At 46.2% G+C, this 61,761-nt stretch overlaps 1 protein-coding gene across 1 annotated transcript; it reads right to left on the reverse strand.

The window, feature by feature from the left end:
• Positions 1-35,361: 35,361 nt before the first annotated feature.
• On the reverse strand, positions 35,362-60,711 carry LOC119974016 (cytochrome c oxidase subunit 7A-related protein, mitochondrial). Its single transcript, XM_038812797.1, has 3 exons — positions 60,548-60,711; positions 44,053-44,187; positions 35,362-35,982 (listed from the first exon to the last, which is right to left on the reverse strand). Exons 1-3 carry the CDS (start codon positions 60,617-60,619, stop codon positions 35,839-35,841), a joined length of 351 nt encoding a protein of 116 aa, XP_038668725.1. The 5' UTR covers positions 60,620-60,711; the 3' UTR covers positions 35,362-35,838.
• Positions 60,712-61,761: the final 1,050 nt, after the last annotated feature.

Genomic DNA, 61,761 nt, shown 5'->3' on the forward strand with positions numbered 1-61,761 from the left:
GGGGCAACAAGGGGAACCCCTCCACCTGCCGCCTGGCAAACGCCCTAACCTGCGTGTACCGAAACATGTTCCCGGGGGGAGCCCAAACTTCCCCTCTAACTCCCCCAAGCTCGCGAACCTTCCCTCCACAAACAGGTCCCTCAACCTCCTAACCCCTACCCTGTGCCAGCCCAGAAATCCTCCATCAATGCTCCCTGGAACAAACCGATGGTTCCCCCGTATCAGGGCCTCCATCAAGCCCCCCACTTCTCCCCTGTGCCGTCTCCATTGCCCCCAAATTTTGAGGGTAGCCGCCACCACCGGGCTCGTGGTATACCTCGTTGGAGGGAGCGGCAACGGCGCCGTTACCAGCGCCTCCAGGCTCGTGCCCACACTGGACGCCACCTCCATCCTCTTCCATGCTGCCCCTTCCCCGTCCATTACCCACTTACGCACCATCGCTGCGTTGGCAGCCCAATAGTACCCACATAGGTTGGGCTGCGCCAGCCCCCCATCCCTGCCCCATAATTACTCTTCTCACCCTCGGAGTCCCATGCGCCCACACAAGTCCCGTAATACTCCTGGTGACCCTCCTAAAAAAGGCCTTCGGGATAAGGATGGGGAGGCACTGGACAGGAACAAAAACCTTGGGAGCACCGTCATCTTAACGGACTGCACCCTTCCCGCCAGTGACAGCGGTAACATATCCCACCTTTTGAACTCCTCCTCCATCTGCTCCACCAACCTTGTGAGGTTGAGCTTGAGCAGGGCCCCCCAGCTCCCAGCCACCTGGACTCCTAGGTACCTGAAGCTCTTCCCTGCCTGCTTCAGTGGGAGCCTACCAATCCCCTCCTCCTGATCCCCCGGGTGCACCACAAACAACTCGCTCTTGCCCAGGTTCAGCTTATACCCAGAGAAGCCCCCAAATTCACTAAGAATCCTCATCACCTCCGGCATCCTCCCCACCGGGTCGGCCACATACAGCAACAGGTCATCCGCATAAAGCGACACTCGATGCTCCTCCCCACCCCGCACCAGGTCCCTCCAGTTCCCTGACTCCTTCAACGCCATGGCCAAGGGCTCAATTGCCAACGCAAAGAGCAAGGGGGACAGGGGACACCCCTGTCTCGTCCCCCGGTACAACCGAAAGTACTCCGACCTCCTCCTATTCTTGGCTACACTCGCCATCGGGGCCTCATAGAGCAACCTCACCCAACGGACAAACCCCTCCCCAAATCCAAACCTTTCCAACACCTCCCACAGATACCCCCACTCAACCCTATCAAAGGCCTTCTCCGCATTTAATGCCACCACTATCTCTGCCTCCCCTTCCACAGCCGGCATCATAATAACGTTGAGGAGCCTTAGTACGTTTGTATTCAACTGCCTTCCCTTCACAAACCCCGTCTGGTCCTCATGAATGACCCCCGGCACACAATCCTCTGTTCTTGTGGCTAAGATCTTTGCCAGCAGCTTGGCGTCTACATTTAGCAGCGAGATCGGCCTATATGACCCACACTGCAGAGGGTCCTTGTCCCGCTTCAGGATCAAGGAAATCAGCGCCCGTGACATAGTTGGGGGCAAAGCCCCCCCCCCCCCCCCCCCCCCCCCCCCCCCTCCCTTACCTCGTTAAAGGTACAGACCAACAGGGGGCCCAACAGGTCCAAATACCTTTTATAAAATTTGGCCGGAAACCCATCCGGCCCCGGCGCCTTCCCCGACTGCATGCTCCCTATCCCTTTGACCACCTCCTCCAGCTAAATCGGCGCCCCCAGTCCCTCCACCTGCCCCTCCGGAGCCTCCGCATATCTCCTATCCACCCTCATCATCTCCCCTATCAGTCTCTCCCTCTCCCTCTGCTCCCCCCTCTCCCTATGCGTTCGGATGGACGTCAACTCCCCTCTAAACACCGCCTTCAATGCCACCCAGACCGTCCCCACTCGGAACCTCCCCGTTATCGTTGGCCTCAAGGCACCTCTCAATACACCCCCGAACCCTCTCGGCCACTTCCTCATCTGCCAGCAGCCCCACCTCCAAGCGCCAAAGCGGACGTTGGTCCCTCTCCTCCCCAGCCCGAGGTCCACCCAGTGCGGGGCATGATCTGAAATGGCAATGGCAGAATATTCCACATCCTCCACCCTCGAAACCAGCCCCCTGCTCAGGACAAAAAAATCAATCCTCGAATAGGCCTTATGCACGTGGGAGAAAAAGGAGTACTCCCTGGCCCTTGGCCTCGCAAACCTCCAGGGATCCACACCTCCCATCTGATCCATAAATCCCCTCAACACCTTAGCCGCCGCTGGCCTCCTACCTTGGATCGATCCAATGGGGGATCCGGCACCGTGTTGAAGTCCCCCCGCCATGATCAGGCCCTCCACCTCCAGGTCCGGAATGCGGCCCAACATACGCCGCATAAACCCCGCATCGTCCCAATTTGGGGCGTAAACATTCACCAACACCACCCGCTCCCCCTGCAGCTTACCACTCACCATCACGTACCTCCCGCCACTGTCAGCCACCACATTTAACGCCTCAAACGACACCCTCTTTCCCACCAGGATCACCACCCCCTGATTCTTCTCATCCAGCCCTGAATGAAATACTTGGCCCACCCATCCCTTCCTCAGCCGAACCTGGTCCACCACTCTCAGGTGTGTCTCTTGGAGCATGGCCACATCCGCCTTCAGCCCCTTCAAGCGCGTAAACACCCGGGCCCGTTTGACCGGCCCATTCAGCCCCCTCATATTCCGGGTTATCAGCCGGATCAGAGGGCTTCTTGCCCCCCTCACCTGCCGATTAGCCATAACCCATCCCCTGCCCACCACTGACCAGCGTTCCCCGCTCGGCCAGTTCCCCACGGCGGCAAATTCCCCCCCCCCCCCCCCCCCCTCCAGCACCCCCTGCATCCTTCTGCTCCTTCCTGCCCATTTCAGCAGCAACCCGGTACCCCCCCCCCCCCCCCCCCCAGGCTAGGCCCCTCCCTTCATAGCACTCCCATGAGCCAGCTAACTTCTGCTGACCCCGGTGACTCCCGCCATACCTCCGACTCCTCCCCACGTGGGACTACTCCTCCTCCTTCGTGCCCATCAGCAGGCCCTCCTCCCCCCCTCCCCCGCTCTTGCGCGGGAAAATAACAGCCAGCAACGGCCCGCGCTTCTCAGCCCCGACTCCGCCCCCATCATCCCACAGCGCGGGAAACCAGAGAAAAGCCCGCGCTTTCGCTCTGCCCAACCCCGCCTCCTCTAGGGCAACTCCCATTGCCAGTCCCCACCACCAGCTCCCCGCACTCCCAGTTTACCTCGCTGCCCGAACCCGTCCACCAGACCCATACAAAAAGACATAACGACATCGCCCCACCCACCCTAAAGCCAACCCACATCTTGCATTAAACAGAGAACCCCCCCCCCCCCCCTCTCCAGAGCAAAAATCAAACACAATTACATTATCATACAAAATCCCCCATCTTGGACCCTCAGTTTGAGTCCAGTTTGTCGGCCTGCACAAAGGCCCACGCCTCCTCTGGGGACTCAAAATAATGGTGCCGGTCCTTGTAGGTGACCCACAGACGCGCCGGCTGCAACATGCCAAACTTCACGCTCCGTCTGTGGAGCACCGCCTTCGTCCGGTTGAACCCGGTCCTCCGCTTAGCCACCTCCGCACTCCAGTCCTGGAAGATCCGCACCTCCGTGTTCTCCCACTTGCTGCTCCGCTCCTTCTTGGCCCACCGGAGCACGCACTCACGATCAACGAACCGGTGAAACCGCACCAACACCGCCCGCGGCGGCTCGTTCTGCTTGGGCCTCGTAGCCAGAATTCTGTGGGCCCCCTCCAACTGGAAGGACCCAGCTCCCATCAACGAGTTCAGCATAACGACCACATAGGCCGCCAGGTCAGGGATTCGTCGACGAAGTTCCGTTGGGGGCCCTGAAAAGAGCCCCAAAGTCCGTTATCAGTGGGAGCTGCCGAACGTGCGGCTGAGCTCCGCATTGCCGCCACCGGAAGTCGTAATTTACAAATTCCTGATATTATGGGATGAATTAATTCTCATTTTCTCATAAGTTGCCAGGTTGATTTTATTATGATCCCAGACTGGACTCCAATAGTTACTAGGATACTGGACAGAAATCCCAATATTTTATTGAAGTTGTGAGACCATGAGGAAAGAATACTTAGCTCCAGAAATGACTCCATGCACAAATAAGGATATGGTATATTCAAATAAACTTTGTTACTAACACATTACTAATAGATTTAACATCATAAAGAAAATAGCTTACAATTACCAGTTAAACACTGACTCCTAATTGCTATCTTTCATCTCCACTCAAGCAAAACCCATCTCAGGTCAAAATCCACTTCAGACACAGTTCGCAGACCCAGAAATACTTACTGTAAAGAGATGTCTTGGGTAAACTGCTTTGAGAGAGAAATCATTCAGGAGCCAGCTTGCAGATTCTTGTCTGTGTCAGACCACTGTTTAACCCGCCAGCCTTCTCAGAAACTGCAGTGCTGTCCTCAGGCAAAATCTTTTCACTAAACTGCTTTGAGAGAAGCTGCTGGTTTTTCACATCACAATGTTTAACTGAACTTCAAACTGAAAACTCAACACCTGACTGCTTCAGGCCTCGGTTCCTCCCATCAACTCCATCATCTTACTAAAGCTAAACAGACTGGGCACAATTCAGTGGACCAATGTTAAAATCCGGTTTTGGGAGCGTTTGCCGGGGAGTTTTGCAAGGGCTGCTTTGGTGAAATCGCAACCAGTGTTCAACAGAGCTTAGTGCCGAAAATGAGCCCCCACGACATTCTCGGCATTACTGGCTCCTTCGCCGTCTGATTCGCCTGGCACGCGCTACAGCTGCTCGCCGCTAACAAGTGGGGAACTGTTTTTAAACGTTCCCTCAGCACTCACTCCTGGTCAACACATAAGCATGGCAGCATGTCGACCTGCTCCTCGCTTTGGGGATGCCGAGTCTCCCCCCCCCCCGATGCCCCCCCCCCCCCCCCCCCCCCCCCGTGTGTGCGTGGGTTTCCTCCGGGTGCTCCGGTTTCCTCCCACAGTCCAAAGATGTGCAGGTTAGATGGATTGGCCATGATAAATTTCCCTTAGTGTCCAAAAATATTAGGTGGGGTTAGTGGGTTACGGGGATGGGGGTGGAGGCGTGGACTTAAGTAGGGTGCTCTTTCCAAGGGCCAGTGCAGACTCGATAAGCCGAATGGCCTCCTTCTGCATTGTAAATTCCATGACCTCTAAATAAGTTACCTCTCTCCTGGCATCAGTTCCAGCTGCCATCCCTCAAATTCCCAACTCCCCTCCCCAACCCTCAATCCACTGGCAGACACCTTGCACCCTCCCCACAATCAATCTTCAAGTTTGTTCCTCTGACCTGAATCAGAGTGGTGAGGATCTACTGCCCCTGCATTCAGATGTCCTGTCTCAAGTGAGTTCATGTCAGACACAATTAACCTCCCTCTCACTGACCACATATCCTTTGTCTTACAGGATCACCATCTGATGAGGCCGGGCCATCCGGAGTCATAGCCCCCCCACTACCCAAGAGAACACCTCAGAGGAGAGCCCCAAGTGGACCACAGGTGAGGCATCACAGCTATCACCCACGCCTTCCACTGGGGCAGAGGCACACACCTCGGTGGGCAACATTAGTGGAGAGACCTCTGGGGCACAATCTGGTGAGTACCACGCAGTTCTGATGCACATCAGGTGGAGGCAGGAACATCCAAGTGAGTCAGCAATCAGAGGCCTGTTGGATCCCAGTACACAGCTGGATCCCAGCCAGATGCTGAGTCTCTGGACAAGTTTCTCCCAGAACCGATGCAGATGACAGATGATCTCCATGAGATTCAGGAGGGCAAGCCTGTGACATTCCAGTAACTGCAAAGCTGTTTGGAACAATCACAAAGGCTTCAGAAGCAGGAGATAGTGCCAACAATGCGTGGCACCAAGGCCAACACGTCTAGGGTGGCGACCGAAGGGGGAAACCTGGAGCGCGACATCTGCGTCTTGAATGGTGGTATCCAAGGCATGGCTCAGTCTGTGACAATCATGGCTGAGGGACTCAACATCATGTCCCAGTCGCTGAGGGACGTCTCCTAGATGCAGGTGGACATTGCCGAGACACTGCAGAGCATGGCCCAGTCACTGAGCATGCCTGGCACATTGTGCAGACAATGGGGAGCTTCCAGGACTGGCAGTGCTCACTCCAGCTGCCTCTCCATCCCATGGAGACTCCAGATCCCTAAGGGTATGATCAGGGAGGAGGCTAGAGGCCAACCCAGGACATGCCACCAAGGAGACGACGGCGGTTCCCAGTCATTCCGAATCCTCCCTCCTGATACTGGCACATCTCAAGGGAAGAGGGCAGAACAGGGTGGCATGGTGACGCCAGTGACACTGCTCCCTTCCAGCTCCAGGCCTTCCAGAGGACGTCTGCCAAGAGCGTCAAAGGCCACAAGGGACAGAAACCAGCAGAAGCCTCCACTTCTGATGTGCATCCTGGGGACATAGCTAGAAGTAGCACCAGAACACGAAAGAGCAAGAAGAGTGAGGAGCACTGAGTGGGCACCGGTGTGAGGAGCACTGAGTGGGCACCGGTGTGAGGAGCACTGAGTGGGCACCGGTGTGAGGAGCACTGAGTGGGCACCGGGGTGAGGAGCACTGAGTGGGCACCGGGGTGAGGAGCACTGAGTGGGCACCGGTGTGAGGAGCACTGAGTGGGCACCGGGGTGAGGAGCACTGAGTGGGCACCGGGGTGAGGAGCACTGAGTGGGCACCGGTGTGAGGAGCACTGAGTGGGCACCGGGGTGAGGAGCACTGAGTGGGCACCGGTGTGAGGAGCACTGAGTGGGCACCGGTGTGAGGAGCACTGAGTGGGCACCGGTGTGAGGAGCACTGAGTGGGCACCGGTGTGAGGAGCACTGAGTGGGCACCGGGGTGAGGAGCACTGAGTGGGCACCGGTGTGAGGAGCACTGAGTGGGCACCGGTGTGAGGAGCACTGAGTGGGCACCGGTGTGAGGAGCACTGAGTGGGCACCGGTGTGAGGAGCACTGAGTGGGCACCGGTGTGAGGAGCACTGAGTGGGCACCGGGGTGAGGAGCACTGAGTGGGCACCGGTGTGAGGAGCACTGAGTGGGCACCGGTGTGAGGAGCACTGAGTGGGCACCGGGGTGAGGAGCACTGAGTGGGCACCGGTGTGAGGAGCACTGAGTGGGCACCGGTGTGAGGAGCACTGAGTGGGCACCGGTGTGAGGAGCACTGAGTGGGCACCGGTGTGAGGAGCACTGAGTGGGCACCGGTGTGAGGAGCACTGAGTGGGCACCGGGGTGAGGAGCACTGAGTGGGCACCGGTGTGAGGAGCACTGAGTGGGCACCGGTGTGAGGAGCACTGAGTGGGCACCGGTGTGAGGAGCACATCCTGGAGTGGTCCTCGAAGACACCGGTGATCTCTGAGTGCCCCAGGATGCAACGGTCATGCACTGTCCCAAGGTAGCAGGATCACACGTGAATGATTCTGATGTGGTGGCCACACATGATCTGAAACTTCAGCGAGTGGAACCCCTTCCTGTTAATATAGGGCACTCCTTGATGACCCAGAGCACGCATGGCGACCTGCGTACCATTGATCACCCATTGGACCTGGGCATCCCGGTGATGGTGGCGAATCCTACATCCCGGGCACCTTGATAGGCTGGTCCAGGTCGAAGATGATGTATTCTGATTCCCAGGTGTACAGAGCATCTGTCACCTCCGGATGCACCACTGGGCGGAAGATTGAGAAATTCCACACATGTCCCTCCTTGAGCCATAGAATGATCTGGTGGCATTGCGGTTGAGGGCTGTGATGACATTCACAGCCACTGGGTGCAGGTGTCCTCCTGCTCCACGGGGTTCCATACCAGCGAGGACATGGCACAGGTGCTGCACTGTCTCTCTGCTGAGATGGAGTCTTCTGCAGCACATGCTGTCCGTCAGCTCATTGAATGACCAATGATGCCTGTACACCTTTGGGCATCGCTGGCTTCCCCTTCTGGCTGACTCCTCTGCCTGTTGGGCAGCCGGATCTTCAGGGTATGAGCCAGCCTCCTGCACATGTGGTGCACATGGGGTGCCGCCTCCAGCCTGTGTTGTTGTTGCTGCCTTCTGCAGCGTCTGCCCATCTCGGCTGCCATGAGCGCAGAGGGGCTGCCTCTGCGGGATCGATACCAGCAACATAGTTTTATCTGGAAGGAATTAGCAAAGGTGAGAGGCCGACAATCTATTAGTACTTCCATCCCGGGACCCTCAAATCTCCCAAGCCTCCCCCACCCTTACTGTAAATAAGGGCACCAGGGCAGCAGCTCTGGTGCCTTTGAGCTACTCACCGCCTCACTTCCCCTCAGAAGCCATTACGCCAGCTTCACGTTTTTGAAAAGGAGTACTAAACGACGCCCGTGTGACTAGCCGCTGGGATGTTGGGTAATTGTTGGGAGGCCGCTGCATTCGGCTCAATTTCGCTAATGAGATTGAAATGCATGCAAATTAGGGTTTAGTGATATTTTTTGCCATATTTGGGCGCAATCCAGAACTCATCATCGGGAGCGGGCCAGGTGAATCGCAAAATGGTTCATGTCCAGTGCACATCTCGATTTTGCCCTCTCCCGCTATTCACCCGGCACACCATCCATGCCAGGCACAACGCGATAATTATATATTGCCAATGGAACTTTCTTTATATAAACAAAATGCGATTGTCCAAACTTTTATGATGCTTTAATTGTCCTTCTGTAGTCACAAAGTCTGGCTGTCTTTCAAACCAGGATTTATAAAAACATCACTGCAGCAGTCACCCATTAACCCAGGTTTTTAAGCCCTTACTGCACTAAATACACATAGTACAATATATCTGAAATTCCTACACTCATCACAGTATTTTGTACAAGTCTATTAACATGAGAAAATAAAACTAAATGTACATTTACCATGTCAAGTCATGTGGTATGATTAATGTTTATTCTGGCTCCAAAAACATCATCAGACATTGCTATAATAAGGTAATAGTGTTTCCAGCCTAAGGTGAGTACAAGTAGACCACTCAGGATCAACTTCTCTTTTTCAGAGTGTGGGAGCAGTTTGTTTCAGCACATGTCCCCTTTAAATTTCAATATGTGGTCACACAGGTACAGTAATTTAAAAAGGCCTGCATAGGGACCTTTGGCCTGCTGCACAGCCAGCACATAGGGAACATTGCTCAGAATTAATATTGCTCCTAACAAATAATTTGCTGTAACTTGTTTAATTTGGAATTCTATTACCCAGATTCTGTGACGATCTAACCATCCATTGGAAATATTAAGAGCTGTGCAGTTTGCACTTAATAAAACTGAAAAACTATTCTTCCACCACTCCAGTCTGGGATTTTTTTCGTTCATCAAGGGACAAGCATTTATCAAACTACAGCATTGGAGCTCCTCTCCCCCCCCCACCCCCCCCCCCCCCCCCCCCCCCCCGGCCATTTAATTCCCTCAACAAATGTCCCCATTTCAGTCGCTGCTGTTGCTGATATGGATAATGGTAATGGAATAGCTCAAGCACAGCGGATGACGCCACGCATATTTGCCCCTTAGGTGTCGAGATCCTACTCCCCAAAGAGCTACATATTCAAATGTATTTGGGATTATTTAAGGTCACCTGCTATGTGCATTATATGAGGAAGACGGTCACAGAACTATGCTGGCTGTTCAAACCTGACTTCCAGACATGGCCGACCACAGGGATAGCCGTGTTATTGCTGAAACATTTACCACACAGTAATTTTTTATGCAACCTGCATTTTCCTAAGGCACTGGCATTGATGACATTTGCTGATTCACGCGGTCTTCAATCTACAGATGCATAAACATGATGGATGCCTTGTGTTCAGCGGAAATATTGTACTTACTTTTCCGGTGGAACGGAACCAACAGCACGATAGGGCACAGAACTTTAACCAGATGGCAGGATTCCCAAAAGTGCAGGTTTCCTTGATGACACGCACATAGCTATCTGAGCTACCGACAGGCGCACATGGACATACACGAATATGATTTATTTTGTCATTGTGCAGGTAGCCTCCGACCACAGAAACAGAATAACATTAGTTGACGTGTTGTACCTTGCCTACAATGTTCTCGCTCCACAGATGCTGTCAGACCTGCTGAGATTTTTCAGCATTTTCTGTTTTGGTTTCAGGTTTTAGCATCTGTACTAATTGGCTTTCACTTTTGCTTTAATTTTGTGACAGTCCATTGTGTGCCGTCACTATTTCAAGGAGTGGGAGAGTAGGCTGCTAGAGAGCAAAGAAATGCCTGCTGGATTCCGGGAAAATGATACCATTGAAAAGTTCCGCATCTGAGGTGAAAGTCAGACGTAGCAAAGAAGATTCCTGCACTGAAAATCTGGTGGTATTGGCAGGCTGAAGTGTCACAGATGTTGTCACACCTCATTAGACGTCCCCCACATAAGACTGTTTTCCTCATCAATGTTCCCACAAGGGAATTCCCAACATTGATACTTTTAAATTGCGGCAGAAGGAAATAGAACACAAAACAAAATGCAAAAAGGACCGCACTCCTCAGAAATTATAACAAATGCATAAACCAAGAGACAAGAAAATCTGAACTGGAACTGCAAACCGCATCCCCCCCCCCCCCCCCCCCACCCTCATTTTAGGATTTCTTGAATTCTTGAATCTTCCTTCAATAATACAACAGACCAGTTCCCAGGATTAATTCTTCACCAATTCTATATCAGAGCTGATATAAATCCAAAGAAAATCTGAAATACAGGGCGTTAATGTCTATATAATGTTCAAAGCCTCTGATGGGGACTTACTATACATGCGGTACATGTTCTCTCAACAGCCCTCAATTTCTCCACGGCAACGTGCTTTGTACATGGCCCAGTTTAATATTTTAAACTCAAATCTTGTTCCCAGAGAAAACCGGAACAAAGAACAGAGCCACACTAATTTAACTAAATATATTGTCATAATAATCTTTATTAGTGTCACAATTAGACTTACATTAACACTGAAATGAAGTTACTGTGAAAATCCCCTAGTTGCCACATTCTGGCGCCTGTTTGGGTACACTGAGGGAGAATTCAGAATGTCCAATTTACCTAACAAGCATGTCTTTTGGGACTTGTGGGAGGAAACTGGAGCACTTGGAGGAAACCCAGGCAGACAAGGGGGAGAATGTGCAACTCCACACAGACAGTGTGCCAAGCTGGCAATCGAACTCGGGTCCCAGGTGCTGTGCAGCAACAATGCCAACCACTGTGCTACCGTGCACCCATGGAGGTGGGGAACTTATGTGATGATCTCTCCAGGAAATAAATTTCCCTCGTTCAACACACAAGAATCTAGTGAGCACACTTCCCCCTCTTTTCTTCCCAAGATGTGGTACTATGTCCCGGAGAAATGTTGTTGAAATTGTCTCAATTCATGAAGCTTGTCCCCAATACGCTAAACTACATTTCCGTGTTGGGGGATGTCCAGTGCATAAGTGTGGTACGGCAGAGAATATAATGTAAGTTAGCTTGCATAAAGCTGTATGCTCAATGTCTGAAGGCTAATTATATATTATATATAATGTAGATGGTAAACAACGCTGCAGTTTCCATAGCTACAACTCTAACTGACTGCATCTGATGTTGAATACCTGCAAGATTCGAGATTCAGTGCAAAGGTAAATGGCACTGCCTTGAATACATAACTTGGCTTAACTACTAACTTCAAAAGGATTTTCTATATGTGATCAACTAGAAAAGGAACAACAGTATTATGTTCAATATGCCAGTTACTATTTTCCTTTCCAGGATTAGGATGGGTAAGGTGAGTGGGTAAGGGGAGAGGATGGTTGGTGGATAGGGTGTTGAGATTGGTAGCCAGGAATCAGGTAGTGGGTGGGTCATCAGAGGGTTGGGGAGAGTTTGGGAGGGGGGGGGGGGGGGTCATTTGGATGCTCGGGAAGGAGTTCAGGAGTTAGGAGGTTTGATTAGGGTTAGGGTTAGAAAATCCAATTCTTTATTGGAAAGTTGAGGTAACAGAGACAAGGCAATGTAGCTAGTGTGTGAAAAATTGACATTCGTCAACAATGTTAGTACAATGGCCCAGACCCTCTGGTCTCAGTGTACCCCGAAGATACACTATAGAATCCTTGGAAGTCTCAAGTTTGACCTTCCAATTGGCAATTCTCCTCCTCCCCAGGGCCTCTCGACAAAGTTTCCAATTCTGAGCTGGAGTCAGAAACTTTGGATGGTTCTGACTTCCTGACCAAAATAGTTACCCGTCAGCCAGGAATACTGAAGGACTAATGAAACTTATTATACCAGGAGGGTGCTAAGGATTCCCTATCTGTTTTGATGACAGCTTTATAGCTTCGACAATGGGCGATTGAAGCTCCTTTATTAATATGGATTACCTTTTATTTTGCGACCATAGCCAGCTGTCACTTTATCGGAACTCCACTTTTGAAGAGCTATTATTATAAACTTTTCTGTGTGTTATGGAAAAAAGGGGTCTGCAGGATACCCCAGTAATATCAAGAAGACTGCAGAATGTAACATCACCTCTCTCTCAAGCTGCTTTGCTCAAGTTTGGAACCCCATCTCCATTATACTTTGGAATATATTGCACAAATGGAGAATTTTAATTGAACAGAACTTCAAGTGTCATAGTATCCAATTTGGGAAAAAAGATGGATAACCGTTTAAACCGTTTAGTTCTTTGAGGAGGTAACAAGGAAGTTAGTCAAAGGAGAACCAGTGATTTATTTAGATTAGCAGAAGGCCTTTGACAAGGTGCCGCATAGGAGACTGTTAAATAAGTTAAAAGTCCATGGTGTTCAGGGTAAGATCCTGGCATCGATAGAGGATTGGCTGACTGGCAGAAGACAGAGAGTGGGGATAAAGGGGTCTTTTTCAGGATGGGGAAATTCTTAGGAAATCAGAAGTACAAAGGGACTTGGGGTCCTTGTTCACGATTCTCTTAAGGTTAACGTGTAGGTTCAGTCGGCAGTTAAGAAGGCAACTGCAATGTTAGCATTCATGTCAAGAGGACTAGAATACAAGACCAGGCATGTATTTCTGAGGCTGTATAAGGCTCTGGTCAGATCTCATTTGGAGTACTGTGAGCAGTTTTGGGTCCCGTATCTAAGGAAGGATGTGCTGGCCTTGGAAAGGGACCAGATGAGGTTCACAAGAAAGATCCCTGGAATGAAGAGCTCGTCGTATGAGGAATGGTTAATAATAATAACAATAATTTCTTATTGTCACAAGTAGGCTTCAATGAAGTTATTGTTGAAAGCCCCTAGTCGCCACATTCTGGCGCCTGTTCGGGGAGGCCGGTACGGGAACTGAACACACGCTGCTGGCCTTATTCTGCCTTACAAGCCAGCTGTTTAACCCACTGTGGTGAGGACTCTGGGTCTGTACTCGTTGGAGTTTAGAAGGATGAGGGGGGATCTTATTGAAACTTACAAGATACTGCAAGGCCTGGATAGAGTGGACATGGAGAGGATGTTTCCACTTGTAGGAAAAACTAGAACCAGAGGACACCTTCAGATTAAAGGGACAATCCTTTAAAAGAGAGATGAGGAGGTATTTTTTCAGCCAGAGTGTGGTGAATCTGTAGAACTCTTTGCCGCAGAAGGCTGTGGAGGCCAAATCACTGAATGTCTTTAAGACAGAGATAGATTGGTTCTTGATTAATAAGGGGATCAGGGGTTATGGGGAGAAGGTAGGAGAATGGGCATAAGAAAGTATCAGCCATGATTGAATGGCAGAGCAGACTCGATGGACCCGAGTGGCCTAATTCTGCTCCTATGTCTTACAGTCTTATGGTTGATGTACCATCGATTGCACGCGAGGCGAGTGATTTACCAAAGTGTGGCTTTAATTAACTAGAACACAGCTCTGCGATCGTCTACAGTGGAAAGGGACGATCGTCAGGCGTTTGAGCATTTATACCTCGTTAATAGAGGCGTGGTTAACTCAGCCTCTCGGCCAATCGGTTGAGAGGCACATGACCGACCAGGGCCAATGGTAAGCCGACATTCTGGCCCAATGGCAGACGAGTATGCAGATCATATCATCACAATGGTCTTAAAAGAAACTGTCTCCAGAAAAACAACCAGCTTACATCACCGCAAAAGCACTGGCATTTCAAGACCACCAAATGAACGTCAAAACATATATTTATTTTTTATCTTATGTACTTTAACTCTTATCATTTCCACCTGCTCCATCTTGCACCTTGTTCTATTTTGCATGTTAGTATTTGTATGTGTATGTTGTGCGATTCAAGTAATGTTTTTACCTTTTTAATATGACTTAATACTTTTACCTGAGTGAGCTTTTAACAATAAAACTAACTCCTAACTTATTAACTCAGCAATCTGGCCGGCTTATTTCTTCACGATGCTTTACATATGGTCAAGCACATATTGAATTGAAACATCAAAATTTTCTAAAAATTCAAACTCCGTTATAACCAACCTCAGGGTGAAAAAGAGGGGGCTTTATTCACCCCTCTGGTCTTGGTGATTACTCTTTAAATTTTAGTATTCGCTGGAATCATCTTCCGTGCTGTATAGTCTCAGCTGGTTGTGTAACATATTTACATCAGTGTCCTTTCCCATAAATAACCCAACTTTTCTCTTTGTATAGAACATAACAAAACAAAGGATTGATTAGATTAATGTCTTGGTTTGGAAAATGCTGGCAACAATGAAGTATGTGGAAATGGAGATTTAGAAATCAGAGGATTTCATACCTTCACTGAGGAAGAAACTTCCATGTATCAGCATCAGCCAGCAATACAAGAGCAAGATAGTGCAACAGTTGCAAAGAATAAGGATTTAAAAATTAGCATTATTGGAATATGACATTATAAAAGATAAAGACAGGGCAGCAGGGTGGCGCAGTGAGTTAGCCCTGCTGCCTCACGGCGCCGAGGTCACAGGTTTGATCCCGGCTCTGGTCACTGTCCGTGTGGAGTTTGCACATTCTCCCCGTGTTTCCGTGGGTTTCACCCCCACAACCCAAAGATGTGCAGTGTAGGTGAATTGGCCACGCTAAATTGCCACTTAATTGGAAAAAAATGAATTGGGTACTCTAAGGGCAGCACGGTAGCTCAGTGGATAGCACAATTGCTTCACAGCTCCAGGGTCCCAGGTTCGATTCTGGATTGGGTCATTGTCTGTGCGGAGTCTGCACATCCTCCCCGTGTGTGCGTGGATTTCCTCCGGGTGCTCCGGTTTCCTCCCACAGTCCAAAGATGTGCAGGTTAGGTGGATTGGCCATGATAAATTGCCCTTAGCGTCCAAAATTGCCCTTAGTGTTGGGTGGGGTTACTGGGTTATGGGGATAGGGTGCAGGTGTTGACCTTGGGTAGGGTGCTCTTTCCAAGAGCCGGTGCAGACTCGATGGGTCGAATGGCCTCCTTCTGCACTGCAAATTCTATGAAAAATTAATAAAAGATAAAGGCCCCCTCCTGCATCATGTAGATAGATATTTTAACACACTGAATTGACATCATTTACCCATAAATCCTTTCTTCATTACTTGTTATTTTCTGTTTCCTTTTGTCGATTTTCTTCCTGTTTTTCTACTCCGATGCTCATCAGCATCTTACCCAAATGGACGTTCTCATGTGTGAGCTGAGAAAACGCATGAAGCCATTGTAACATTTCTACTGCCACTTTCAGCAGTGGGTCAGAGACTATTTTATCTTTTGCGAATACATACACTTTGTTTTGGATACTAATCATTGAAGGATTATTTTCCTTCAATCACAATAATGAAATATTGAAAATGAATGAGGAACAATATTGGCACCAGCAAGGGCAAACTACACTCTGATCATTTTGGGCTTCCTCCAAATGCTATTTTTTAAAAGTTCAATACAAAGAGCTCAGGTCAACTTAGGGAAATTGAGTGAAACCATTAACTGGCTATTAATAAATGGCTGAGTACCAAATCAAGAGCATATAACAAGAATTTTCTTTGATGATCAATATCATTTTGTAAATCTTAGCCATCCATCGAGAAAGATCCAAATATACTGTAAGAGTTGAACGTCCACAAACATCCTCAGGAATTTAATTAAGCAGAACTCCTCCGTAAATCCATGTTGACTATTTAGTAAGCTACAGCTGCAGAGGTATAACTCGAACACATCTCCTTTTCACAAATTCCATTATATTCCTTGCTTAGATGTTAGACAAATGGGGGCCCATCGTTCCTTGGGTCACGCTATATTCATTTCTAATCTCGAGGATTATCTACAGTGCCCAATTAGTCTTTCGTGACTATATCCATGGCTACAGCTAAACAAATTTCCTCCCCTGTCTCCCACAACACAATGGTATAATCTCAGCGACCAAACTCATATTACAGTCACCTTAAGGACAGTACACGTATAATTATTCTAATGCCCACCGTACACTTTTTCTGTTGACTTGTGGAAGTCATTTTTCATTCTTTCACATTATAAATTGCCCTTCAGATTGAGGAAAATTATTTTCTTTTGCTGTAATATTTCAATTGATGCATAATTACTTGGCATTATTTTGCCTCCAGAGCGTTTCAGCTGTCTGTACAATGGTCCGGATGCGACCTTGGTGGTTTCCATGGAAACTATATTGTAGTCATGTTTTAGTACTCTGTATATAAATCCTCACATGTGAGAATTTGCTTCCCAAAGTAGATATATGCTTCCTTGTAAAACATATTGTTATAGTATTATAGTAAGCATCTTCCTATTTGATTATGTATATGGATGTCTTTAGCAAGTGTGAGCATGTGCGGGTGACGCCATCCCGGCTTGCACGGATTTTCACGATTGTCACGAGGGGCCTGTGTATAGTTGTGTATAGCTACCACTCATTTCTGGATCCATGCTGTACTGTTATTTCAATATTTTTATAAGTAAAGAAGATTGAAGTTTCACAACGTGTTCGACTACCTTTATGTGGTCAAGTTAATACAAATATAGTATTGACGTATGTGATAATAAAGTGCTCTCACATACTGTCGTGGAAATCATAATAAAGACAAATTCCTCGAGGTTCGATTTAAGGAAATTTATTGACACAAATATACTTATGGAGAGAGAGTGCCCCAGCCGCAAACGCCAGTGCACTGCACTCTGAGTTATGCAGTCGAAAACCATTATATTTATAGTGTGAAATAAACAACTTTGAAGAGATAAAGCTTGGGAACATACGCAAGAGGAAATATGAATGTTTTGCCCTTGGTTTAAAAACAATTCGAGTATGCATTTTGTTGTCCTTCGGAAGAACAACTTATTATCATAATAAGGGCAGTACAACATACTAAACTGTATTTCGTTTACATTACCTGACCTACTTAATTTCGCTCAAAAGCAGTGTTAAAATATAGTCAAAATTCCCAGCATGCTTCTAAATTGGTAACTCATTAACTTCCTGATGGAACCATCAATTCACCAGACACGTGTTTCCGATATGAATCTAGGCTTTAATCGACTTACTTCAGAGCCAGCCTGTTACCCGTTGATTAATTCGTAGTTAACTCAGGCTGACTCTGGACAAGTGTATTTATACAGCTGCACTAGGGGGAGGAGTCATGGGCGGAGCCAAGGGTGGAGCCCAGTACAAGTTCCTGAGTGCTCCCAGCGCTACTCCCCCTAGTGGTAGGATGGCGCTACTGTGCTTACAAAGACAGTGTGAATTAACATATATGCATCTATATATTACATTCACTACATTCACCCCCTGCAAAAAAATCAAGTCTGGCGGGGGTGGTGGTCTATAAAGTCAGTCTGTCCGGCGGTCGGATTGTCCGTTGTGATCTGCGGAGCACCGGGATTGCAGCCTCTTGCGGTGGCTGGATGGGTGTTGTGTGCTGGGGTACGATGGCGGACTCCAGAGAGGGTTGTATCCGAGCTTCATACTCTCCTGGTTCGACCGGGGACTGGGGGTGCTGGGGGCTGGCCGGCGCGGAACTGGTGGAGCGAGCTCGTGGGCTCGGGAGCGCAAGGGGGCGGCAGCGTGGGGTGTAGGGTGAGAGATCCTTCTGTGGGGGTAGAGAGGGCGCTGGATCCAGCAGGTGCCAGATCCCGGAGGGACACAGTATCCTGACGGCCGTCAGGGAACTCGACGAATGCGTACTGAGGGTTGGAGTAGAGCAGGCGCACCTTTTCAACAAGGGGGTCATTTTTGTGCGCCCTGACGTGTTTCCTCAGAAGTATGGGGCCCGGCGTCCTCAGCCATGATGGAAGTGAGACCCCCGTGGTAGTGCCCCTGAAAAAAATGAAGAGCCTCTCGTGAGGGGTCTGGTTGGTCGCCGTACACAAAAGGGACCTAATAGCGTGGAGCGCGTCTGGGAGGACTTCCTGCCACTGGGAGACTTGGAGCTTTCTGGACCAGAGGGTCAGTAGGACGGTCTTCCAGACCGTCGCGTTCTCCCTCTCCATCTGCCCGTTCCCCCTGGGGTTGTAGCTGGTAGTCCTGCTCGAGGCAATGCCCTTGTCGAGCAGGTACTGACGCAACTCATCGCTCATGAAGGACGAACCCCGGTCGCTGTGTACGTAGCTGGGGAAACCAAACAGGGTGAAGATGCTGTGCAGGACCCTAATGACTGTGTGGGAGGTCATGTCGGGGCACGGGATAGCGAATGGGAAATGGGAGAACTCGTCTACGACGTTTAAGAAGTAAACGTTCTTGTTGATTGAGGGGAGTGGGCCTTTGAAATCAATCGCGAGGCGTTCAAAGGGCCTAGAAGCCTTGACCAGGTGGGCCCTGTCTGGTCTATAGAAGTGTGGTTTGCACTCCGCACAGATCGGGCAGTCCCTGGTGACCGCTTTTACCTCCTCGTTGGAGAAAGGTAGGTTTCGGGCCCTGATGTAGTGGCCGAGCCGGGTGACCCCCGGGTGGCAGAGGTCATTGTGGATGACTTTTAATCGGTCGATCTGCGCGCTGGCGCATGTCCCGCGGCATAGGGCGTCCGGAGGCTCGTTGAGCTTCCCGGATCGATATTTGATATCATAATTGTAGGTGGAGAGTTCGATCCACCACCTCAGAATTTTGTCGTTTTTTATTTTGCCCCTTTGTGAGTTGTCGAACATGAAGGCAACCGATCTTTGGTCGGTGATGAGGGTGAACCTCCTACCTGCGAGGTAGTGCCTCCAGTGACGGATAGCTTCCACAGTGGCTTGTGCTTCTTTCGTGACTGAGGAGTGTCGGAGTTCTGAAGCGGAGAGGGTACGGGAGAAAAATGCAACTGGTCTCCCTGCCTGATTTAACGTGGCTGCAAGAGCTACCTCTGAGGCATCGCTCTCTACCTGAAATGGGGTGGATTCATCCACCGCCCGCATGGCCGCTTTGGCGATGTCCTCCTTGATGCCGTCGAAGGCCTGGCGTGCCTCGGCTGACAGGGGAAATCGTGTGGCCCTAAAGAGTGGGTGGGCTTTGTTCGCATATTGAGGGACCCGCTGGGCGTAGTAGGAAAAAAATCCCAAGCACCTTTTGAGGGCCTTGGGACAATGAGGGGGAGGGAGTTCTAAGAGGGGGTCACGGGGGTCCGGGTCGGGGCCCAGGACTCCGTTTTCCACGACATAGCCGAGGATGGCTAGTCTGGTTGTGCGGAAAACGCATTTCTCCTTGTTGTACGTGAGGTTCAGTTTCTGTGCCGTCTGGAGAAAACGTTGGAGGTTGGCGTCGTGGTCCTGCTGGTCATAGACGCAGATGGTGACATTGTCCAAGTACGGAAACGTGGCCCGCAGCCTGTACTGGTCCACCATTCGGTCCATTGCTCGTTGGAACACCGAGACCCTATTAGTGACGCCGAAAGGGACCCGGAGGAAATGGAAGAGGCGGCCATCGGCCTCGAATGCCGTGTAGTGGCGGTCCTCCGGGCGGATTGGGAGCTGGTGGTATGCAGACTTCAGATCCACCGTGGAAAAGAGCCGGTACTGGGCGATCTGGTTTACCATGTCTGTAATCCTGGGGAGGGGATACGCGTCGAGGAGCGTAAATCTATTTATGGTCTGACTGTAGTCGACCACCATACGCCCTCCGAAGCTGAGGGTGAGGCTCTTGAGGTTGCATTGGAAGTCTAGGCCTAATAAGACTGGCGTGCAGAGTTCGGGCAAAACGTAGAGTTTAAATTTCGAGTAGCTAGCGCCTCGGATTGTGAGTGTCGCGGCGGTGCGCCCTTGGATCTGGACCGAATGGGAGCCTGAAGCGAGCGAGATAGTTTGCTGCACGGGGAAAACGGGGAGCGAATAGCGTCTTACCAGGTCTGTATGTATGAAGCTCTCAGTGCTCCCGGAGTCGAAGAGGCATGGCGTTTTGTACCCGTTGATATGGACCTCTGCCATCGAGTTTCGTAGATTCTTTGGTCGTGATTGGTCCAGGGTGACCGCGCTGAGTTGCGGGTAGTCGGCGGCTCGATCAGCTGTGCTGGAGTGGCCCCGTGATGACTGCCCTCTGAGTTCATAGTCGAATTCGAATTCTTCCGCAGAGTTGTCTGAGAGCGGAGATGCCGATCGGGCCCGTGAGTCGCACGTGGCAGGCGGCGAGGAAGATGGCATCCAAGATGGCGGCCCCCATGAGTCGCACGTGGCCGGCCGCGTGGTGGAGGTTTTCCAAGATGGCAGCCCCCATGGCTCGCAAGTGGCTGGAGGGGGCGGAGTCGGGGCATAGGCCGCAGCGTTTCGGCCCCTGTGGGCCTGCGAGTGAGGGGAGCGATTACTGCGAATCGCTGGGGAGTTGGAAGCTGGGGGCCTTTTTGTGAGGCACACTCTTGCGTAATGGCCTTTTCGCCCACAGCTGCTGCAGGTCACGTTGAGGGCCGGGCAGTGCTGCCGCGGGTGCTGATTCTGGCCGCAGAAATGGCAGGCTGGAGCAGTATAGTGGCTGGCTGGGGAGCATGGTGGCTGGGCGGCCGCGTAGCACAGGCCTGGGGGATTCGCTGGTCGGGGGCCCACGGGAAACGAGTTAAGGCTGCGGAAGGAGACCTCCATCGTGGTAGCAGCTTCCACAGTCGTTTCAAAGTCCTGGGCCCCCTTTTCCAGCAGTCGTTGGCGCACATAGTTAGACCTGAGGCCCGCTACAAAAACATCGCGTACCGCCAATTCCCTGTGTTCAGCCGCGGTAACCGCTTGGTATTTACAGTCATTGGACAAATTATTGAGTTCCCTTAGGAATTCGGCGAGTGATTCTGTAGGCCGCTGGCGGCGAGTCGTGAACACATGGCGAGCGTAAACTTCATTAATGGGCCTTACATAAATTTTATCGAGAACTGCTAGCGCCGCAGTATATGAACTGGCCGAGTTTAGTTGCGTAGAGGTTCTGTGGCTCACCCTCGCGTGCAGTAGACTTAGCTTCTGATCCTCTGTTGTTTCGGCTGTGCTCGCTTCTGCCAGATAGGCCTTGAAGCACCGGATCCAGTGGGAGAAGATTTCTTTAGCCTCTGCATCCTGCGGGTCGAGTTCCAGGCATCCAGGCTTGAGTGCCGATTCCATAATCGATCTTTACCACTCTTAAGTCGATTAAATTGATGGAACCATCAATTCACCAGACACGTGTTTCCGATATGAATCTAGGCTTTAATCGACTTACTTCAGAGCCAGCCTGTTACCCGTTGATGAACTCGTAGTGAACTCAGGCTGACTCTGGACAAGTGTATTTATACAGCTGCACTAGGGGGAGGAGTCCTGGGCAGAGCCAAGGGTGGAGCCCAGTACAAGTTCCTGAGTGCTCCCAGCACTACTCCCCCTAGTGGTAGGATGGCGCTACTGCGCTTACAAAGACAGTGTGAATTAACATATATACATCTATATATTACATTCACCACAATTCCCTCTTTGTTGATCTTTTGATCAACACCTTTTAATAAATTATCATGTCCTCCGCAGAGAAGGATGGTTTGTAATGTATGGAGAACGGACGTATGACAGTTCCCTGCATGTTATGAGCCTGGTAGCAAGGAGGCAAGGTGGCTAGGGCTGTTCTCCTGTGTCAGTACAAATAAAAATATCTTGCACAACATCAAAACAGTAACCATACGACAAACAAGATTACGATTATAATCCAGAACACAATCCTCTGTTCTGACGATCCTACCATCCAAAGCCAAAGTCCCATCCCTCATTTTCGTGTAATCTTGTTACCTCTCTACGAATGTGATCCACCAGGTTATCAATTTTTTCGAGTTATCAGGGATGTATGTGCAACCGTCAAGTACCTCCCTTTTCAGCTAACAAGAAATCACGAGCCATTCTATTCTGCAGGGCAACCGCGCTTATAGCAACCATCTCAGTTTCTTTCTGGTTTACAGCTTCTGCAGTGTCATTAGCTACCTGCTCAACGATGTCTCGTAGTTCGCATAGTTCGTATGCAATAGTGGCTATTCCTAATGGTGGTATCAATATTCCCAGCTTTTGTGCCCATGTCACAACACTTTGTGTTATCCTGTGATGGGGATGGTCCTGCAGTTGCTGAATGTGATGCACATAAGGGACTACCTATCGCAAATAGCAGGAGCCTTCCCATGTATGAGTAGCATGAGTAACTTCCTGCATGCCTAACACAGAGCCAAGAAAATGTCATAAGACAAAAAGCTCAGGAACAAAAAATAGACTGGGGCTTCAAACATACCAAATGTATCAAAGTGTAACTACAGGAGAAATGTGGGTCCATCAAGTGTCAACCGACTTTTAAAGAACAAAGTTGTCAATGTTCACTGAATTTTAAAGTATTATTTTGTTTTTCGGATGGAGAACAAGGAAAATGGTTCTAATGATGATGGTGAGCTTTGCCAATTTGTGTGAGCAAAACATTTGTTCATTAGCAGCCAAATTCGGCATCAAAAAGTCAAAGGAGCTGAAAACCTTGTTGCCAGATGCAAAGTAAAGCTCCCTTATTATTTGCACCAAATAACATGCCTTACCGTTGACCTCAGAAGAGCACTAACGACTGCATTCATATTTATTTCCCTGCAGCTTACTTTCAATGAAAAAGCTCCAATTTAATTTATGGATTCAGTGCAAACCCTCAACGTCAGGAATTCAGAAATGCAGAAACTGCATTCTTTACAGAATTTATAATCCAGTCAATGTTAGTTCTCACTACAGGAGGCACTTGATTTGGGAGAAGGACAACTAGCCCTGGAATATCAAAGGCAAGCAAAATATTATTTTATGTTCTACTGAAGACACCGATTTTCTAGCTTCAGGGAAAACAAATCCAGGGCCATACTCCACCTTGTAAAGAGTTCAGACACCCAGGCCTTGATATTTAGGAAATGGGACACAGGAACCCTATTTGTTGGAAGGTCGGGGGCGGGGGGGGGGGGGGGAGGAAGGAGAGAGGGGGATCCAAGAAAGGTGGAGATCATACTGAAATTAAGGGCAGGATTATATTTTTTTTTAAAGAACTGTTTTCTACTTAGTAGTCAGCCAGAATGACAGGCTGGCTGGCTGAGGGTGAGAAAAGTCTGAGTTAAGGGCCCCCTCCAGAGACTATTAGGAACAAGCAATTGGCAAAGATGGTGGGCTTCAAGGTGAAGGGAAATAGCAAACGACTAAAGGAGCAGAGGGTTGTAAAAGATCACAGGGCACGGTGGCAGGCGGCAGTCACACGAACAATCAGGAGCAAGGGAAAGATTGGCACCGCAGGTTTGAAGCTAATTGCACCAGAAGGTTTGCTTGATGTATCGGGAGCGAGGGATGGAGGCGGAGCAGAGCTATAAAAAGCACCTACCTGTTTTAGTCGGCTGTTCCTGCCTCTCTTTAACTGCCAGATTTCCCCAAGCCCTGGGAAGTGTTGCCTGCCAGTGTTAAATTTAAATCAGGTCTCCAATTACATTGAGAGCCTGATTTAAATATTATGATGATTTGTTCTACCTTTTCAGAGTAGCAGATATAGCACGCAACGCGCTAAATTCAAAATTATAACAGGTGCAATGGATTGGGAAGGGTTATGTTGCGTGACTTTTTTAAATTTTTACCTTCCATAAACACATGGGGGGAATTTATAAACCCACTCCCCACCCCAATGTATCAGCCAGTTTTGAGTGAGAGTTATGACAATGTAACCCAATCCAAAATCTATATGAGCTCACAATTCTTCTGGCAACACTGGCTTGTACTCAGGGGCAAAGATATTTTCTCCACTCTTCCAGGGATCAGAAACTAACTGTAGCTGCCCCAGATAATGAAACACACACAGAAATCAAATTAAAGACTTTGGTATCTTTTGTCTTGGTATCGGAGCATACAATCACGTTACTACTGGAGAAGTTGGTTTTGTGTTAGCTTCTCACAAGTATCATGTTGTAGTACATGGCAAAAAAGAAACACATAACATTTTCCAATGAAGATAGTGGAGTAGATTTCTTTTTTTGCTGTGTCAACATTGAGCATCAGCCAGATGCACATGCAGAAAGCAGATTTGATGGGAAATCTTTCACAACTTTAACTGAATCTTCTGAAGTTTCTATTAATTTCAATTACATGTAATCCTCTCTACCAGATTTTCCTCGACTTTCCTCCAGACTGCACGAAACACCATGTGAAACACAGTAAGCTTCACATTGTAACAAAAAACAAGAGGGCACTCATTAGAGCACACACGTTTACCCGTTGCACTTAGTCAATGTTATTACAATGATGCGGCTTTCCATTAAGGCTTTTTCCAATCTGGTTGATGTTCTGCAAATACAAAGCTGAAAAAAATAAATCTCTTATTAATAGCTTTCATCTCACTGAAGAGAATTCAAGCCAATCCACATCAAACAACCAGCTCTGAAAACTCTGCTCACATTTTGACAACTGTGACAAATTCCACCACAGCAGCTGAGAAAATCCACAACATTCTAAACAATCAACAACATTCTAAATAAAACAATCCACCACGTTCTAAAAAAATAGTCAATTTGTTCTATCTCCCAATGTTATCAAATCTTCTTTAAAAATTCAGGATCTGGGGTGGGATTCTCCGACCCCCCCGCCGGGTCCCCTGCCGGCCGCCGAGTTCTCTGCCACCGGAGATTCAGTGGGGGCGGGAATCGCGCCACGCCAGTCGGCGGGGCCGACCCCCCGGTGATTCTCCTGCCCGTGATGGGCCGAAGTCCCGCTGCTGTAATGCCAGTCCCGCCGCCGTGAATTAAACCACCTCCCTTACCAGCGGGACCAGGCGGCGCGGGCGGGCTCCGGGGTCCTGGGGGGGCATGGGACGATTTAGCGGCAGGGGGTGCCCCCACGGTGGCCTGGCTTGCGATCGGGGCCCACCGATCCGCGGGCAGGCCTGTGCCGTGGGGGCACTCTTTCCCCTCCGCGTCGGCCATCAACCTCCGCGATGGCCGACGCGGAGGTGACACCCCGCTGCGCATGCGCGGGGATGACGTGAGCAGCCGCTGACGCTCCCACGCATGCGCGGACTTCCGCCGGCCGGCGAAGTCGTTTTGGCCCCGGCTGGCGTGGCGCCAAAGGCCTTTCCCGCCAGCCTGCAGCGTGCCAACCACTCCGACGCGGGCCTAGCCCCTAAAGGTGAGGGCTTTGCACCTAAATGTGCGGAGGATTCCGCACCTTTGGGGCGGCCCGACGTCGGAGTGGTTCACGCCACTCCATCCCGCCGGGACCCCCCGCCCCGCCAGGTAGGGGAGAATCCCGCCCCTGGAATCTGCTCTGTATATTCACCAAAAACTATTCAGTTGTTCCTTGGACCATACCCTTTCATTCAAATCCATCTATTGGCTTTTTGAAATATATTATTTACTGACAAAGAATCTAATAAACAAGGCCAAAAACATTACCTCTGCCCATATTTAGTAATAAGTGTTTCCAGTTAAACAAAGGCTGTTTAAGTGATCGGATCAAAGTGATTGAAATCACTTAAGTAAAATTAAATTTTGGCAACAAGTCCTTCAAACAAACAATAGTCAGACTTTTATGCATAATCGCTCATTTTAGAAAGAAACCCGATTTGAAAACCGTGTCCACTCTTTGGTAGATGACTTGTTTTGTGAGAAGCTAGGTCACAGATCTAGACATTTACCAATTACGCTTACAAATGTCCCTTTAACTCAAAGTAAGACAGAAAGTTCTGAAATACTGGGTAAATTCTGTTCAGAGAAGTGTGCTTGTGACTTCAGATTGTCATAGAAACAAGGTGCAGGGGTATTGGGAAAAGGCAAGGAATTGGCACCAAGTCATGGTGCTCATTTGGAGAACCAATACTGGCACAAAAGGCCAAATGCCTCCTTCTGTGCCGCAATAATTCCGGTTGTTTTGTGAAAGGTTTGGGAGGCACGTGGCACAGTGGTTAGCACTGCTGCCTTACAGCGGCAGGAACCCAGGCTCGATTCCGATCTTGGGTGACTGTGTGGAGTTTGCACAATCTCCCCATGTTGTGTGGGTTTCCTCCGGGTGCTCCACAATCCCACAGGCAAGGTGAATTGGCAATGCTAAATTGCCCCTCAGTGTCCAACGATTAGGTACGGTTGTAGGGGAGTAGGCCTAGGTAGTGGTCCTTCAGAGAGTTGTTGCAGACTTGATGGGCCATGTGGCCTCCTTCTGCACTGTAGGGTTTCTATGGGAGCTGAGAACGGAGAGAAACACAATTAGAAACCCACTGAGTTGTCATATGGCAATTTATATCACTGAAGAACAAAGAAGTAAGAACGGAAGACAATATGACCGGTTGAGCCTGCTCTGCCATTCAATATGATCATGGCTGATTTTTAGTTTCAACTCCATTTTCCTCGCTGCTGCTCATATCCCTGGATTCACCTGGAAAACAAAAATCTGTCTATCACAGCATTAAATATGTTCAATGATGGCATATCCACAACGCTCTGGGGTAGATAATTCTAATGATTCACAAACATTGAACAAATAAATTTCTCCTCTCAGACCTAAATGATCAATTTCTTATCCTGAAACTGTACCCCTTGTTCTGGACTCCCCAGCCAGAGGAAACAAGTGTGTCAATATGTACCCAGCCTCTTCATAATCTTGAATGTTTCAGTGAGATCGCCTCTCATTTTTCTGAATAGAACATAGAACATAGAACAGTACAGCACAGAACAGGCCCTTCGGCCCTCGATGTTGTGCCGAGCCATGATCACCCTACTCAAACCCACATATCCACCCTATACCCATAACCCAACAACCCCCCCTTAACCTTACTTTTTTTTTTAGGACACTATGGGCAATTTAGCATGGCCAACCCACCTAACCCGCACATCTTTGGACTGTGGGAGGAAACCGTCTGCACGGGGAGGACGTGCAGACTCCACACAGACAGTTACCCAGCCGGGAATCGAACCTGGGACCTTGGAGCTGTGAAGCATTTATGCTAACCACCATGCTACCATGCTGACCCGAGAATAACCGAGAATCTAGACCCAATTTAATCAACTCTCATCATAGGACAACTCTTTCATTACTGGGTCAATCTAGTGACCCTTCACTGTACTGCCTCCAATGCAAGTATATCTTTCCTTAAATATGGAAACCAAAATTGCAGAGTATTCCAAGTGTGGTTTCAACAAAGCCCCGCTAGGTGCCCACTAGCGCTATGGGTCTATATGCAATTTGCTTTCCAAATTACTTGCTGTACCTGCATGCTTTTTTGGTCCTGGTAGGCCTTATCTCCACTTCCTGGTTTACTGAGCCAAAACATCTTTTGCATTAATGTCATTATTTCAGACTTTTATTATCAGGGCTATCCCTATTCCTTTCCCAGTTTGCTTCTCATGAACAAAGGAAAAGTTGCTGCTGCAAAGCAGGGAGAAAAGAGATGGAACAGTCTTCTATATTCTGTAAGAAATGATGGAGAACAGAAGTAAAACTCCATGGGGGGAAACAGTTTTGCAAGTCGACTAACCATTTTTAGGGGTTGTATACAAGGATTTTTGGTACTCTGGATCATCCAGGAGAAGGGGAGCTCACTGAGGTGTGCCTTGCTGGTGATAATTGATCCGTACCTGGAAAACTCAACAGTGTGGAATGATTGTCAAAGGACACTGGAATTTTTGACCTGGTGTGGGCAGAAATGATGAACCATTACTGGACTGGAAGTGACTTTGAGACTGTCCCTTTAATGCTACACATCAGTCAGTAGCATGGCATAAAATAAAATAGTTTTATAAGACATATTCTGGATGTGTTCGTTAGTTAATGCAACACTTAACTTTTGTTTTTAGTTTGATGTACCAGTTCCCTATTTAACATTTGATTTCTGCTGATTTTAGTTTGTTTGCCACAGTGAGAGTTTTAAGTGAAGTCTTACCCTTTGGTAATTTGCTTTGGCATTGTGGGGACTTTAAAAAAAAAAGTTATTGCTCTTGATGGGGGCTGCGACAGCTTAAATTACTTTCATTCACAAAACACACCAAACAGCACAATTGATCTGCACCTTGAAACTATTTGCAGTTTCTTATTATACTTCCTAATCAAGTAAAATAATACGCTCTGATGAAAGATCATTGACCTAAAATGTTGATTCTTTCCTCTCCCCACACATGCTGATGATTACTTCCAGCATCCACAGTACTTTGCTCAGTTAAACAGTGAAACAAAACCGTAGGAAGTGGAAAGTGAAAGGACATATTCCAACATCAACTGGGCCAGTATTGGCATTTAATCTTATTCCTGGTTAGAGCACTGTGACGGCCCTATTTTCCAGAGTTATAGAATCATGTAGCAGGCAACGAAATGGAAAATATTGAATAATAAATATGGCAGAAAGTGTTACTGCTACCCGATGCCTAAGCCACAAGTCTGCATTAGTGCAATATGAGTCAGGTCATATTTCTACACTTTCAGTACTTCAACAGAGCATTCTTGCATCGCTGCTGTTACAATTTTAATTGATTTGCGTTTTCAAAAATAATTCCATCAGCCTCCAGTCAAGCAGACCATAACATAATTTGTTTCAGCCTGAAATGATACTACTAGCCTCCCTGTATATGCAATGTTAAAAGCTAAAGGGTCACTTACAATTATTCAACATTAATAATGTAACATCTCAACGCACTTCAAAGGTGAAGTCTAACAAGAAACAGCAGTAAAGGAAACATTGAGAGGTGAATGAAGGCTTGCTGTGAGAAATAAGTTTTAATGGGAGAGAGTAGCAAAGAGGAAGGGGTTTGGGGAGGGCATTCCAAAGTGTATGTCATCTTGGTTGTGGAGCTTTCAGCCTCTGCCTCACAGAAAGATATGAGGCAGAGGAATTGCAAATGAAGACAAAGAACAAAGAAAATTACAGCACAGCCCTCCCAGCCTGCGCCGATCCTGATCCTTTATCTAAACCTGTCGCCTATTTTCCAAGGATCTACTTCCCTCTGTTCCCTGCCCATTCATATATCTGTCGAGATGCATCATTAATGATGCTATCGTGCCCGCCTCTACCACCTCCGCTGGCAAAGCGTCCCAGACATCCACCACCCTCTGCATAAAAAACTTTCCACGCACATCTCCCTTAAACTTTCCCCCTCTCACATTGAAATCATGACCCCTTGTAATTGACACCCCCACTTTTGGAAAAAGCTTATTGCTATCCACCCTGTCCATACCTCTCATAATTTTGTAGACCTCAAATCAGGTCCAAGAACAAAGAAGAATACGCAAAAACTAAGATGCGAAGGGTAGTACGGTGGCGCAGTGGTTAGCACAGCTACCTCACAGCACCGGAGTCCCAGGTTCGATCCCGGCTCTGGATCACTGTCCGTGCGGAGTTTGCACATTCTCCCCGTGTTTGCGTGGGTTTCACCCCACAACCCCAAGATGTGCAGGGTTGGTGGATTGGCCTTGTTAAATTCCCCCTTAATTGGAAAAAAATAATTGGGTACTCTAAATTTATAGAAGAAAAAAAACTAAGATGCAGATAGGCACTGGTGACCTGGATAAGGAATTTCAAGTTGACCTCAGATTAAACAGTGTAGCCACCTGGGTTGGCCACTTCCCGATTCCAAAATGGAGATCCGCTAAGAATGCAGGGAGAAATGGCCAAGGACAGGAAAACAAGCAGGTACAAGGTTTCCTGTGTATTAAGACTTGCAGAACCCAGACAGAACCGAAACCAAAAGCCATCTACATATTAATAAGCAATCCCCAGGACCAATTAGATACATTGAAGTAATCAAGACCAAACCAGACTCCTCGGCGCCAGCAGGAGACAAGACAAAGGAAGGTCAACGGACACTTAGGAACCGCCCAGCGATCAGGGAACAGCTCCAGTATTGCAGAAATCAATTCAAATGATCAGAACTTAGTCCAATCAATTGGAAACAGGTACAGGGTCCGCCCACAAGGACACAAAACCCCTGGGGACTATAAAATAGAGTCCCCAAGTTCAGTTCGATCTTCTTGACAGGGTCTCTCAGCAGCTCGAAACAACTCTTGACCGTGAGCTGCACCAACCAAGTAAGTCTGCAGTCAACGCACACTACGAGTAAGGCGCTCCTAGCTACTGGTCCATACCAGCTTTGAAGCCTGCAGCCTCAGAATCGAACGAAAGGCCATTTGTTCCCCTGATCTGGTGGGCCAGTTCCCAAGCTAAGTATAGGCCTTTTAGTGTTAGAGATAGTCTAGTAAGTGGAGTTTAATGCATGAGTAGCGATTGACTGTGTATAATAAATGTGTTTTGATTTGAAACTTACTAACTGGTGTATTGAGTTATTGATCAGCACTTGAATTTGAACCTCGTGGTGGTATCATAAAGATACCTGGCGACTCTAGAGCAAAGGTTATAAAACAGAGCAAATTAAGTGTAAAGCACACTTAGCAACAACAGGACATTGAGGTTCTCAACCATCAGTGAGCCATTAGGGAGGGGAATGGAATCAAGGACCAAGGCTCTGGGTTTAAAGGATATTAGGTTGGAAGGATATAGAAATCCTAAATTAACAAAATGTATTGTCTGCCTATAAACGGTCATAATTTTGGTACAATTACACTAAAAGAGTGAAACAGAGGGTCTATGTTTAAACCTAACATGTTTCACGTTTGAATGAAGAATCAGGGTTAGCTTTGTTTTGGACGGTTTAATGCTACCACTTTGGGATGCTATTCATCATTAAAAATGCCCATTTTCATTTCTGCAATATTGCCATCTTTCGATTTTAAATCACCCATTAATGGCTGCCGACACCTATTAATGCTGGCTTCAACTACAAACTTTCTGCTACACCTTCATCAGTCTCTCAAGCTCTGGCTCCTTGTCCTACACTAAGTCCCACCCACATACCTAACATCTGCCATCACCACAGATTCACCACTTCCAAACTGCTGATTTCTCATACCTATTTACCTCATTTCAAAATAGAGTAATGGTTTCTTGCTCAAAGCAAAAATAGCTTGCGCAGACTTTAAGAGTTAGAGTGAAAACATGAAAATACGAAATAAGGATAGCGAGTAGTTATGTAAAAGGTAGTGATTCTGGATGGAAAATGACTGCCCGGACCTCTATCTTTAAGGAAAATGTTATCAGTCTGACTCCATCTGTCCCTACCCCTGTAATGTGCTAATTGGCTTGGATGAATCTCAAATGCATTTGGTTGGTCAGTTGTCAATTATCAATATGCAACATAGCTGTAGATATGTTGCTTTTTAGATGACGGTCATGTTGGAACATGACTTATAATTTTAATCAGCTCTGGTTCTACTGGTTTTTCTGGCGCTATATTATTCATATTCTGAACAATGGTGGATTCATATTGTCATGGTGTTTATTTTGACCTTGATCAGATTATGATACAGTTTAATACTTTTAATGAAACTAATTTAAACTTCTTCAATTCTGTTGATTAGAACAATGGACCATTTATAATATCAATTTAACTTTTTAGTAGAAATGTTGCATTTGTTTCCAGCTAGCCTGCGAATGTTTCAAATTCTGTGCTTTTGTCACTGTAAGCTGTGTGTTTTTGTAATCTAAGGTTATCCTTGAAGTCTTATGTTGAAATCCATTCTAAAATGGATTCCAAACTGAGCTTTAGTATTTACATCAAAATGGCTAAAGCAATGACCCTTTACCTGTCAGAAATAGCTGGTTCCCTTCAGCAATGTTCCTCCGTATCTGCACAATCTTCTACAGCCCGACATCACTACTTGCAACCTCCCTTCCTCCCACAGATGTTCCTTAATGTTTTGGGCAGCAGGGTAGCATGGTGGTTAGCATAAATGCTTCACAGCTCCAGGGTCCCAGGTTCTATTCCCAGCTGGGTCACTGTCTGTGTGGAGTCTGCACGTCCTCCCCCTGTGTGCGTGGGTTTCCTCCGGGTGCTCCGGTTTCCTCCCACAGTCCAAAGATGTGCGGGTTAGGTGGATTGGCCATGCTAAATTGCCCGTAGTGTCCTAATAAAAGTAAGGTTAAGGGGGGGGGGGGGGGGTTGTTGGGTTACGGGTATGGGGTGGATACGTGGGTTTGCGTAGGGTGATCATGGCTCGGCACAACATTGAGGGCCGAAGGGCCTGTTCTGTGCTGTACTGTTCTATGTTCACTCTTTTTTTTTAGAATTTAGAGCATCCAATGTTTTTTTCAACTAAGGGATAATTTAGCACGACCAATTCACCTACCCTGCACATCTTTTTGGGTTGTGTGTTGGGGGGGGGGGGGGGGGGGGGAAGAGAAGAGTCCCAAGCAGGCATGGGGAGAATGTGCAAACACCACATGAGCCTTAGTGTTTACTCTAACCTAACTGGTGAAATTTTTAGCCACCATGAGCATACAAACTAGAATTATGTTCTCAATCCTGCCCCCAACACTCTTTACCCTCGTAAAAAGTCTACATCTTAAGTATGCCGATGGCTACCACCCAAATATTCTGCAGTGCTTATTCCACACTGCACCCTACAACTTTACCAAGCGCATTGGAGCGGTTTCACTACATTAAAAATACATTATAAAGCTAAGCTCACTCTTTGATAGTAGCATCTTAGAATGTCTTTATATGCAATTGAACTAGAGTGCACAGCTGAGCATTTGAGGTATCTGGAAATTGAGTTGAGAAATATTAATGTTACTAATAAAGAGTGCCATCTGATGACCGACTTATTGTGCAATAGCTGCATTTTTCCAGCATTTACAATATCCTAGTGCATGTGATGGAAATTAGAATCTACACATAAAACAAAGGACAGAACTGTGAAAATATATTAAACCTTGTCTGTAATACAAGTATGAAAGGCTGCTCAGCTCAATGATAAAAAATAATTATTGCAGCAACAGATGCAGATACCTGTAAGCTGTTATACTGGAACATTAAAGGATAGCATGGATTTGTATGCAGAGATCAGCAATTCAAAGTCATCTCTCACACTGACAATCACTGCTCCCAATTGGTCAAGAATATTGGTAGCGTACATCACACATTACAGAATTGAATTTGTTATACATCTGAATCACTGTCTTAGGTCACCATGCATCTTGCTATTAGCATTCAGACTGGAAATGTCACAAGTTCTAATATCAAATCCACATTTCTGAATCAGTAATAAAAGAATACTGGATGATGCTTTTGATAATCATTTGCAGGGCTACACCGTAGCACAGCGGTTAGCACTGCTGCTTCAGTGCCAGGGTCCCAGGTTTGATTCCCACTTGGAGTCACTTTCTGTGCAGAGTCTGCACGTTCTCCCCACGTCTGAGAGAGTTTCTTCTGGGTGCTTCGGTTTCCTCCCACAAGTCCTGAAAGATGTGCTTGTTAAGTTAATTGGACATTCAGAATTCTCCCTCTGTGTACCCAAACAGGCACCGGAATGTAGCAACAAGGGGCTTTTCACAGAAACTTAATTGCAGTGTTAATGTAAGCCCAATTGTGACAATAATAATAAAGATTACATTAGCTAAACCGTGCTTCTTTTTTAAAAAAGGGCATTACTCCCAATGCTGAGATGGAGTGTTCCAGACATAGGCAGAAGGTAAAGAATGCGGTGCACAAAATTCATTTCCAGCTAATGTTTTTTTTTGTTTAAAGATTCAAACTTTTTTTTCTATATTCCTTTATCAGAGTTACAAAGCCAAAGCTCTGTGGTCAGGGGCAAACTCCTAATCCAGCTCCATGCCTGCTCCAAGAACCAATTCAAATTGAATCCAATTCATGGTGCCCCAAGAGTGGCAAACCAGATCCGGGCATAATACCTGGCCTCACATTCATCTTAGCCTCTAAAAGGCCGGGAGGCTATCGGTTTCAAACATAAACAATTTGCTTTAGGCCCTATACTTTAGGAGGAGCAGAAAAAGAGCTATTTTATTTCGTTTGCCTCCAGTAAGTTCCTAAAGTTTGAATAAAGTGTGAAAAGTGTTTTATGAACTCAATCAGCAATACACTGTTGAGGGTCAAAACATCGAAAATAGAAGCAGGGGCAGGATATTCGGCCTTTCGAGCCTGCTCCACCATTAATTATGATCATGGCTGATCATCCAGTTCAATACCCTGATCCTGCCTTCCTCCCATATCCCTTTAGCCCCAAGAGCTAGATCTAATTCCTTCTTGAAATTACACATTTTGGCCTCAACTACTTTCTGTGGTAGCAGATTCCACACATTCGCCACTCTCTGGGTGAAGGACTTTCTCCTTACTATAATCCTAAAATGTATTCTCCTTATCCTCAAACTATGACCTAGTTCTGGACCCCCCCCCCCCCTCCCCCCCAAAATCGGGAACATTCTTTCTGAACCTACATGGTCTAATCCTGTTAGAATTTTATAAGTTTCTAGAGATCCCCCCCTTCACTCTTCTAAACGCCAATGAACATAATCCTAACTGATTTAGCCTCCCCTCATATGACAGTCCTACCATCCCAGGAATCAAAGCTGCAGAGACTGTATTTTTTTTAAAATTGCATTTAAACATTACTCATGGTCATTGCCTCAAAATGAAAAGTGGATCATCAGCCTTCAGCAAATACATGCCTTTACCAAAAATTCAGCTACAACAAAGAAAATACCAAAAATTCAGCTACAACAAAAAAATACTAAAGATGCGCAAGTAACATCTCTAATTAGGACAACAGTCCTAAAATGTATTCCCTTTATCCTCAAACAAAAAATTTGCAAGATTCTTAGCCACAAATTTAATTTCCCTTTTTTTTAAAAAAACTGGTCAAAAATGCTGTGGTAGTCATTGATCCCTACAAACGTGATAGTAAAGAGGAAAGTTTGCAATGCTGACACTTAGGCAAGTGTAACCTTGCCATCAGCAGTCAGCTTAATAGAGTGAAACATGACAAGCTTCAATAACAACACTATCTTTTTGAATCATGTAAATATCTGGATGGATTAATTTGCTGTTTTGGTGATAATTGTGCACAAAGATTATATGTAAATAATCGGAGAAACATTACCAAAAATTACTGTTGCAGCTTTATTTTAGCAGCAGAGACATAATTGCGATTGCACAAAGATTTACACATCTTATGTTCATGGCGGTGAATACGCATGTTCCTCCTTGGTTCCTCACAGGTCCTGTTTGTCTTTGGGGCAAGTGAAAGAACTTTCATATTCCACTATCTGCGACATTGTTTAATTCATTCTACTCACTTTTAAATCACATTGCCTGGAGCACTTTAAATGATTCAATGTCAATTTCTAATTAACCTGATCAATACTTTTCAGAAGTACCCCAGGCTCCGAAATTCTCACCAACAGTCACAGGATAAAACTGATTTGAAACAAACCGCAGTCAACCTCACGTACAAACATTAGAGAAACTGCTGCACCAGGAATAGAGCTAGGAGGCAGAAAATGGGTTATAACTGTGCAAAGCATTAGATGCTGGTTCTTGCGTTGAGGATTTCAGAAGTGCTGGTCACATCAACAGATTCTGTTCAGTTCTGTTTTTTGGGCTGGGCTGCCATAAAGAGTGCTACCAAGCAGTAAATGACCCCCCCAATCGTCAACGCCATTGTAGTCCTGTATAGTAGTCGATCAGGGACGCCTCGCTTCAGATGTACAGGCAAACCATCTGGCTTCTGGAAAACAAAAGGATAGAAATTAACAGAAACACCAACATGTACATAAATTAACATCACAATCACACTCATCGAAAATGTCTTGCTCCCCAAAGTTACCATCAATGTCCTCTCCCAAGTTGTGTGGTGCTCTGCAAAGTGGAAGCTCCCACACAGGCTGAGTGCAAGTCACCCCTTTAGGCTACCATGTGTGTCCGGCCAAATAAAAGTATTTAAAGGCCTCATGCACAATAAAAAAAAAATTAGAGGGTACATTGAATACATCCTTTGGGCATAACAACTAATTTAACACTGACGGTCCAACCAACCTTTACAGATAAACACGGGAGTACTCCTTTCCAGATAAATATTGGGGTATGGGGGAGGGGGGCGGTGCAGAGAAACCAACCAAAGTGTTAACATTCTGGTAAGCATTTTAGATGATCTGTTTTGAAAATAGATTAATTGAATTTCTGGAGTTTGACAGAGGTGCAGAATCTGGAGATATGTAAAACAAAGCCAATCTCGGTCTTCTGTTGTCTCAGCTATAGGTGTTCTAGTTGCTGAAGAATTTGCTATTTTGTGATTCCATTTATTGGTGTAAGTAAGTGTACCTATATAGTGGTACATTTTGAGCAACGAATGGTGATCTATGCATAATTGTGGTCTCTTAATTTCAAAATTTGTGACACTAACAAATCACAGGTGTAGTCAACAGAAGAACTGCACAAAATAAAAGAAGGCACCACTAAACATGCAAGTGAAAAACAGATTTTAACAGTGAGAAATGTGACATGGTGCATATTGGTAGGAAGAAAAGCACAGACTCCTTGGAAAATAACTATCAAAATGGGGTAGAGGAGCAAAGGGATCGGAGGTCCAGATACAGTTTAACAATTCACAAATGGGGTTACGTTGTGGTACCAACCCCTTTGCTTCCCCCCCCCCCCCCCCCCCCCCCCGATTACCAGCCGAACGATACGGCGGAGAAAGCCCCCGCTGAGGCCGATCCCAGCAGACGAAAACGGGAGCGGAAAATCCTCCCCAATCTTTCAAACACTTCATCCTTCTCAGTGATAAACTGACAGGAGATAAAAACCTTTTTATATAACAAGTAGTTTGGAGTTGGATAACAAGGTGGATACACAAAAGGAATTTGATGAATACTTGGAGAAAAATAAAATTGCAAGGATATGGAGAAAGAGTAGGAGAATAGGTGTAACTGGGTTGTTCCTTGAAAGAGACCAAGCAGATTTGATAGGCTGAATGGTCACCTTCGGTGCTGTACATATCTAGGAATCTAAAAGCATGGGTAGTACAGATTAACAAGGTCACAATAAGCTAACAAAACATTCGAGTTTATTTTTCAAGGAACAGATTTGGAAAATAGAAACACTTAAAATTGCATAGAACCATATTTTTTTTCTATCGATGTGGGCATGGCTGGCTTGACCAGCATTTATTGCCCATCCAGTCAACAACATTGCTGCAGATCTGGCGTCACATTTAGGCCAGACCAAATAAGGACAGCAGATTTCCTTCCCTAAAGGATCCAGGTGAGATTTGTCTACAACAATCAACACTGGTTTAATTGGACTTCTAATTCCAGATTTATATTCAAATTTTACCATTTGCCATGGTGACATTTCAACATGGGCCCACAGGACATTACTGTGGGTCTCTGGATTATGAATCCAGTGACCATACCACTACGCCACTGGCTCCCCCATTCAGAACACACTGCTCTGGTCTCCATATTCCGAAAGTGATCCAGAGACATCAAAGAAGATAATGCTTTACGAGAATGATACAAGAACGGAGAGGCTATATCAATTAGGAAACTTAATATGTTTAGAACAGAGAACAGTACAGCACAGAACAGGCCCTTCGGCCCTCGATGTTGTGCCGAGCATTGTCCAAAACCAAGATCAAGCTATCCCACTCCGTCATTCTGGTGTGCTCCATGTGCCTATCCAATAACCGCTTGAAAGTTCCTAAAGTGTCCGACTCCACTATCACAGCAGGCAGTCCATTCCACACCCTAACCATTCTCTGAGTAAAGAACCTACCTTGGACATCCCTCCTATCATTCCCACCAAGAACCTTTTAGTTATGCCCCCTTGTAACAGCTACAGCCACCCGAGGAAATAGTCTCTGAACATCCACTCTATCTATCCCCTATCAATCTATTCATCTATCAATGTTAGAGTATCGCAGTGTGGCACTTTCCACAATCTTGGACTGCTTTCTGAGGGGTGCATTAAAGTTTGGAGGTGGCAGAGGCCATAAAGGGCCAAATGAGGAATGGCCACCGCCCAAAGCCCTCAGGCCCGAATGTCACAAGGGGCTGTGTGCCCGACATGAAATCAATGGTGTAAATGTAACTCATAATGGTAAGTGTAGTGAGGCACCTCGGAGTGCCACATACTGCACTGAAAGAGACTGATCGGTTTTGCACCTTATGTATTGTGTTGGACTGCAATGTAATTTCATAAATTCTCTTGGGGGGGGGGGGGGGGGGGGCACACTGGTCAGGGTCACACCAAGGTGACCTTGATTGTGAGCACCGGTGGCGCCCTCATTGCCCGAGTCCCCTATCTGTTTCCCGGTCACACTGTCCCCAGTGAAGAGGCAGAGGCAGAGGCAGAGGCAGAGGCAGAGGCAGAGGCAGAGGAGCCCCCCCCCCACCCCCCACAAGCAAGGTCAAGCCGGGCACCCGCACCGCACCTTTTCACTGGGGGGCCTCCTTCCCTTGCACCTCTTTTTTTCCCCTCAAAAGAGATTGAAGGGTGAACCTGTAGAGGTCTTTAAGATGATGAAAGCACATGCTAGGGTAGATTTTAGGGTTATAAAAGCAAAATACTGCAGATGCTGGAAATCAAATAAAAACAGAAAATGCTGCAAAACCTCAGAGAAAGAATGCGAACATTTTGAGTCCATATGATTCCCCTTCAGAGCAGATTTTAGGGTAGATGCAAGTAGGGGGCAGAAAGGTAGCACAGTGGGTAACACTTGCTTCACAGCTCCAGGGTCCCAGGTTCGATTCCTGGCTTGGGTCACTGGTGAGGTGCTGGTTTATCACAGTGGGCTAAACAGCCGGCTTGTAATGCAGAACAAGGCCAGCAGCGCGGGTTCAATTCACGAACCGGCCTCACCGAACAGTTGCGACATTCCGATGCTTAGGGGCTTTTCACAGTAACTTCATTGAAGCCTACTTGCGACAATAAGCAATTATTCTTATTCTGTCTGTGTGGAATCTGCATGTTCTCCCTGTGTCTGCGTGGGTTTCCTCCAGGTGCTCCAGTTTCCTCCCACAAGTTCCAAAAATGTGCTGGTTAGGTGAATTGGACATTCTGAAATCTCCCTCAGTGTACCCGAACAGGTGCCGGACTGCGACGACTAGGGGATTTTCACAGTAATCTCATTGCAGTGTTAATGTAAGCATACTCGTGACACTAATAAAATTTATTATTATTAGTAGTAGTTCCACAGTAGTACACCATATAAACCAGGAAATGCTGGGTGCTTGTAAGAAAGGTACGACAATAATCATAATATGCAACACAGACCGGATTAATCAAACTGACAAGGATAGCCTAGAGGCAGAGTTCATAGAGCGTACAAGACATTCTTCTTTTTTTTTTTCCAAACAATATTTTGTTGAACCAACCAGATGCAGGCTATTTTGGATTTAGCATTGTGTAATGAGGTGGGATTAATTATTGATCTTGTCGCAAAGGATCGTCCAGTAAAGAGTGATCATCGCGTGCTCGAATTTCAATTTAGTTGAGGGAAATAAACTTGAGTCTCACAATAGTGTTCTGGAGTTAAACAAAGAGGTAAGTACATGGGCAGGACAGATTTGGCCCTCGTGGACTGGGAGGAAGACTAAAAGATAGGACAATTGATGAACAGTGGCAGACATTTAAGAGGATATTCAATTCCTCCCAACAAAAATATATTCCAGAGAGGAAAATGCATCTTTGGCTGAGCAAAGAAGTTAAAGATAACACAAAAGGCTAAAACTAAGGCATACGACATTGCAAAGGTCAGTGGCAGGCTGGAGGATTGAGAAACTTTAAAGACCGATAAACGGTTACTAAAAACGTAATAAAAAGAGCAAAGGTAAATGTTGGGCAGTACGATAGCACAGTGGTTAGCACTATTGTTTCACAGCACCAAGGTCCCAGATTCGATTCCCGGCTTGGGTCAGTCTTTGGGAAGTCTGCACGTTCTCCCTGTGTCTGTGTTTCCCCCGGGTGCTCCAGTTTCCTCCCACAAGTCCCAAAAGATGTGCTGTTAGGTCATTTGGACATTCTGTGTACTCGAACAGGCGCCTAGTGGTGACTAGGGGATTTTCACAGTAACTTCATTGCAGTGTTAATGTAAGCCTACTTGTGACAATAAGGATAATTAAAGATGAAAGAAATACATAAAAAGTTATAAAATTATGAGATTATAAAAACAGACAGAAGATTGTTTTTGTATATAAAATAGAAAAAAAAAGAGTAGCTAAAGTCAACATTGGTCCCTTAGAAGATGAGATTGGGGAATATTTTGCCTCGGGTTTTCACAATAGAACCATCCCAATAGTAACGGGTAATGTAGAGGTTGTTGAACAGGAGGAATTTAAAACCATCGCCATGATTGGGGAAAGAGTATTGAGCAGATTATTGTGATTAAAGGCAGACAAGTCCCCAGGGCTTGATGGCCTACATCCTTGGATCTTAAAAGAAGTGACACCAGAAATAGTGGAGTCATTGGTAATAATATTCCAAAATTCCCTAGATTCTGGAAAGGTTCCAGTGAATTGGAAAAAAGCTAATGTAACACCTCAGTTCGAAAGGGAGAAAAGCACATTAGGAAACTAAAGGCCAGTTAGATTAATGTCTCTCGTTGGGTAACTGTTGGAATCCATTATTAAAGGCAGTAGTAACGGGACAGTTGGAAGTCAAAATGCAATCCATCAGAGTCAGCATGGTTTTGCAAAGGGTAAATCGTGTTTGACTAATTTGCTAGAGTTCTTTGAAAATTCGGAAGATGGGATTGAATGTGGTTATCCAATTTGCTCAGAGGAATAAAAACGCAACTTAGCAACTAAGTGGAGAGAAATGCTTTGATGCAGAGGGATCCACGTGTACTTCTGCATGAATTGCAGAAAGTCATTATGCAGGTGCAGCAGGTAACAAAGGATGGCAAATGGAATTCTGGCATTTGTTGCTAATGGAACAGAGTATAAAAGTAGGGAAGTGCTGTCGCAACTGTATAGGCTATTGGTGAGATGACTCTGGAGTACTATGCATAGTTTTGGTCACCATACTCGAGGAAGAATGTAAAAGCATTAGAAGCGGTTCAGATAAGGTGCACTAGATTGATTCCAGAGATGAAGGACTTGCCTTATGAAGAACGATTTAGCAGCTTAGGCTCATACTCGCTGAAGTATAGAATGAGAGGAGATATAATGGAGGTCAATACAATGCTAAAAAAGATTGACAGGGTAGACGTAGAGTGGATGTTTCCCTTGGTTGCACATTCTAGAACAAGAGGCCATAGTTTTAGGTTAAGGAGTGGCAGACTTAAAACAGAAACAAGGAATTATTTCATTCAAAAGGTTGTCAATTTGTGAAATTCTCTATCCCAGTGTGCAGTGATGCTGAAACACTAAACAAATTTGCAGAGATAGATAGGTTTTTAATTAGTAGCAGGATGAAAGGTTATAGGGAGTGGGCAGGAAGGTGGAGACGGTAGCACAAGTGATTAGCACTGTGGCCTCAACGCCAGGGTCCCAGGTTCGATTCCCTGTTGGTCACTGTCTGTGCTGAGTCTGCACTGCACGTTCTCCCTGTGTCTGCATGGGTTTCCTCTGGGTGCTTCGGTTTCCTCCCACGGTCCAAAGACGTGCAGGTTAGGTGGATTGGCTATGATAAATTACCCTTAGTGACCAAAAAAGGTTAGGAGGGTTTACTGGGATAGAGTGGAAGTGAGAGCTTAAGTGGATTGGTGCAGACTCGATGGGCCGAATGGCCTCCTTCTGCACTGTATGTTTTATGTTCTATGAGCGATGATTATATTGAATGGCAAAGGCTCGAAGGGCTAAATTGCCTACTCCTCCTCCCAGTTCTTACGTTTCTTAAAACTAGAATTAGAAATAAAGATAATCACTGATTAATCGAAGAGGAAATTCAGGAATAAAACGTATTTATCCAGAATGGTTAAAATAAGGAAAGCATGACTAGAAGTGTAGTTGAGGCATTTAACAGACAGGTTAGATGAAGGGGAAAAAAAGAGAAGAATATGTGGATATAGTTAATGGTGGGAGGAGGCTCGTGTGGAGCATGGACACAAGCGTAGGCCAATTATGCTGAATGGCCTGCTTCTGTGCTGTAAAGATTGGTGTTGCTCATTTTCTAGCCTGTTCCCAATTGTCACCTTCTTTTACAATCTTTACATGATATTTCTAGCAGTGTCAAAACAAACAGTTGATAGAGGGCTTTGATTAAATCAGTACTGCGTGAAACCAGTTTCACTGTACTTACAGCAAAAAAAACTAAAATAAGCCAGGCACAAACTGTAAAAGAAAATGCACTTAACAAGCCAAGAAGCAGGACTTCACAATAGTGTGGTGTTTACTGCCTGAAAGGGCTGTTATTGGAACATCTCCATTTCTAAACAGAAATAAAACCAGCATCAAGGGGTTTTAGAACTCAATGTTACAGTATAGGTTACAGCTTAAAACCAAAATATAAATTAGATGAGAACTCGCATTTTCCCAAGAGACCTGTTTTAGTTCTGTCCAAGCCCAAATTCAATTTGTTGCCAATTATTTTGTCCTCCTACAATGCCTTCAGTTAATCGCCACTTTCATAATTCGCTCTGTCCACGGAGTGCGGCTTGAACCTGCAACCGTCTGACTCAGAGACCAGACGCACCCATTGAACCATAACAAACACCTATGGTTTACAACTACAAAGTGGATTGCAGCAAAAACTCCATAAAAGATTTCTTTTAAAATAAGGAAAGAGCTGAACCTGGTGAGACCAGGTGGTAGCAACTGTTGACATATACCCTTGTTCACAAAATTGTAGCTTCTTCGTCAGCTCTATATTGCCTGATTGCTGTGTCGCACAATCCCACATCTGCATAGCTCAAAATGAAGGTCATTATCACCATCTATTAACACAACAGTCACTTTTCACAGGTTGCTGGGTTTGAAGAAGAAAACATTTAAAGAGTTATTTCAGAATAATGACCATCTGTCTGCATCTCAAAAGGGGTAGAAAATAATCACTGTCGAATTTAGCCATGAGATTTTGGCAAATTAAAGTGTCAACACCGCAGGAAATTGAAGAGGAACTCAGCTATGGAGATTTCAGAGAACCCCCTACAGTTGTTCTTGAAGGCAGTCATTATAATTGCTAAGTGATGAAAAACTGTTTTCAGAAAAACAGTGCACAATGCCATAAGTTGATAGAAGAATGATTAAGAATCTGTAGAGGTTATTGGAACCTGTACTGTGCATACTGTTAAGATGGCATCCAGCTCAATGCAACAGTGATCTGTAATAGGTCTTTAGGCTTGATCTAGATTGAGTAATAAGAAGTTGATATTAAATCTCCTGCATTTCATTTGAACAAATGGGAACAGAGGACAAGATAGATGTGTGGAAATACAGTACAGCCCTATTTACAGTTGAAGTGCAGACACAGTACAGGGACATCCCGTGTGGTGTGGCCACGGGTTAAACTTAAAACATGAAGTTTATAGAATTGCATTGTATCGTTAACTGCTCAAGTTTCTTTCAAGTTGGAAAACATTTAATCACATTTGCACAAAGAAGTCTTACAACAGCGGACACGTTTCGGTTATTTCTTTCAGCCCAACAAACGGACATCCTCAGAAACAATCACCACTCAACTAACTACAGCTAGAATTTCACAACCACCCGGGATAAAATGAACACGCCTCCAGGGTAAAAACCGGCCCATATCCAAGATAACTCCTTACCATTTACAAAACAGATTGAATTCCTTAATCGACACAAGTAGGTGTCCTGATCAATAGTGAAAAACATTTCAAAATTTGGATTCATACCTGAAATATTTGCTGGAAATCAGGCACCTTATTCCGTCCTAAAAAGTGAACTCCTCCTTCCAATTCAGATACGGATTTTGTTGGAGTGGCAAAAATCAGAGTGGGTGTTTCTGTGGAAACCAGAGGCTTCAACCCCTACATGAATGATTAAAACAAACACCAATGTAAGACGTGACTACATATTAGGTATATTGAGCAATTTAAAACAAAAGACAACCCGATTCATTGGAGCAGGATGCCCAAGATTTTGTCTTCATGATCACATCAGCATATCATGGGGCTTTGTGAGGAGGGTGGACACATGAAAATTTAAATCTATGTACCCATGAATTCACATGAAGTCGATGACACTAACAGAACAGAAGTTCTGATTTAGTGTTTATCCACCAATAGAGCAAAGAGGAGCCCTATCCAAACTCCAAAAGACGGCACGGTGGCACAGTGGTTAGCACTGCTGCCTCAGTGCCAGGGACCCGGGTTCACTTTTGCATTGGGTGACTGTGGAGAGTTTGCACTTTCTCCCAGTGTCTGCGTGGGTTTCCTCTCACAGCCCAAAGATGTGCAGGTTGGGTGGGGTTATGGGATTACGGGGATAGGGTGGGGGAATGGGCCGAGGTAGGGTGCTGTTTCAGAAGGTCAGTGCAGACTCAATAGGCTGAGACCCCTCCTTCCGCACTGTAGGAATTCTATAATATGGCTCTAAGCCGAATAAAGCAGAAGAGGACAAATTGAATCTAGCGGCATTGGAGCCGAAAGGTCTCCAGGCAGTGTCATTCAATAGGAATTGCTCATTTTAATAGAAAACCGTTTGCATACACTTGAAAACAGTACAGGCTACAACAATAAGTCACATGTGTTTTCCTATTTAATAAACATCTACCACCACTCGATAACAAAGTAACAAAATAAAGCTCTCAGAGCATCTAATTTTTGGTTTTGCAATTTTCCCAGCAAATGCACAAAAGAGGCTAAAATACAAAAGTGAATCAATATTGACATCACATCCAACCGTAGTCTAGTTTTATTTACTAATCATAAGTGTAAACTAACACATACGGATTCCTAATTAGCAGCCGTCCTTGGGCCATAGATTGGACATGCCTCTCTTAAGGAACTCTAAAGAAGCAACATTTTGCCTGAAATTGAACTTCACATATAATAAATTTATGTGAGCTGAGCGAAGATATAATTTTTGGATGAATACTTTGATTTACTCTCCAGCTAAGGGGCAGCTACATTTCTTTAGCTATATAAAAGAAAAAAATACATATAACAGTTACTTATCCTTATCTCTGCTCCCCTGATGCCAGAACAGGAACAGATCCAATGGCCCATGAAGTCATTCTGCTTTTGTTAACTTTGGCAGCTTTCTTTTTAATCCCAACTCCTTCCTCTTTCTCCCATATTCAGAATACTGTGTGACTCCAAAAGTCATTATCCGTTTTAAATACTAAAATCAACTTTGCATCTATAGTCTTTTTGCAGCAGTGCATTGCAGGGTTTCAAAATTTGAGGCTGAATTTGCCCTGGATTTACTTTGAATCAGTTTAGTTCCTCTTTCAAGATTATCATCCTTTGTTCTGAATTCCCCAACTAAAGAGAACAATCAACTCCTACGTCCACTGTCAAACAACGGCCTTCACAGACCCACGCTGGCACTCTCAAATCATCTTACACATTTCTAAAATGTGGATTCTTTCAGAAGAAATTAACCATTTATCACATTGCAGAGCATTCCACCTTGAAAAAGGAAGGTTCCCAATGACATTTTCAAATTGAATTGAAGAGACTCAAAGTGAATCAAAGAGTTTGCACAACTCTGGTTAAAAAAAAAAAGAGAAAATCTGGTGTTTCAAAGCTAGTTAAGCATTACCTATTTGTGTATTCTGATCTGTCATGTATATGCCCCCCTCATATTTACTACACTATCTTGTCAAAATAAGTGAGATTGTAACATTCAGCATATGACATCTACAGCAGGATTCCTCACATTTCTTTCAAAAATACCCAGAAGACGCACCAGTTAAATGTTAGGGTCTACTATAGTCTGAATGAATGATACATTAAACATTGGCCTGGATTTTGTAATAGCGGCAACAGCAGAATTGACAGAGTTCACCGTTAATACTCTTCTGAAACTGACAGCAATTTCTGGAGTCTGCAATGCACAGTTAAAGGAGGAAATTCAGAAGCTGCAATCAGTGATGCGATACTTTCCCCAAAAGAATCGATGTTGGTGTCCCCAAAGACGACAATCAATTGGAAATTGCTAAACTGACAAAAGCTTGCCCTTTAAAACGTCATTAGTACCACTGTGACAACTCTTGAAAGGTTAGGTCTTGCTGAATGAGGCCTCCCTGCATTTTAACAGTATACCAAGTTCATTATTATGGGAGAGCTTCGCAGGTCCTAAAAAACTAACTTTACATTTGTTGAACGTCATTTTTTTCCCCAATTATAACACATTTTTAAATTTTAATCTTTTGAAAAAATTGATGATTTTCAGTGTCCACCATGTGTACAACCCAATCATTTATTTTGTTCTGTGTAAGAGAAATATTTAGTGTATTTTATCTTCTAGTTTGCTGTCTGTGAGAATATTTCAATGTGCTTGCCTGTTTACCCTGCTTGATTACTTCACTACCTTTGTCATGGTGCCCGATTTGAAGAAGAAATCCATGCCACAGAAACCTTTCTGAGCAGCTTTCTTCAATGAGTGCCATTACTTTGCTGCTGACTGCAAAATCCAGGCCATCATTTTCTTGTCACAGAATCAAAGAGATTTTATAGGCTCCTTGTTACATTAAATATACAAGTGCAGCCCAAGACTTTCATAGGCAATCATAACTTTAACAGATTGCCAAATGCTTTTTTCATTTTTAAAAAGCACATAAATGATTAAGATGACAACTATCCACAAGTTAATTAATTTACACCCGAAGAATAAAAGCTGAATATCAAATTGTTATGGGCCAGGGTACTTCCTCATCCCCATTCTCCTGCCTTCTCCCCATAACCCTCTATCCCCTTCTTGATCAAAAACCTATCTATCTCTGTCTTAAAGACACTCAGTGAATTGGCCTCCACAGCCTTCTGCGGCAAAGAATTCCACAGATTCACCACCCTATGGCTGAAAAATTCCTCATCATCTCTGTTTTAAAGGATCGTCCCTTTAGTCTGAGATGGTGTCCTCTGCTTCTAGTTTTTACTACAAGTGGAAACATCCTCTCCATGTCCACTCTATCCAGGCCTTGCAGTAGCCTGCAAGTTTCAATAAGATCCCCGACTCATCCTTCTAAACTCCAACAAGTACAGACCCAGAGTCTTCAACCGTTCATCATACGACAAGCTCGTCATTCCAGGGGTCATTCGCGTGAACGTCCTCTGGACTCTTTCCAAGGCCAGCACATCCTTCCTTAGATACGGGGCCCAAAACTGCTCACAATACTCCAAATGGGGTCTGACCAGAGCCATATATAGCCTCAGACATACATCGCTGGTCTTGTATTCCAGCCCTATCGACATGAATGCTAACATTGCATTTGCCTTTCTAACTGCCGACTGAACCTGCACGTTAACCTTAAGAGAATCGTGAACAAGGACGCCAAGGTCCCTGTGCACTTGATTTCCTAAGCATCTTCCCATTTAGCAAACAGTCTATGCCTCCGTTTCTCCTTCTAAAGTGCATAACCTCACTTTTCCACATTGTATTCCATCTGCCACTTCTTTGCCCACTCTCCTAGCCTGTCCAAGTCCTTCTGCAGCCCGCCTGCTTCAATACTACCTGCCCCTCTACAGATCTTTGTATCATCTGCAAACGTAGCAACAGTGCCTTCAGTTCCTTCTTGCAGATCATTAATGTATATTGTGAAAGGTTGTGGCCCCAGCACCGACCACCAAGGTACACCACTAATCACCAGCTCCCATCCTAAAAAAGACCCCTTTATCCCCACTCTGCATTCTGCCAGTCAGCCAACCCTCTATCCATGCCAGGATCTTACTCTCAACATCATGGGCTCTTAACCTATTTAACAGTCTCCTATGCAGCATCTTGTCAAAGGCCTTCTGGAAATCTAAATAAATCACATCCACTGGTTCTCCTTTATCTAACTTCCTTGTTCCTTCCTCAAAGAGCTAACAGATTTGTCAGACAGACATGACCTCCCTTTGACGAAGCCATGCTGACTCAGTCCTATTTTATCATGCACTTCCAAGTACTCCACGATCTCATCTTTAATAATGGAACTCTAAAATCTTACCAATGACCGGAGTCAGGCTAGCCGACCTAGTTTTGCGCCTTCTGCCTCTCTCCCTTCTTAAACAGTGGTGTTACATTAGCCACTTTCAAGTACCCTGGGACCCTTCCTGCCTCCAGTGATTCCTGAAAGATCATCACCAATGCCTCCACAATCTCCTGAGCTATCTCTTTTAGAACTCTGAGCTGTAGTCCATCCAGTCCAGGTGACCTATTCACCTTCAGACATTTCAGTTTTCCCAGAACCTTCTCCTTGGTAATGGTCACTGCATTCACCTCTGCCCCCGGTTCTCCTGGAGCTCTGGCATCCCACTGGTGTCTTCCACCACGAAGACTGATGCAAAGTAACTATTCAGTTCATCTGTCATTGCTTGGTTTCCTATTATTACTTCTCCAGCCACACTTTCCAGTGGTCCAATGTCTATTTTTACCTCTCCCTCACCTTTTATATTGAAAAAAACTCTTCCTATCTTCCTTTATATTACTAGCTAGCTATCACTCATAATTCATCTTCTCCCCCCTTATTGCTTTTTTAGTTGTCCCCTGCTTGCTTTTAAAGGCTTCCCAATCCTCTGGCTTCCCAGCAATCCTTGCCACTTGGTTTGTTTTTTAGCTTTTATGCTGTCCTCGACTTCCCTCATCAGCCATGGATGCCTTGTCCTCCCCTTAGCATGTTTCCTTCTCCTTGGAATGAATTTCTGTTGTGCCTCCCGAGTAACCCCAAAAAGCTCCTGCCATTGCTGTTCCACTGTCTTCCCTACTCGGCTCCTTTTCCAATCAACTCTGGCCAGCTCCTCCCTCATGTCTTTGTAGTTACCCTTATTTAATTGTGATACTGTTACAACTGATTGCAGCTTCTCCCTCTCAAACTGCAGGGTAAATTCTATCATGTTGTGGTCACTGGTCCCCAAGGGTTCCTTCACCTTAAGTTCCCTAATCAAGTCTGCCTCATTACACATCACCAAATCCAGAATTGCCTGTTCCTTAGAAGGCTCTGTCACAAGCTGCTCCAAAAAACCATTTCTTCGACATTCCACAAATTCATTTTCTTGGGATCCACTACCAACCTGATTTTCCCAGTCCACCTGCATATTGAAGCCCGCCCCCATGATTATTGTATTATTGACTTTTCACATGCCTTTTCTATCTCCCGATTTATTTTCTGCCTCACATCCTGACTACCCCTAGGAGCCAGTACATAACTCCCATCAGTGTCTTTTTACCTTTACAATTCCTCAACTCTACCCACAGAGATTCTATGCCTTCTGATCCTATATCACTCCTTGCTATCAATTTAACTTTATTCCTGACTAACAATGCAACCCCGCCCCATTTTCCCATCTATCTGTCCTTTCGATAGGATACATATCCTTGGATATTTAGATCCCAGCCCTGATCACCTTGCAGCTACGTTTCTGTGATGCCCACAACATCTTACCGGCCAATTTCAATGTGCGCAACAAGCTCATTTACATTGTTCCGTATACTGCGCGCATTTAGGTACAACACCCTCAATCCTGCATTGACCACCTCTCTTTTCACACGTCACCTTTTTTGCTCTGCCCGAGGGTGGTGATGTTCTTTAATTTTGGTTCTCTTCAGTTATTACACCTTCTAAGCTCACATTCTGACTCCCACCCCCCCCGCCATACTAGTTTAAATCCTCCCAAGTGAATCAAGCAAACCTCCCAGCCAGGATATTGGTGCCCCTCCAGTTTATAGAACATAGAACGATACAGTGCAGTACAGGCCCTTCGGCCCACGATGTTGCACCGACAGGGGAAGTCAAAAACTAAAGGCCATCTAACCTACACTATGCCATTATCATCCATATGCTTATCCAATAAACTTTTAAATGCCCTCAATGTTGGCGAGTTCACTACTGTTGCAGGTAGGGCATTCCACGGCCTAACCACTCTTTACGTAAAAAACCTACCTCTGTCCTATATCTATTACCCCTCAATTTAAGGCTATGTCCCCTCGTGCTAGCCACCTCCATCCGCGGGAGAAGGCTCTCACTGTCCACCCTATCTAACCTTCTGATCATTTTGTATGCCTCTATTAAGTCACTCTTAACCTTCTTCTCTCTAACGAAAACAACCTCAAGTCCATCAGCCTTTCCTCATAAGATTTTCCCTCCATACCAGGCAACATCCTGGTAAATCTCCTCTGCACCCGTTCCAAAGCTTCCACGTCCTTCCTATAATGAGGCGACCAGAACTGTATGCAATACTCCAAATGCGGCCGTATCAGAGTTTTGTAACATGACCTCATGGCTCCGGAACTCAATCCCTCTACCAATAAAGGCCAACACACCATAGGCCTTCTTGACAACCCTATCAACCTGGGTGGCAACTTTCAGGGATCTATGTACATGGACACCGAGATCCCTCTGCTCATCCACACTGCTAAGAATGTTACCATTAGCCAAATATTCCGCATTCCTGTTATTCTTTCCAAAGTGAATCACCTCACACTTCTCTACATTAAACTCCATTTGCCACCTCTCAGCCCAGCTCTGCAGCTTATCTATGTCCCTCTGTAACCTGCAACATCCTTCCACACTGTCTACAACTCCACCGACTTTAGTGTCGTCTGCAAATTTACTCACCCAACCTTCTGTGCCCTCCTCTAGGTCATTTATAAAAATGACAAACAGCAACGGCCCCAGAACAGATCCTTGTGGTACGCCACTCGTAACTGAACTCCATTCTGAACATTTGCCATCAACCACCACCCTCTGTCTTCTTTCAACTAGCCAATTTCTGATCCACATCTCAAAATCACCCTCAATCCCCAGCCTCCGTATTTTCTGCAATAGCCGACCGTGGGGAACCTTATCAAACGCTTTACTGAAATCCATATACACCACATCAACTGCTCTACCCTCGTCTACCTGTTCAGTCACCTTCTCAAAGAACTTGATAAGGTTTGTGAGGCATGACCTACCCTTCACAAAACCATGCTGACTATCCCTAATCATATTATTCCTATCTAGATGATTATAAATCGTATCTCTTATAATCCTCTCCAAGACTTTACCCACAACAGACGTGAGGCTCACCGGCCTATAGTTACCGGGGTTATCTCTACTCCCCTTCTTGAACAAAGGGACCACATTTGCTATCCTCCAGTCCTCTGGCACTATTCCTGTAGCCAATGATGACATAAAAATCAAAGCCAAAGGCTCAGCAATCTCTTCCCTGGCTTCCCAGAGAATCCTAGGATAAATCCCATCAGGCCCCGGGGACTTATCTATTTTCACCTTGTCCAGAATTGACAACACTTCTTCCCTACGCACCTCAATGCCATCTATTCTAATAGCCTGGGTCTCAGCATTCTCCTCCACAACATTATCTTTTTCCTGAGTGAATACTGACGAAAAGTATTCATTTAGTATCTCGCTTATCTCCTCAGCCTCCACACACAACTTCCCACCACTGTCCTTGACTGGCCCTACTCTTACCCTAGTCATTCTTTTATTCCTGACATACCTATAGAAAGCTTTTGGGTTTTCCTTGATCCTACCTGCCAAAGACTTCTCATGTCCCCTCCTTGCTCGTCTTAGCTCTCTCTTTAGATCCTTCCTCGCTTCCTTGTAACTACCAAGCGCCCCAACTGAAACTTCACGCCTCATCTTCACATAGGCCTCCTTCTTCCTCTTAACAAGAGATTCCACTTCTTTGGTAAACCACGGTTCCCTCGCTCTACCCCTTCCTCCCAGCCTGACTGGTACGTACTTATCAAGAACACGCAATAGCTGTTCCTTGAACAAGCTCCACATATCCAGTGTGCCCAACCCTTGCAGCCTACTTCTCCAACCTACACATCCTAAGTAATGTCTAATGGCATCATAATTGCCCTTCCCCCAGCTATAACTCTTGCCCTGCGGGGTATACTTATCCCTTTCCATCACTAACGTAAAGGTCACCGAATTGTGGTCACTGTCTCCAAAGTGCTCACCTACCTCCAGATCTAAAGCTGGCCTGGTTCATTACCCAAAACCAAATCCAATGTGGCCTCGCCTCTTGTTGGCCTGTCAACATATTGTGTCAGGAAACCCTCCTGCACACATTGTACAAAGAACGACCCATCTAATGTACTCGAACTATATCTTTTCCAGTCAATATTTGGAAAGTTAAAGTCTCCCATAACAACTACCCTGTTACTTTCGCTCTTTTCCAGAATCATCTTCACCATCCTTTCCTCTACATCCCTAGAACTATAAGGTGGCCTATAGAAAACTCCCAACAGGGTGACCTCTCCTTTCCTATTTCTAACCTCAGCCCATACTACCTCGGAAGAAGAGTCCCCATCTAGCATCCTTTCCGCCACCGTAATACTGTCCTTGACTAGCAGCGCCACACCTCCCCCTCTTTTGCCCCCTTCTCTGAGCTTACTAAAACACCTAAACCCCGGAACCTGCAACAACCATTCCTGTCCCTGCTCTATCCATGTCTCTGAAATGGCCACAACATCCAAGTCCCAGGTACCAACCCATGCTGCCAGTTCCCCTACCTTATTTTGTATACTCCTGGCATTGAAGTGGACACACTTCAAACCACCTACCTGAACACTGGCACCCTCCTGCAAAGTCAAATCTGTGCTCCTGACCTCTATACTCTCAATCTCCCGTACCCCAAAACTACAATCCAGGTTCCCATGCCCCTGCTGAATTAGTTTAAACCCCCCCCAAAGAGCACTAACAAATCTCCCCCCCCCCAGGATATTGGTGCCCCTCAGGTTCAGATGTAGACCATCCTGTCTATAGAGATCCCACCTTCCCCAGAAAGAGCCCCAGTTATCCAGAAATCTGAATCCCTCCCGCCTGCACCATCCCTGTAGCCACGTGTTTAACTGTTCTCTCTCCCTATTCCTCATCTCACTATCACGTGGCACGGGCAACAACCCAGGAGATAACAACTCTGTTTGTTCTCACTCCGAGCTTCCATCCTAGCTCCCTAAAGGCCTGCCTGACATCCTTGTCCCCTTTCCTACCTATGTCGTTAGTGCCAATGTGGACTACGACTTGGGGCTGCTCCCCCTCCCCCTCAAGGACCCGGAAAACACGATCCGAGACATCACGTACCCTTGCACCTGGGAGGCAACATGCCAAACGTGAGTCTCTCTCGCTCCCACAAAATCTCCTATCTGTGCCCCTGACTATTGAGTCCCCAATTACTAATGTTCTACTCCTTTCCCCCCTTCCCTTCTGAGCAACAGGGACAGACTCCGTGCCAGAGGCCCGTACCCCATGGCTTACCCCTGGTAAGTCGTCCCCCCCACAAGTATCCAAAACGGTATACTTGTTACTCAGGGGAACGACCGCAGGGGGTCCCTGCACTGACTGCTTCTTCCCAGTCCCTCTTACAGTTACCCATCTATCTCCAGTCTTTGGTGTAACTACTTCCCTGAAGCTCCTATCTATGACCCCCTCTTCCTCCCAAATGATCCGAAGTTCATCCAGCTCAAGCTCCAGGTCCCTAACACGGTTTTTGAGGAGCTGGAGTTGGGTGCACTTCCCACAGATGAAATCAGCAGGGACACTGACACCGTCCCTCACCTCAAACATCTTGCAGGAGGAGCATTGTACTGCCTTCCCTGACATCACCTCTAGATTTTTTTAAAAAACAAGAAAAAGAAAAGAAGAGCTTACCTGATATTCCCTCAAACCCTGCTCCCGCTGAAAGGTAAGCAAATTTAAAGGCACTCACTCACCTTCACGACAGGCCCCTGCTCCCGCTTCCCAATGACCGTGGGTTTTTTTTTTTGGTTAGAGGAGGAGGTAGGGTGGGAAACACTGACGAAGTGTTTCGGGTTTAACTGTCACTTGACAACAGCCCCTCCACAAACCACCTTCAAATTAGGCTGACCGCACTGCACGTATGCAAATTTCCCCAGAACAGATGATCAGTAGCTCTGCTCTGCTGCCCTCTGCTGGATGCTTGCCTTCACTCAAGCTCCTCGGGTCTCCTTCGCAGGTACACCTTTAAAATAGGCTCACCGCACTGCACGTATGCAAATTTCCCCAGAACAGCTGATCAGTAGCTCTGCTCTGCTGCATGCAACCAGTCCTCTTGTACAGGTCCCAACTGCCCCGGAAGAGATCCTAATGGTCCAAAAATCTGAAACTCTCCCTTCGACACCACTAGTTTAGCCACGTGTTTAGCTGCACTATCCTATTTCTAGCCACATTGGCACGCGGCACAGGGAGTAATCCTGAGATTACAACACTACAGGTCCTGCTTTTTAGTTTACTGCCTAACTCCCTGAACTCCTTCTGCAGCACCTCATTACTCTTCCTGCCTATGTCATTAGTACCTATGTGTAATACGACCTCTGGCTGTTCACCCTAACCCTTCAGCATGCCGTGTTCATTCAGAGACATCCTTGACCCTGGGACAAGGGAGGCAACATACCATCCTGGAGTCTCTTTCACATCCACAGAAGCGTCTATCTGTGCCCCTTACGATAGAGTCCCAAAACTATCGCTCTCCTGCACTTTGCCCTCCCCTACTGCGCAACAGAGCCAGTTATGTTGCCACTGTTCTGGCTGCTGTTGTTTTCCTCTGTTAGGCTATCCCCCTTAAACAGTACCCAAAACAATATACCTGTTAGAGAGGGGGACAGCCACAGGGGATTCCTGCGCTGACTGCCTGCCCTTTGTAGCAGTCACCCATCTGTCTGCCTGCACCTTGGGTGTGACATCTCTATAACTATGATGCTTTCCACCACCTGCATGCCCCAAGTGCATCCAACCGCTGCTCCAACCTAACAACGCGGTCTGTGAGAAGCTGCCATTGGTTACACTTGCTGCAGATGTAGTCAACCGGAATGCTGGAAGCGTCACAGATCTCCCACATCTCTCAATTGGAACACTGCACCCCGTTGAGTGACATTTAAGCACTAGTTAATTCATTTAAAATAGATACTTGAATTATTGTTAGATTGAATTACAATTAACTATATGGCCATGACGCTAGATTTTTAACTGTAAAATTAATTATAAATACTAATCTCCGCCCTCAGGTTTAGTTACTTTACCTAGTCTATTGACAAGTTTTAATTAGGTTTTTTCAATGTTATTTTTTTCAAATTTAACAGATTTCCTACCAGCCAATCATTTCACAGCTTTACTGTGATTTCACTTCAGTTTTCCCCACCCACAATTTGAAAAGGTATTTGTACCACTTACCTTCCCGGGATGCACTCTGGATCTCTCCCTGCAGATGAACAGTTACAAAGCCAGAAGAAGAAAACAATACAAAAGGGAAAAAGCAACTCCTCCCACTCTGCCCAAATTACCAAGTTCCAATTCCCACTCTGGCTGTGTCGATTTCACTGGCTGTGTCACCGGCTGTGTTAACTTTGCCATGCGCAAAGCTTACTGCGTGCGTGCTTTTTTGTCTGTCTCTTATATAGAACCCAGCGAAACTAAGATGACACACTACTTAAGCTTCAAACAGAGGAATGCAATTGACACGTTTGCCACTAATCAGGCTTCAGGTGACTGAGATAACTGCCACTCAGCAATTAGGGGTGGGGGCAGCTTTAGCCAATCAGACACTAAGCTAGACATCAAACTTTTAACTGAAAAACAGGACGATTAAATTGAACTCTTTCCTCTCTTGATTACCACACTGCTCTAGATTCCAAGCTGATGGAAACATCATCACAGCAGCTACTTATCAAATCGGTCTCAATATTATAAATTCAGGAAATAAAGACCTAATTAACTCAACTCTCCCCTCATACAACAAGTATATCCTGCCTTAAGTAAGGAGACCAAAACTATATACAGCTGTGGCCTCACCAAGGCTCTATATGAATGTACGGGAATTCTTCACTCCAATATTCCAATCCCTTTACAATAAAGGCTGACATAACATTTACCTTCCTATTTGTTTCTAATACCTGAATGTTAACTTCCAGTGATTTGATTTCATAGAATTTTCAGTGCAGAAGGAGGCCATTCGGCCCATCGAGTCTGCACCGGCTCTTGGAAAGAGCACCGTACCCAAGCCCATACCTCCACCCTATCCCCATAACCCAGTAACCCCACCCGACACTAAGGGCAATTTGGACCCCGAGGGCAATTTAGCCTGGCCAATTCACCTAACCTGCACATCTTTGGACTGTGGGAGGAAACCGGAGCCCCCAGAGGAAACCCACACAGACACGGGGAGTGTGACCCAGCTGGGAATCGAACCTGGGACCCTGTGAAGCATTTATGCTAACCACTATGCTACCAGTGCTGCCCATCATTTGCATAGGTCATTTGCATACAGTAATGCAAATCCCTCTGAAAACCAACATTTTCCGGTATCCTTCTGCACTGTAAATTCCATCACATCATTTAAGAGATCTTACTTTGCCATCTTTCCAGCTGAAATGGATAACTCATGCTGCCCCACATTATATCCGTCATTTTGCCCACTCACTGAACATATCCACATCGCTTTGCCACCTTTTTGCATCCTCCTCACAGGTTACCTCTCCACTTAACTTTGTATCGGCAGCACTCCATTCATTCTTCTAATTCACACAATCCTAAATCACCCAGTGGCTAGTACTGCTGCCTCACAGCGCCAGGGACCCGGGTTCAATTCCAACCTTGGGTGACCGTCTGTGTAGAATTTGCACATTCTCCTCATGTCTGCGTGAGTTTCCTTCGGGTGCTCCGGTTTCCTCCCACAGTTCAAAGATATGTTGGTTAGGTGGATTGGCCATGTTAAATTTCCCCTCAAGTGTCCAACGGCAAGGTAGGTTTATAGGGATAGAGTAGGTGAGTGGGCCTAGGTGGGGTGCACTTTGAGAGCCGGTGCAGACTTGATGGGCCGAATTACCTCCTTCTGCACCGTAGGGATTCTATGATTTTATTTGGCCATCTGTAAAGCGCAAACACAGACATGAGCTAAGTGCAAGACCAAGCTGTCTTACCAACAACTGTCCCTACTGGTGGATAACCATCACTCTTCCGACACTCAAAATGCAAACCTAACCAGTTAGGATCTACCAGTGAAAGAAATTTCCATTTTTACACCCTCAGGATATCCCAAAACACTAAGTCAATAAGGTAATTTCAAGTGTAGTCACGGTTGTAAAGTTGGGAAATATGACAGCCAGATTGCATGTCGCAAAATCCCAAAACCAACAATGAGATAGATCAGTTTGAGTAATGTTGATTACAAGATAAATTTTAGCCAGGGCCAGCCAAACTCATTCACACTGGTGTGCATGGTTTTTCACCCAAGAGGGCAGGTAGAATTTTGGTTCAACCAAATGATGGCATCTTGGGCAGCCTGCACACACAATCGTGGTACAGCACTGGAGGTTCACCGTCAATTTCTAAGCCCAAGTCTCTACTGCTGGACTTGAAGCCACAACTTTCTGCATTAGAAGTGAAAAGTACTTCAACCTAGCTATGGGTGTCAGCAAGAATGGCAAAGCCAAGCCAGGGTATCCCCAAAACTGGCCATTCTTCCAGGGCCATCATAGGAACAGTGCAGCACAGAACAGGCCCTTCGGCCCTCGATGTTGTGCCGAGCATTGTCCAAAACCAAGATCAAGCTATCCCACTCCCTGTCATTCTGGTGTGCTCCATGTGCCTATCCAATAACCGCTTGAAAGTTCCTAAAGTGTCCGACTTCACTATCACAGCAGGCAGTCCATTCCACACCCTAACCACTCTCTGAGTAAAGAACCTACCTCGGACATCCCTCCTACGCGCAATAAAGAGGGCTAAAAGGGGTCATGAAATATCTTTGGCTAACAGGGTTAAGGAAAATCCCAAAGCATTTTATTCATTTGTAAGGAGCAAGAGGGTAACTAGAGAAAGGATTGGCCCACTTAAAGACAAGAGAGGGAATTTATGCGTGGACTCAAAGAAAATGGGTGAGATTCTTAATGAGTACTTTGCATCGGTATTCACAAAGGAGAGGGACAAGATGGATGTTGAGGCTAGGGATAGATGTTTAAATACTCTCGATCAAGTTGTCATACGGAAGGGGGAAATTTTGGGTATTCTGAAAGACATTAAGGTGGACAAGTCCCCAGGACCGGATGGGATCTATCCCAGGTTGCTGAGGGAAGCGAGGGTCGAAATAGCTGGGGCCTTAACAGATATCTTTGCAGCATCCTTGAGCACGGGTGAGGTCCTGGAGGACTGGAGAATTGCTAATGTTGTCCCTTTAAGAAGGGTAGCAGGGATAATCCAGGGAATTATAGACCTGCGAGCTTGACGTCAGTGGTAGGCAAACTGTTGGAGAAGATACTGAGGGATAGGATCTATTCACATCTGGAAGAAAATAGACTTATCAGTGATAGGCAGCATGGTTTTGTGCAGGGAAGGTCATGTCTTACAAACCTAATAGAATTCTTTGAGGAAGTGACAAAGTTAATTGATGAGGGAAGAGCTGTAGATATCATATACATGGACTTTAGTAAGGCGTTTGATAAGGTTTCCCATGGCAGGTTGATGGAAAAAGTGAAGTCGTATGGGGTTCAGGGTGTACTAGCTAGATGGATAAAGAACTGGCTGGGCAACAGGAGACAGAGAGTAGTGGTGGAAGGGAGTGTCTCAAAATGGAGACGGTGACTAGTGGTGTTCCACAGGGATCCGTGCTCAGACCACTGATGTTTGTGATCTACATAAATGACCTGGAGGAAGGTATAGGTGGTCTGATTAGCAAGTTTGCAGATGATACTAAGATTGGTGGAGTTGCAGATAGCGAGGAGGACTGTCAGAGAATACAACAAAATATAGATAGATTGGAGAGTTGGGCAGAGAAATGGCAGATGGAGTTCAATCCAGGTAAATGCGAGGTGATGCATTTTGGAAGATCAAATTCAAGAGTGGACTATATGGTCAATGGAAGGGTCTTGGGGAAAATTGATGTGCAGAGAGAACTGGGAGTTCAGGTCCATTGTACCCTGAAGGTGGCAACGCAGGTTGATAGAGTGGTCAAGAAGGCATACAGCATGCTTGCCTTCATCGGACGGGGTATTGAGTACAAGAGTTGGCAAGTCATGTTACAGTTGTATAGGACTTTGGTTCGGCCACATTTGGAATACTGCGTGCAGTTCTGGTCGCCACATTACCAGAAGGATGTGGATGCCTTGGAGAGGGTGCAGAGGAGGTTCACCAGGATGTTGCCTGGTATGGAGGGTGCTAGCTATGAAGAAAGGTTGAGTAAATTAGGATTGTTTTCGTTGGAAAGACGGAGGTTGAGGGGGGACCTGATTGAGGTCTACAAAATTATGAGGGGTATGGACAGGGTGGATAGCAACAAGCTTTTCCCAAGAGTAGGGGTGTCAGTTACAAGGGGTCACGATTTCAAGGTGAGAGGGGGAAAGTTTAAGGGAGATGTGCGTGGAAAGTTTTTTACGCAGAGGGTGGTGGGTGCCTGGAACGCTTTACCAGCGGAGGTGGTAGAGGCAGGCACAATAGCATCATTTAAGAAGCATCTAGACAGGTATATGAATGGGTGGGAACAGAGGGAAGTAGACCTTGGAAAATAGGAGACAGGTTTAGATAAAGGATCTGGATCAGCGCAGGCTGGGAGGGCCGAAGGGTCTGTTCCTGTGCTGTAATTTTCTTTGTACCTCTCCCACCCTGAACCTTTTAGTTATGCCCCCTTGTAACAGCTGCACCCACCCGAGGAAATAGTCTCTGAACATCCACTCTATCTATCCCCTATCAATCTATTCATCTATTAATGTTAGAGTATCGCAGTGTGGCTCTTTCCACAGTCTTGGACTGCTTTCTGAGGGGTGCATTAAAGTTTGGAGGTGGTAGACGCCATAAAAGGCCAAATGAGGAAAGGCCACCACCCAAAGCCCTCAGGCCCGAATGTCACAAGGGGCTGTGTGCCTGACATGAAATCAATGGTGTAAATGTAACTCATAATGGTAAGTGTAGTGAGGCACCTCGGAGTGCCACATACTGCACTGAAAGAGACCGATCGGTTTTGCACCTTCTGTATTGTGTTGGACTGCAATGTAATTTCGTTAATTCTCTTGGCCGGGGGGGGGGGGGGGGGGGGTCAGGCCAGGCCAAGGTGACCTTAATTGTGAGCACCGGTGGAGCCCTCATTGCCCGAGTCCCCTATCTGTTTCCCGGTCACTCTGTCCCCAGTGAAGAGGCAGAGGCCCCCGCAAGGTCAAGCCGGGCACCCGCGCCGCGGCTTTTCACTGGGGGCCTCCTTCCCTCGCACCCTCCCGCTCTCCTCCTGCTCCTACCTGCGGGCAATAGGCGGCAGGCCCGGCCCCGCCGCTCAGCCTCTGCGTGATTCCGTTAAACTTGTAGAACATGATTCTCTCCTTCAGCCTCTCCGGGCAGCTACTGCGACAGGAAAGACATCCGTCGGGGGTCCGTCCCCCATTCGGTCGCCGCCGACAGACGTCATCTCAGGTGTCTCTGTGCCGCCTGTATGTTTCTTTTTAAAATAATAATAACCGCCCCTTTGCTGGCCGAAATCGGAGCCACTTATTTCCTAGAAATTGAATATGACTTAAGGTGATGATTTTTTATTGCATTTATCCACTGAGGTGTTGTGTTGAATCCAATAAATCTGAAGGAGAGGTGTCTGCCAGGTGAGTGGTTGATTAACAAGCTGCAGGGAAGTTGTTGTTTGTATAAAGTGTGGGAGATGCACCGCTACCACACACCTTTCAATGTGAGGCTTTTTTTTTGTCGTCCACGAAATTCGCCAATCGAAGGAATTCAGTCTGTTCCGAAAAAAATGTTTGCCAAAGAATCGCAGAATGATTGCAGGACAGAAAGAGGCCATTCAGCCCGTCGTGTCTGTGCTGGCCCACCGAATGAGCAATTCACCTGGTGCCGTTGCCCTCCCCCAGGCCTGCCATTCTTTTCCTTCTGATCTAATGATCCAATTTCCTGTTGAATGCCTCTGTTGAAAGTGCTTCCACCACGCTCTCAAGACAGTATGGTCCCGATCCGAGCCACCCACTGCGTGAAAATGTTTTACTTCATGTCGCCATTGCTTCTTGTGCCAGTTATCTTAAAGCTGTGCCATTTGGTCCTTGATCCTTTCGTGGATGGGAATAGTTTGTCCCTCTCTGTCCAAACCCTTCATCATTTTGTATACTCCTATCAAATGTGTTCTCCAGCTCCTCAGCTCAGGTTAGGTGGATTGGCCATGATAAATTGCCCTTAGTGACCAAAAAGGTGAGGAGGAGTTATTGGGTTATGTAGGGATAGGGTGGGGGTGAGGGCTTAAGTGGGTCGGTGCAGACTCGATGGGCCAAATGGCCGCCTTCTGCACTGTATGTTCTATGTTTTGTACACGATGCCTTTATTGACAAAGCCCAGTATAATTTATTAATTGCTCTCTTAACCTGCTCTGCAATTTTCAGTGATTTATGCACATAGACACCCAGGTCCACTTCTCCTATACTCCCTTTAGAATTGTATCCTTTATTTTATATTGTCT

This window comes from Scyliorhinus canicula, chromosome 1, assembly GCF_902713615.1.
Source record: "Scyliorhinus canicula chromosome 1, sScyCan1.1, whole genome shotgun sequence".
Taxonomy (NCBI): Eukaryota; Metazoa; Chordata; class Chondrichthyes; order Carcharhiniformes; family Scyliorhinidae; genus Scyliorhinus; species Scyliorhinus canicula.

What these genes read in the sequence shown, in the direction of transcription:
- LOC119974016 (XM_038812797.1), bottom strand. Translation starts at nt 60,619, where the DNA reads ATGTTCTACAAGTTTAACGGAATCACGCAGAGGCTGAGCGGCGGGGCC. An exon ending in CTGCCGCCTATTGCCCGCAG is followed by an intron (nt 44,188 to 60,547) that starts GTAGGAGCAGGA and finishes TCATTCATGTAG; the next exon opens with GGGTTGAAGCCTCTGGTTTC. An exon ending in ATTTCCAGCAAATATTTCAG is followed by an intron (nt 35,983 to 44,052) that starts GTATGAATCCAA and finishes TTTGTTTTCCAG; the next exon opens with AAGCCAGATGGTTTGCCTGT.